Source organism: Myxine glutinosa, chromosome 1 (genome assembly GCF_964187855.1).
Source record: "Myxine glutinosa chromosome 1, kmMyxGlut1.1, whole genome shotgun sequence".
Classification (NCBI taxonomy): Eukaryota; Metazoa; Chordata; class Myxini; order Myxiniformes; family Myxinidae; genus Myxine; species Myxine glutinosa.
The window spans coordinates 154,019,797-154,080,744 of record NC_136261.1 but is presented as its reverse complement, the minus strand read 5'-3'; the positions used below and the strand labels follow the sequence as shown (position 1 = coordinate 154,080,744).

The window sequence follows — 60,948 nt, the reverse complement described above, 5'->3', positions numbered from 1 at the left end:
GCCGGCTTAAACACCGCCGAAAGACCACGGTGTACCAACTTACGATGCAGAACATCTTGCACTTAATATGATGACAACAGGTGCCATCCTCTGACGTACCATTACAGGTACAGGTACAGTACACGTGAGCACAGAGCAAAAGTTCACTGAAACCGAGATTAAGAAAAAAGAAAAAACACCTCGTGGTCCGTGCTCGATATCCGAGTTTCAATCTTTTCAAACACATGAAGCTCTCGGTCACGGTATCTCCTGCGAGCTGCTTCTCCTTCAACCACACAAACAACAACTTCTCCATATCTTCATGGATAGAGGTCCAGTTTATTTCTTTACATTCTCTTGTATTATGTACAGTATATACGAGGTCGTGCTTGTTTATACATTATTTGTTATTTATAAAGTACATTTTTGTTATTTAAAAGCACCTAACAAAAAAAATTGGTGTTTTTTTTTTGAGGCTGGAACGGATTAATAGCATTTCAATGCATTTGAATGGGAAAATTTGCTTTGACTTACGAGCGATTTGGCTTACGAGCTCCGTCACGGAACGGATTAAACTCGTAAGCCGAGGTACCACTGTATATATATATATATATATATATATATATATATATATATATATATTAGTGCTGTGCCGATTAGGAAATGTGATTATAACTGATTGAAAAAAACCAAAAAAACAATGCTGATTATGCTGCCGATTCCGATTATAAAATAACCAGCAGAAGTACCCAGCGTTGCCGGGTGGAGGGGGGGGGGTGCGGAAGGGGGGGAAAGGGGGGGGGAAAGGGGGGAGGGGGAAAGGGGGATGGGGGGAATGGGGGAGAGGAGAAGGGGAGGAGGGGGGAAAGGTACATGGGGGGAAGGGGGGGGAGACGGGGAGGGGGGGGGGAGGCAGGGGACGAAGGGGGTTTTTTTTTTGTTTTTTTTTGTATACAAGATCGAGGCTCGTGAAAGAGCGAACATTAATCACACAGAAAGACAAACAGACACATAAAACAAATAACATCGGGAGCGGTAGACAAGATGGGGAGAGAGGGGGAAGGACACAAACACAACATTTGAGAGCAGGGATCGAGAGACATGGAGACATCGAGAGATCTGTGGGAGGGAGAGGGCTTTGGGGGGGAGGCATGTGAAGGGGGGGGGGGTGGGAGAGGTATAAACATATGGACACTGCCAGGATTTCCAGGAAAGAAGTTGGAATTTCAAACAAGGTGGATCTGGGGTGAATTAGTGGGGGTAGAAAAGATCAAGGTTATGGATGGGGGAAGATAAGAGATGGTGGTGAACAGCTGTTTTAAAGACCTGGAGGGAGGAGAGGGATTGAAGGGAATGTGGGAGTTTGTTCCACAGGCGGGAGAAAAGAGGAATGAAAGAGTGAAGGTGAGCAGAGAGCCGAGATTTCGGCAGTTTAACCATCAGAGGGTTGCTGGCAGATCTTGTGCGACCTGTAGGAATATTTGGGGGACAGAGCACAGAGAGAGCTGGGGGAGCAAGGCCGGAGAGGAGTCGGTAGAAGACAGAAAGACCACCTACCTGCCTGCGGTGAGTGAGTAGAAAGGCCCTCAGAGATAGCTTCATCGCGGGAGATTCCAATGATTTTGAAAGCTTTGGATTCAACAGCGTGAAGCCGAGCCAGGTGTGAGGCAGGAGCACCAGCCCATAGGGGAGAACAGTATTCCATTGAGCTGCGGATGAAAGCCTTGTATGTGGTGAGGAGCTCAGGTGTGCCGAGGAAGGACTTCGCACGACGGAGGATGCCCAGTCGGCGACTGGCTTTGGAGGCCAGCTTGGAAATGTGGTTTTCCCAAGAAAGATCATGGCAGATAGTGAGACCCAAAAGCTTGAGCGACAGAACTTCTTGGAGAGGATTGTTGAGAAAGTAGATGGGAGGGTTGTCCAGTCGATCTTTTCGGAGAGACATAGTAAGAGAGTGAGATTTGTCAGGATTGAAAATAAGTTCATCACTTTTTCGTTAAATATATGCTGGTGAATGTGGCGTTCATCCCATTTTTGCGTTGTGTGATGCCGAACAGAAAGAAGAAGAAGCCGTACTGCCAACTTCGTGCACTTCCAGAATTGTTTGATATATTTGTGATCAAATGTCTGGTGATTGTTTTGTATTTATATATACGAATGTGTACTTGTATATAACTGTCATTAATTTTAAAAAGCTTAGGCACGATCGAGCGATGATTTTTTTTAACCTCCAAACAGGAATTTGGAATTTGTTCAGGGTGCGGTGATAACCTGCGTACTCTTCATGAAGGGCACCATGGGATCTTTAATGTCCACCAACATCATCAGGCGTCATCTCCTATTTAGAGTGTTGGTCCTTCGAAGCAGTTACTAGGCAACAATTCTGGTCAGGTCGCCACTCAGACTCAGGAAGTTAGGGCAGGAATTTGGAAATTGTTCAGTGTGCCGGTGATAACCCGCGTACTCTTCGTGAAGGACACCATGGGCTCTTTAACGTCCACTAACTAATGCCTGGGACGCCCAGTTTAACGTCCATCACATTCACGGCACACACATTGAGGAATCTTCTGCCTGTGAAACACCAAGATGACAGTTTATACCTGGGTCAGGATTCAACAACTTAGGTAGGTGCAGTACCTTGAGGCCACCTTGATCTGATCAGGAGCTGGAATCAGACTTGAAACTTGACATTTAGACTCAGACTGAAGCTCGACTTGCCAGAACTTGACTATATCGCTGTTCTTTCTCATTATTATGGCAGATCACAAGATCCAACCTTGAATAAATGATGAATGCAACAGATTATTTTCATAAATAACGTGCCGAGGTGCTGTTGCTTGCTTTGACAAACCATGTGTGAAAATTGCATCAACAACAACCGTTGCTGCAGGCTATACGTGATATGAAAATGTGGTGAGAGTGAGTGAGTTTACAAAGCTGGCAAGTACAGTCATGAATGACTCGGTGAAGTATTTCAATGTACTTCTTCATATTTTTTTTATTTCTTGCAACAAAATATTATACATATAGTCATAATTGTTACTCCGGCGGTTTTCATACAGAGTTTACAATACGTCTTAACTCAAAATTGACTTGTTCTGCTCTGCATCAGTTCAAGTTGAAAAATATAGCAGAATATTGAAATACACTGAAGGGCGGATTTTGCATTTCTACTTGTACTGAAGAAGTCGAAAATGAAAGATGTACATTTTCTTCTCTCTTTTATTTTTGTTGTACATCTCCCAACCTTCCTCTCCCCATTGAGTGGTTATAGTCAGGCTAATCCGCAATTACCAATTCTCCGTGTCCTAGTCCCCTACGTTTCTCACTTCACCGCACCCGATGTTTATTTTAAAAGTAATTCTACATGATCCAAATAGTCCCAAATTTTATTCTTCAATTGCTTCTTTTCCTCAGCTCCAAATTGGATCTAATCCCTGATCCTCTATCATGGCTGCAGTTGGCAACATCAAAGGGATTTGATCCTTTTATGATCATCCCTAAGTGAGAAGTGACGGTACCGATTGTGTACAGTTAGATGTGAAATGAGGGCTGAATTACAATGTGGTTCCAACAATTTTGAAAGTAAGGAAAAGCAGGAGGGATGGGGATCTAACCTTATGCAAATTGACCAAGTTCAACCCCATAGGATATTCTGCTTGCCTCACTGATGTCCCCGCAAGACCTTTCATCATGTGCACTCTGAAGAAGGAAGTGGTTACATCCGAGTGCCCACCATGTTGTACAACGCCTTGTTGATCTATTTCCCCTCTTCTTGATGCCTCAGCTCACACACTGATGGAATAGAGTCTTTTCGTGGTCGACCCTTTGGCTTCGTAGGGGATGCAAGACCACTGCCCACAACCTGATTGGAAGTAGAAAAAAAGGCAAACATCATTTCTGCAATGTAAGGTCGCATTACAATTATGATTTAGTAGATTGTTTTAATGTTGACGCAGAAAGATTTCAAATCTTGGAGAATGTAGTGTCTGCTCCAACTACTGACAATAGAAATCGTACATACAAGGCAACATGTCGAACTTGCACCTCTGAAACTCCCAATATTGATCAACAGCTGGCCAATAAGGACAACAGATTAAACACTTTGAAAGTATCTCACTATTTAATTGCAAGGCCATTTTCGTTTATTGGTATGTTCAGTGTCCACCTGTTGCCAACTTTCCTTCCTTCATTACATTCTACTTACCAGTAGAAGTCAGTGGACTTGTTATTTAGGGATGGCTCAGACACTCCATTGGCTCAATACAACATAATAATACTAGACCTTCCCTCATATATATATATATATATATATATATATATATATATATATATATATATATATATATATATATATATATATATATATATATATATATATATACAGACTTGGCATTGAATATGGCATTTTTTTTTTTCTTGACTTGGGTTTACTTTCTTAACTCAGTATATCAATCTGGCGAGTTTCTTTTACACTTTGGTGGTTTATTTGTTCAAAGAACCATGTCACTGATTGTCTGTCGCAGCAAGACGTCAACAACAGGATTATATCACAGGTGGCGTGGCAAAATGTACGGACAGGTGCATTTGATGATTGGCTTCACAGTCGGGTATACAAGCGTTGTTGCGTTCTGTATTAGTGGAAAACAACTGCTGCACATCTCCAAAAGTTATTGCCGCTTCCTCTGGAGATGGTCCGTCAACTCGACAATGCTGTTTGTCATTGAGTGGTGGCTTTACGAAATTACGGCATGAAACAGCGTGCTAATGCTCGGCAGTATGGCATCACTCAAGGTCAGGTGTCAAAGATCCCGAAACGAAATGCTCACAGGGGTGTCCCTACTCCAATACTGAGGCTAGGACGTCCCCACAGAACCACAAGGAGGGATGGTCGTCAGCTGCGCCGGTTAGTCCGCAATGGCCGTACCAAGTCCGCTAATCGGCTTAGGGCTGAGTGGCAGCAACTGACAAATGTGCCTGTATCCAGAAGGCTAGTCAACCAACGACTGGTTCAAGCAGGCTATCGTGCCAGGCCTCCCCTGAGAAAGCCATGCCTGACAAGACAACACCGCCAGCGCCGATTGCAGTGGGCCAAAGAGCACCATCAATGGCAGCCAGGACACTGGAATCACGTGATCTTCAGTGACGAGTCTAGATTTCTGGTCTATCGTCAAGATGGCCGTGTCCAAGTGCGCAGACAAGTGCATGAAGCCTACAACAAAGATTGTATAGTGCCAAGAGTCCAAGCTGGAGGTGGTGGGGTGACCGTTTGGGCTGCTTTTCATGCAGGGGGCAAAACTGACCTGGTTGTTCTGAATGGAAACCTGAACCAGTTCAAGTACAGGGCCATTCTGGAAGAAACATTGCTTCCATTTGCTCGTGCAGCCTTTCGAGGAAACTTTGTCTTCCAAGATGACAATGCACAGCCTCATCGTGCTCGCATGATCCAACACTTTCTTGCTGACCGTGGTGTAGAGCATATGGAGTGGCCTGCAATGTCCCCGGATATGAATCCGATAGAGAACTTGTGGGCAGAATTAACGCGTCAAATCGACCACTTGGACCAGCAGCCTACCTCTGTGCGTGAATTGCAGCAGGGTATTGTCACTGCATGGCAAGCAATTCCTGTCCAAACCTTGGCAAATCTCGTGAACAGCATGCCTCAACGTGTACGTGCTCTCCTGAATGTTCGTGGGGGTTACTCGAAGTACTGAACTGTAATTTTACTGTCCGTAATCCCAGTCGTAATTTAACTTTTGTTTTTGTTAAAAATAAATTGGGCTAATGTGCAAAATAAAGAGATACTTCTGGAAAACGTACAGAAGTTTAACACAGTACTGTCCATGAATTGAGTTCGATATCAGTTTGCATCACTTTCAAGGATCAATTTATTTGTTTCGAAATGTCAAATGTGGTTTTTGTTTCTTTTTAAACGTCACATTAACAAAATCTGGAATAATTTCAACATAATTCCAATGAACTTTTGGTTCTAAGACATCTTGAAAAGTAAGTTCACCCCCACAAAAAATATTCCATATTAAATGCCAAGTCCGTATATATATATATATATATATATATATATATATATATATATATATATATATATATATATATATATATATGTATGTATATATGTATGTATATATATATAAACCTACTCGAGGCACCACTGAGTCATTCGTTTGTTGGTAGACTTCAAAGTCATAGAGGTGATCAAGTGATTGCATTGATATTTGACGAAAAAGAAAATGCAGACATGACCCAAACAAAGATTGACAATAAAAAGGAGAACTACATCTTGGAAAGGAAACTGAAGCCAGACGTACAATCTTTTTCCACTTCATACGTCGGTTCTGGTACCAGGTCTTCACTTGAAGTTGGCTCAAGCCAAGAGACGCAGCCAAGGCAAGCCTGTTGAGGAAAAACAATTAAAAGGACCAAAATAAATGTGAAATAACTTGTGTTCAAACATTTGGTTTTAAAGCTTTTTTAAAGTTTCCCCAAATCCTTGTCTTAACAAACTTTCCTAATATTCAACTAAAACATCTGTTATACACTTGTGACAATTTTTCGTTGCCTCATTCAATTAATCTTCTGTATTGCTCCCCATAAAGCACATCGAAAGGCAATTGATTTTTTGAAAATCAACATAACATTTCCCAATTAACCTCAAAGTTGGTTTACCAGTTAAGGTGGCTGGCTTAAGATCCTAGGATCTTGAGTTTAAGCCCCTGTCGTGCCATTGAATTAACAACGTTGGTCGACTCAACTTTCCATCTTTCTGAGGTTGGCAAAAAGAGTACCATCTGGCTGGTAAGGGAGCATTGCATCAGTGGCACAGCCATGCCCTCAATAAATGATGCAGCCAAGCAGCCACGGGCTGCATACGAATAAATAAATAAACATAACACTAACAGTTCTCTAGTTGCAATTAATTTACAGTAGACTCAAATTAAGACGAATAACTTTTGAGACAAATTTTGATGAAATGACAGCAAATAAATAAATAAATTGATACACAGCGAGACGGGCACTTGGTCGAGCGCATACCTCCGCCAGGATGCACAGTTTATGTTCATCTGACCAACATATCCACCTAGTTTTGTCATGTCATCCACAACTTTTTGACATATCGTGCTATATATCGGTTTTAGCCCGATCTCTCAAGGGTGACGAATCACTTTAGAATGATCTAATCTGGAAACGCATTCAAATCTTCACCAAAATTGAATCGATTCATCCTTGTCACACATTAAACCCAACCACCAAGTTTTGTTCAATAAGGTCCACAGATTTTTGAGATATCCTGCTTACAACAGACAAACAAACAGTCGTGGCCAAAAATATTGGCACCCTTGCACCTTTTTCAAATAACTCACAATTTTCTCCAAAAATAGGTTGAAATTGACAAAAGTATTTGGTCTCCACAATTCTTTATTTCACTGTTAATATTACAGAACCTTTGTTTTTAATTCAGAACTTAATATATCCTTTTAAATCAGAAAATAGAAAGAAATGGCATTGACAATATTATTGACACCCTCGACTTAATATTTGGTAGCACAGCCTTTGGACAAAATAACTGCAGTCAAGCGCTTCCTATAGCCATGATTGAACCTCCTACACCTCTCTACTGGCAGTTTGGCCCACTCTTCTTGTGCAAACTGCTCCAGTTCTCCCAGATTTGAAAGGTGCCTTCTCCCAACAGCTGTTTTCAGATCTCCCCACAGGTGTTTAATGGTATTTAGATCTGGACTCATTGCTGGCCATTTCAGAACAGTCCAACGTTTTGTCTTGAACCATTCCTGGGTGCTTTTTGAAGTGTGTCTGGGGTCATTGTCCTGCTGCAAGACCCATAACCTTCGACGGAGACCCAGCTTTCTGACACTAGGTTTAACATTGCGCTCCAAAATCCCTTGGTAATCTTCTGATTTCATGATGCCATGCACACATTCAAGGCACCCAGTGCCAGAGGCAGCACAGCAACCCCAAAACATCACTGAACCTCCTCCATGTTTGACTAGGGAAGGTGTTCTTTTCTTTGATGGCTTCATTTTGTTTTCTCTAAACATAGACATTGACAGCAAACATGTCCAAACATGTCCGCACAATGTCCATAACAATTGGACAACCTTTACCAAAAATCTCCAATTTGGTCTCTTCTATCCACAGGACATTCTCCCAGAAGGATTTTGGCTTGTTCGGGTGTGCTTTGGCAAACTCCATTCGGGCTTTCTTATGTCACTCTCTCTCAGCAGTGGGGTCCTACAACAGAACCCCCTTTCATTGAGTTGGTGACAGATGGTGTGAGTAGAAACTGTCATACGTTGTGTCTGAAGGTCAGCTTGAATCTGTTTGGCAGTTTATCGAGGTGCTTTCTCCACCATTCAAACAATCCTTCGCTGCAAACTTCAATCAAGTGTTCTCTTGCTTCCACGTTTAGGGAGGGTTGCTACAGTGCCATGGGCCTTAAACTTCCTGATAACATTGGGTACGGTGGACACAGGAACATCAAGACCTCTGGAGATGGACTTGTAGCCTTCAGATTGTCCATGCTTGGCTGCAATCTTGTGTATGACCTCCTCAGACAATTCTCTGGTTTTCTTTCTTTTCTCCATGCTCATTGCAGTGCACACAGTGACACAAAACAGCAGAATGACCCCTTTTATCTATTCAAACTGGTTGAATACATACCATACCATGGGTGAGTTCAATTCCAAAGTAAAGGAGAATCACGTGCTTGAAATATAATTATTTCTAACAACTTCTAATAGGTGCAAATAATATTGTCTGAGCCATTTTAAGATTTATATGTGGGATAAGCTAAGATTTAGTAATTTTTTCAGCTTTTTTTGTTTTGTTTCACTGCAAACCAAAGAAATACATGTGTGGATACCAAAATATTTTTTTATTTCAACAATTTTCTGGAAAAAAATAGTGCATTATTTGAAAAAAGTGCAAGGGTGCCAATATTTTTGGCCACGACTGTAACGTCGATCCACCTTCGCTGGCAGAGGTAATTATCTTGTCAAATTAACCTCAAAGACCATTCATGTGAACGTGGAGTGTACAGCATTTCCACGTTTTAATGCATGGAGCCTTTTGCCTGCAGTACGTTACGTAAACATTATTGCAGGTTTTAACTGAGATGTTCAATAAAAGTATTTATTGCTCCTTTTGATCCCTGGACTGCAGCCTCAGACCCCATATGCACTACATTGTCCGAATTATTCATGGGTAACCGCACTGCATCTCACATTGTCGTCATTATATTTACAAGGTGTTCGCTCCTTCTTTATGAACATTAGATATTTTAGGAGAAATGCAGTAAAGGTATTACTGCTCCCGATCACTCTTCAGGTTGTCATTTGACTTCAGTCAAAGGTCAAATTCTGCCAGGTTTTCTCCAATTCTCATGATTGGGACATTCCTCATTCAATATCTCCAGTTATTTCCCCCTTACCAGTTAATACTTTTACCCCATCTCTCCCCTAGTTATTGGACAACCTTAGACTCACTTTCTAGTTTCTCCATAGTCCCCTTCAAATAAAGTCATTTGGTCATGCTTAACATTCAAAACTTGTTGATTGTAGTTTTTGCCAAAAAGCTGCAAAAGAGGTTATTGTCAATAAGTAATCTGAATTTTATTGTTACTAACAGTGCATGCATGTTATACAACTGTTTCATGTGCAGGTGCATGTACGAGGCATTTGTTGAGCACTTAGTATCCGAGTCTTGAATGTATTGGGCTTGTAATAATGTGGTAACAATGGCTGCCCCACCACAAGATGCACCATTACGGAGCAGGGAGGAGTCATCAAGTCTTTCCTTAGTGAAGACGTCAAAACATATGACATTCTTAGGATAATAATTGCACTATATGTTACAAACTGTGTGCCGCAAAATAAATGTACAAATGATGTGATCAGTGTCAAAAAAGGAAATGTGTGGATAGTCTTTCCTGCCGGTGAAGTTTACTTTGTGGGTAATGGACAAATTAACCTTCTTTCCACCTATCATTGTGTATACTGATTTAGCTATGAAACATCGTTATTAATGAAGAAGGAGACACAGGGACTGCTGAGGATGTTATTTTGAACATCCAGTCTTAATATGATACAGCAACTTAACAACAGCAGTACGGGACCGCTTGATTTTGGACTTCCGCACATTAGTAAAGCTTGCTGGCAGCTTCTAAAACTTACAATTAAAACTCATCTTCTAGTTCATAATCGAAAACAATCCACTTTTGGAATACCACATGGGCAATAATTTGTAATTTGTGCAGGATGCCAGCAATAACTCACGATTTGTGAAAAACACCTTGGGATCTCTAATACCAACCACATAATGCCAGCAAATGAGACACCAAGGTTAACGTCCATCTGAGGAAAGGTGCACTTTGTGATGCAACGCCTTGTCTGCGAAGCAGTAATCAGTACGTTTTATCATCGGACAGAGAATTGAAACCCTCTTACACGAGGTCTTACACGAGACTCGATCTTGTATACAAAAAAACCCCCAAAAAACCCCCAGATTGGACAGCTCAGAGGCAAGTACGTAAACTTTTGCACTTCCATCAGACCTTGCTTCGAACAAAAGCACCAGTTATTTCCATTATCAACTATGAGATACCTCCTCATACATCAGACATGCTTACTGCTGGATGTCTTAGAATGAAAACAAGATAAGACTACGACACTTGGTAGAACGCATACCTCCGCCAGGCTGAACATTTTACATTTTGTATACCACAGATAGGCTACATATAAATCTCGACGTTAACCAAAATCGAATCGCCTTGTTCTTGTCACCTACCCAACTCATCCACCAAGTTTCGTCAAAATCCGTCCATAACGTTTTCAAATATCGTGCTATATATCATTTTGGCTCTATCTGTCAATGGTGAAGAATCACATAAAAATTATTGTATAAAGAACAGGATCAGTATCTTCACCAAAATCGAATCAAAAACATGTCCACCAAATTTCGTCGGAATCCATCCATAACTATTTGAGATATCCTGTTGACAGACAAACGGCCAAACAGACAGAGGTGAAAACAACCTCCGTCCACCTTAGCTGTCGGAGGTAATAAGGAAAAAACAAAATCAGGCACCTACCCCTCAGGTAGGTTGTGACATATCAGCAATGGTTGGTGTGATTTGTATTTGCAAGAGCTGGGTGCTTGCGTGCCTGTCAGGTGTAGAGAGGTACTTCTGCCGGTCAAAACGATGCTCCAAGTTCGTCAACTGTCTCTCCGTAAAGACTGTACGGTTCCTCCGGGCACGTCGAGCTCCTGCAGGTAGCTGTCTCTCGTGTACAGGTAGACCTGCTGGCTGACACAATTTTATTTCTGCCTCTGTTCCCACAAGCTGGCACTGAGTAGGCAGGAAGCCAACTGAAAGGCTCAGTGGGAGAGGCAAGGATTGTGGCATGCAAGTTGAGATGATGGGAGAGCTGGCAAGCATCGGCCCAATCATCATAGGCCCTGTGGGAGCAGAGTGACAAGTATGAATGAGAGATTATTTTATATCTATAAAGTATTTACATAGAATATTCTCCCTCTGAGATTAATATTGGGGGGAGTGGGGTGGAATTAACATATCAAAATGGATGTTCGTGTGATTGATTCAGATGCAAGTCCGAAGAAACTTGATCTCGTATCATTTCAGATAAGAATATGAAAAGAAGCTTCATTTGAGTTTTTGAACATTATTACTGCACTTACTTGATGTGAAGCTGGTATGCTCAACATCACATATTATTCTTTCCAATCTCTTGTCCACTATACCTGCAACATGAAAAAAAACCCGAACAAGAGTTAGGATGAGAGCGATGTCGTTAAAGACTTCTCTTTTTCTCTTTGTGCCCAGGTGTCAGGTACACATATAAAGAAAGATTCCGTTTGGCAAAAAATCATTCACCTGCTTATTCACTTTATTGATAAACTACGGAGTAGCTTCAAGTAATATATGACTCATGTTTCCAAGTTTCGTTTCTTTGTTACGCTCTTTTGAATTGGTCGTGTTGTCCTCGGCTAGGTGACCAGGATAAACCAAGCAACAGCAGTACTTGCCTCAAGTCCTGGCAGAGAGTAGTCTAGTGTGGAACTAAATCAAATTGTTGTTTCAGAAATATGAGCGGTTGGGAAGAGAAACGAAACTCGTCAAAAATTTGGAATTACAAGATTTGATCACTTTGCATCTTCATATGAGACAATGCAACCTCTGTGAATTTAACAGTCATTTTGAGCATCTTGTTTAGCATCTCTTCCTATTGGGATTCCAAATTAAATGTGAAATGCACACGCATAATGTTTCATATTTCACCATATTACTTTATTCTTAGCCTTACTACAAATTTAAAGGATGGAATTTCAATTTGTGACAAATTTGGGATGTTTTTCCGTACCACATGTAAGGTTCTGCGTACGCCCCTTGTTACACACTTGTTTTTTTCGTAACGTTTTCCATTTATTCCAAGCTAATTTTGGAATCCTCATCCTTGCAGCTATTTCTGATCCTCCACTGACTTCCAACATGTATCCGAAAAAACAAAATTTCTTCACCCTTTCAATTTCCACTCCGAATGCCACAACTTCCTGCCTTAGAGTGTGATCAACACTTTCAGTTCCTGTTCCACATTCCTTACATTTAAACCTACCAGCTGCCTGATTCAAACTACCCTTCACTCCACTACATGTACGAGTATTGTACACGACATAACTTTCACAAACAGATCCCTGCATCGGGTTTGGCCCAACACCTTTGCCACACACAGACACACATATATTAGAAATACATAGTCTGGCAACATGGCTGTTCAGGAATGGCATGTCGGTGTTTCCATATGCTCATCAATTTGGTCTGAACTGCACTTGTGTCCTGTTTACTACTCCAATAGACATCAGAATTTGGTACTTGCGATGCGGCATGCCTAACACTGTGAGGGTGGTCCAACTGAAGAAACAACTGACATGTCTTACTATAATTCACCAAATGTCCGTCTGTCCGTTCGAAGGTACCGCAAAAACGGCCGAACCGATCGCAACGAAATTTTGGGTGGGTAATCCTGGGACCTCCTGGAGTAAAATAGGCTATATTGTTTTTCCAATTGGGAAAATTTTCCAGTTTTTCCAAACACGATGGAATAATATTTACCGATATGAACAGTGATGTGGCTTTTATTGAAATTCCACAAATACTGTTTACATTTTGATGATTTGTGTGTGATATGATTTATCGGATGTTTATATAAATCGTTTAAAATACAAAAAAAGCCTTCAGTTTCTGATATTTTGCCTTTTCATTTGGGCCTTCCAATTGAAGCCCCACCCATAGGGCGGGTACCATTGCTAGTCTATATAATACACATCTATAATACAGGTGGCAAGAACGGCATAAGGTAAACCACAAATCCACATCAATCATACACCTCCTCAAAATCCCACAACGTCACGCCTGCTTGCCACTTTGCCACATGTGCTCACTGCCCAACCCGTGTGTACGTGGACCATGCTTGCTCACTCAGAAGTTAGCTGACCAGCTTGCCAACACATCTTTCCAGACATCACACAAAAATAATTCCAGAAATGAGAGAAAGTAATGGGGAAAAATGTAGGTGACATGAGATTAAAACATGGGTGGGAACCATGAGCGTAATTGGAATTTGAGCATGTATTCCCAAAACTCCAACCAATTGTACACAGGTGACATTGAGTGGAGACAGGTAAAAGACATAAATGATAGAGATAATGAATAGACAGGTAACCAATCTCTCAAAGGATGGATGGATAACTTTTGTTACAGTTTTCACAGCACCAACACCAAGATGCCATGGTTAAGGAGGGAGGGTAAGGGGTGGTGTAGTCATTCATTGACGAAAATGTAAGGAAGAAAAGTTTAGGAAGGATGAGGGAATTGTCACGGTTGTGGAAAGAATCTAAAAGAGGCTAAGAAAATATTGACATAAGGAAAGATGAGGAAAAGGGTGTATAGTCAAGGGTGGTTGGAACTTCCATCATTTTGTAGGACTGGCAGCATGGCCTAGAGGAATGCACGTACTCGTCTGTGAGCCATCTAGCCTGGGTGTGATTCGTCTAGCCTTGACCAGCCCAGCAATTACCTGCCATCCCAGAGTTTCATAGGTCAGGTCATTCATCAATGTATGTGCCGTCCCTTTAGATAGATGTTAAACGGGTATCATGTCTGCCATCATTAGTTGGTGGACGTTAAAGATCACATGGTGTCCTTCGCACCGTCAACTAGTTCCAACGTCGTACCACAACCAGCAGTTGGCATTGCATCAGTGGCACAGCCATGCCCTCAGCCAATGATGCTACATGTAGCCTTGTGCTGCATATGAAAGAAGAAGACCACCATTTTGTGCACATAACTCATATCTGATAAATGATTGAATTTTGGAATGAGACCCTAAAGGTGTCAAGTGTGTAGCAGCAGCTCCTCTTAAGAGGTAAAGCATTATTCCATCAATATATTTAGATGAATGTCTTGTAAAAAGCAAAAAGTTAATCAAAATCGAACATGAAAAGGATAAACAAGAAGAAAATTAAGAAAGCACTTTTGGTCATCTTTTGTGTGTATGTATATAATTATAAACATAATATATAACACACACACATACACACGCACACACACACGCACACACATACACGTACAGAGTTCAGTTGAACTGGGATAGAAAATAAATTATTATAAATGCCCATGGACACTACACCAATGGCTTTAAGAAAATGGCAGGACTGCGTCAATCGGACAAGTGTAGGTTCTGCAAGGTACAAACAGAAAGTAAGAGCCATCTCCTATCAGGATGTAAAAAGCTCATGTCAGAGCAGCTGTACACCAAAAAGCACAACAAAGTATGTGGAGTAATCTGGAAAAACTGGCACATCTGCAAAAGTCTCAATATCCCAGTTCCAGAAAATTCGTGGAAACACGAACCAAAAGCAATCACTGTAAACAAGGAAGTAATGCTGACGTATGACCCAATGATCCCATCAAGCGTGAACATATAAAAAAGAAATTAATTGAGGTGTCAGTCCACAGCGATTTTGGCCTGAACAATGCAGAAATCAAGAAAATGACAAAATACTAAGTCCTCAAAAATGAAGTGAAAATATCCTGGAAGCTGAAGAGCACCAAAATTGTACCAGTGATTATTGGAGCAACGGGAATGATAAAATAACCTTACAAAGATATTGTAGCTGTTGTTTATGCAAATTGTGTTATCACTTCCTGTGACTTTTGGGTGCCGTATTCACATTCTTGCACTTCCGCCTTCTTCCCCCCCCCCCCACCCCCCCCCCCCATACTGTTTTGCCTGCGATGAACGAAAAAACTGATTGGCTCCATTTTCGATGTTTTCTCTTTAATACCTGACCCTTGGATAGAGGGAAGCTGAATCTCAATTTATTGTTGAACCTCTTGAAGTAACTTGAGGCAAATTATTGTATTGTGTGGATGCAAAACGTATCATTATCCATAGTAGGTTTTGTGTAAAGCAAATAGCAAGTTCATTATGCCATCATGAGTAACGGCATGTACTGAATGGCTGTATTTTTTCTTTTCAATTTTTACGTGAATTAAAGACATACTTTTGAAACCAAGACAAGTCTCGTGCCCTCTGACGATTATAGACAAAGTGTGATAACTGCCACAGATATTAACAACCATCCCATGGAATATTACGACAAACAAACTGCAATTGGAAGCTGTCCCTTAGTGACAATCCTCAAAAGAGCCCTTGGAATAAAACTTTGAGAATAAGAAAACCTCACAAACTTGTCCATGAATCATGATCCCTTACTGAAACGAGGGTGGATACTTCGAGACCTGGGAGGACTCCGTTCCACCTTCTGAAACCCGCATATGGAGAGAGCAACCAACGACAGGCACACACACACACCACTCCCCTCCTCTCCTCTCCTGTCACCTCACCCGCTCGGTGGCATAATGGTTAGAGCATCCACTCTGAGTCAGAGTGGTTGGTTGAAACCCCAAACGAGTCCAATGAAAGACCTTAAAAACGGTACGAACTGCTTGCTTCCTTGCTTGCTTGTCGCACGGACAAACAACGCTTGGACGATAATGCAAACCACCCATTATAACACTTTGCAAGAAACTGCTTTGGCAGCACCAATGCTCTTTAAAGAGTATGTTGTATCATATATATACCGAACAGGAAGAGGAGATGAGAGAAACCCATTCAGGGCCACACGTTGACTACGACTTGAGAGGAAGTCCGCCAGCCATGCGTGGAGATTTCCATGGATACCAAAAGAGGAGAGTTTGGTGAGCAGAGCGGGGTGCCAGACCGTATCGAAGGCACATGATATGTCAAGGGAGACTGCTCTAATTTCCTGTTTGGCATTGAGGACCTCCATCCATTGTTGAGAAAGCAGAAGCAGCATGTCCAGAGTGGAGTGTCCAGGTCTGAAACCAAATTGATGATCAGAGATCAAGCCATTGGAGAAGAGGAAAGATTTCATATCTGAAGCAATGATGGATACCATGACTTTGCTGATAATTGGGAGAAGGCTGATTGGTCTGTAGTTGCTGGGATCTGTTTTTGCACCTTTTTTGTGCAAAGCGGTGATGTTGGATGTTCATCTTCGGTGATGTTCATCTTCTTCCAATAGACCATGGAGTCGGCAGGCATCGTGGAAGGTGGCACAATCTTGACCATTAACCCGTCGCAAATCTTTAAAGGATGTTGGACCTCTGACAGTGTGCAGGCGAAGGCGCAGAAAGAAACAGTCTCTGTTCTTTGGATGAACTGTGTAGACTCTGCCAATTGCGCTGCTGGCATAAACTCCAGGATAATTGTCTACTGGAATGTCCTTCCTGCGATTCCATGTTTTGTTCTCCCATGTGTAGCCTACAACCTTCATTGATTGCTCCTGCGCCAGAAATATGTCTTGAAATATTCCTGAAATAAGTTGTTGACCTTTTGGCCTATGTTAACCTCAAAAATAATTGGTGGTTTAATTCAGTGATCTGATATGCAAATCCTCTTCAAATTTCAAGTCAATTAGATGAAAATTGACGATTTTAGAAATTTGGCCCATGTTGATATTTTCACCTTTAGACCTCAAAAATAATTGGTGGTTGAATTAGGTGACCCGATATGCAAATCCTATCCAAATTTCAAGTCAATTGGATGAAAATGTCCCTTGTGTTTTATACCTCTCCCCCCCACCCCCCCCCCCTTCCCACGCCTCCTGCTCCCAAGCCCTTTCCCTCCCACACTTCTCCCTGCTCTCAAATGTTGTGGTTGTGTGCTTCCCCTTCTCTCCCCATTTTGTCTTCCGCTCCCTCTTTTTGTATATTTTGTTTGTCTGGTTGATTTGTTTGTGAAATAAATGTTAGCTCTTTCATGAGCCTCGATTCAGTATACAAAAAAAACCAAAAAAAAAAAAAAATGTAGGATTTTAAAAACTTCACCTTAAGTTGTTGACCTTTGGCCTATGTTTACTTTTTGGCCTACGCTGATCTCAAAAAGAATTGGTGGTTCAATTTCAGTGACCTGATATGCAAATCCTCTTCACATTTCAAGTCAATCAGATGAAAGTTGAGGATTTTAGAAATTTGAAATTGTTGTTGACTTTTGGCCTATGTTGCTCTTTTGGCTTATGGTGATCTCAAAAATAGTTGTTGGTTGAATTCAGTTTGCTGATATGTAAATCCCATTCAAATTTCAAGTGAATCGGATGAAAATTGAGGGTTTTAGAAACTAAAAAAAAAGAGTGGTTGACCTTTGGCCTACGTTGACCTTTTGGCCTACGCCGATCTCAAAAATAGTTGGTGGTTTAATTCAGTAAGCCGATATGTAAATCCTATTCAAAGTTCAAGTCAATAGGATGAAAATTAAGGATTTTAGAATTGAGGCTGACGACTGTTGAGAAACTCAGTTGGGAGGTTTCCTGCCTGATCTTCAGGTCACTTTGTCAAGAGAATCATAATTTCTTTCATGACAGGGCAGCGAACGTCATTATGTGCGACATTACGTCACTCCTACGGACATGAAAACATTTGTTTTCCTTAAAAATATATTTAAAATAAATAAAATAGTACATAAATTAACAATAAAAGAAGCTAAAAAAACAATTAAAAATACAATAAAAAGCACATTAAAAATATATAAATATGTACGTCCAGTATACTGTACGTACGAGCAACCACTGATTCTCGAGGGGGGGCGGGGAGGAGAGGATGGGGAGGGGAGAAGAGGGGGAGAGGGGAGGAGAGGGGGGGGAGGGGAGAAGAGGGGGGAGGGGAGAAGAGGGGGGAGGGGAGAAGAGGATGGGGAGGGGAAGGGGGAGGGATGGGAGGGGGAGGGGAGAGGGGAGGGGGAGGGGAGGGGAGGGGGGAGAAGGGGGGGTAGGGTGGAGGGGGAGGGGAGGGGGTAGGGGGGAAAGGGAGGGGCATGGGGGAAGGGAGGGGGAGGGGGGAGGGGGAGGGGGGATGGAGAAAGGGGGAGGGGGAGGGGGAGGGGGATGGAGAAAGGGGGGAGGGGGAGGAGAGGGGGGCAGGGGAAGGGGGAGGGGAGAAGAGGGGGGAGGGGAGAAGAGGGGAGGGGGAGGGGTTAGGCTGGAGGGGGGAGGGGAAGGGGGGAGTCAAATCGGAAGTCATTGTCGTCAATGGAATGTCGCATTTATTTTTTATTCCCTGTCAAATGGCATTGGTCCCGCATTCCGAACCCGGAAGTCGGAAGTCATTGTCGGCAAAGTTGAAAAATTAACGTTACGAAATACGCTGATGACGTCATAATTTTAAAACCCGAAGGTTTTTTAAACATTTAAGGTGTGCTGTAGTTGCTCTGGGACGTACTGATTCCGAATATGAAGTTGAAAAATTAACGTTCCGAAATACGCTGATGACGTCATAATTTTAAAACGCGACGTTTTTTTTTTTAAGTTGAGATTTTATTCGAATTCGAATCCCATTAAATTTCAACTGTTGGAAACAATAATTATTTCAATTTCCAACAGTTTAAATAATTATTGTTTCCAACAGTTGAAATTTAATGGAATTCGAATTCGAATAAAATCTCAACGACCGTTTATTCGTTCTTGGCGCGAAAAAATGGCGCGCATTTTGTCATTATGTGCGACTTTACGTCACTCCTACGGACGTGAAAACATTTGTTTTCCTTAAAAATATATTTAAAATAAATAAAATAGTACATAAATTAACAATAAAAGAAGCTAAAAAACAATTTAAAATACAATAAAAAGCACATTGAAAATATAGAAATATGTACGTACGCGCAACCGCGGGATCGGAAAGGGGCAATAGCGCCGCCACAAACTACACCATGGAATTGCAGCTGGCGCGGTTTTTTAAACCATTGATATTAAAATAAAACGTAGCCTAAAACCACCAGGATTTATGCTGATTCCGAATCTGTGTCTAAAACTTTTCTCCGATGTGTAGTTCTTGAGTTATAAGCGGACATCCAGACAGACACACACACACACACACACACACACACACACACACTCCTCCTTTATATATAGAGATATATAGTACAGAATAATCAGTCCGTTGCCGAAAGAACAAGATTAAAAAAACAATTCTCCAAAGAAGTTTCAACCATGTTGAACAATTTCTCTGTGGCCCAGTGGTCTTACACTTTTTGTGATGAAGTTGTATATTTCTATGCAAAGTCAATTTTGTTGGGTCCATTCAAATGCAAGAATTCCACAATACATTAAAACTATCAAACGTATTGTTGAAAAGTTTAGCGACACTAGAAGTGTGGATGACCAAATGAAAGGGCGCAGTGGTCGAAAACTTTCAGTGATAATCATAAACCTCCATAGGAAATGCCCCACCAGGCGGGGCATTTCCTATGGAGAAGGTTCGCTCACTGACTGCGGCGAGAAAAGTGAGTGATGGCTGAAAGTGATGGCATTTCCCCCAAGATTCCATTTATGGTCCACAAACCTCAAGCGTATTGCATTTGTAAACCATTGGCTTTAGAGAGTACAAGATGTAGAACGGCTCTTGGTATTATGCACCTGAGGATGTACACGTTAATCCAGTATCCCCCTCTTTATTTAACTTCAAAATTGCAGGTCAACTGCACAGTTCCCATGTGGAGGTGTGCAGTAAGCTTTCTTACTTTCTGCACCCTGCACACCTCTTATTTCTGCCGTGTGTGGAACCACCCAACAGAGGCTGCACTATTCTACCTTTCCCTCTAATGCCTAAAGCAGGTGATGCACCCCCATTCCCCATTCTTTATTACTCTCATTAATCCTTCTTACCAAACCCTCCTATTTGCAGGTTGTACTTGTGTTTCCTCCCTTCCTCTCTCTCTCTCTCTCTGGCCTATCATTCCCTTGCTTTTTGTGTCCAATAGTCGTCCCACTGCTCTAATGTCAGTTCATAATCTCCACCACATTGCTGTTTAATGAGCCCTGATCTTTCAGAGTATGAAAGAGATGAATAATTATATAACTAATGTGAAGGGATTAGTTGGTGGACTTCAAAGTTCCTACGGTGTTCTTCGCAAACAGTAGGCAAGTTATTGGCAGCACCATGAGCAAATTACAAATTCCTGCCCTAACTTCCTGTGTCGGAGTAGCGACCCCTCCATGATGGCAACCCCTAACTTCCTGTGTCGGAGTGGTGACCCCTCCAGGATGGTAACCCCTAACTTCCTGTGGTGGAGCGGGGACCCTTCCAGGATGGTAACCCCTAACTTCATGTGTCGGAGTGGCGACCCCTCCAGGATGGTAACCCCTAACTTCCTGTGTTGGAGCGGGGACCCCTCCAGGATGGTAACCCCTAATTTCCTGTGTCGGAGCGGGGACCCCTCCAGGATGGTAACCCCTAACTTCCTGGGTCTGAGTGCGTGGTGATCCCTCCAGGATGGTAACCCTAAATATAGAAACTACATTGGCAGCAGCGACGCTCTGCATGGAGCATGGTTCATGATGTAATCTGATGATGTACAATAGGACGCATTTTGGGACGTTAAAATGGTCTGCACAACAATAATTAGCATCCAGTGTGCTGCGAAATTGAAGTACATAACACAGAACCAAATAAAATGGATCACAAACTATAAAGAGGTGGATACTTTGAGACCTGGTAGGCGTCTGTTCCATCTCTTGAAACCCACCCACATGTGCAGATAGCAGTGAACAACAACAACTTGCGCACACAAGCCTCACACCCAGGGAGCTAAGGCAATAATAACATTTAACAGGAAACCGTTTTAACCACAAATACTTTGATGAGCTCAGTTATTTCACCCTAGATTTAGTCAATAGCAAGTACATAATGCAGTTAAAATTTGTTTTAACATAAGCAAACTACTCAAACAAATAAATAGCAACATTAGTTACAGGGTACCATTAAAATGTCATAATGGGGAGAAAATAATTGTATACAGTATATCGTTTTAATCATTGTTTGTCCAAAATTATTAGTTCATATTTTATAATCACTATTGCTTCGTTTTTTATAACTATTTCTAATGATTTTTACAAAAAGAAGAGCAGCACTCCATTTCTTGGAATGCTAATTGGGGAGGAGGTGTGGGGGGAGGACAGGGAGATAGAGAGAGAAGAGAGAGAGAGAGAGGGGAAAGAGAGAGAAAGGAGAGGAAAGGGAGAGGAAGGGAGAGTAAAGTGAGGGGAAAAAGAGAGGGAGAGAAAAGAGAGAGAGGAAAGAGAGAGGAGAGGAGAGAGAGGAAAGTGAAAGGAGAGGAAAGAGAGATAGGAGAAACAGAGAGAAGGGAGAGGAAGGAGAGTAAAGTGAGGGGAGAGGGAGAGAAAAGAGAGAGAGAGAGAGAGAGAGGAAAGAGAGAGGGAGAGGAAAGAGAGATAGGAGAAACAGAGAGAAGGGAGAGGAAGGAGAGTAAAGTGAGGGGAGAGGGAGAGAAAAGAGAGAGAGAGAGAGAGAGAGAGAGAGAGAGAGAGAGAGAGGAACGAGGGAGAGAGAGGAAAGAGGGAGGAAAGAGAGAGGGAGAGGAAAGAGAGAGGGAGAGGAAAGAGATACAGAGATATATATATGTATACGAGCTTGGCTTGCTGCGCTGCGCTCGCCTCACCAAGCGTCGTTACTGAGGAACGGGCTTACTTTAGCTGAGGATAATGACTGCACCTGAGTTGCTGTGTTGTCATGATTTACACCAATCATAATACAAACAATTATTTTGCGCAAATGTATTTGTTGTGTTTGTGATATTACATTTTTATAGGCAATTTAGGTTGAATGTTTTTTTTTCAAGAAAGAACCCCTCAGCACACACATAGGGGGTAGGTGCAGACTGGAAGTTTGGGACGATTACACCTCACAACCACGTAATTCAAAACACCTCACCACCACATAATTCAAAACACTTCACCACCACGTAATTCAAAACACCTCACAGCCATTAAACACGTAATAAAAACACCTCACCATCACGAAATTAAAAACAACTCACCACCACGAAATTAAAAACACGTCACCACCATGAAATTGAAAACACCTCACAGCCATCAAACACATAATAAAAACACCTCACAGCCATAAAACACGTAATAAAAACACCTCACAGCCATAAAACACGTAATAAAAACACCTCACAGCCATAAAACACGTAATAAAAACACCTCACAGCCATAAAACACGTAATAAAAACACCTCACAGCCATAAAACACAAAATAAAAACACCTCACAGCCATAAAACACGTAATAAAAACACCTCACAGCCATAAAACACGTAATAAAAACACCTCATCACCACGAAATTAAAAACACCTCACAGCCATAAAACACGTAATAAAAACACCTCATCACCACGAAATTAAAAACACCTCACAGCCATAAAACACATAATAAAAACACCTCACAGCCATAAAACACAAAATAAAAACACCTCACAGCCATAAAACACGTAATAAAAACACCTCACAGCCATAAAACACGTAATAAAAACACCTCACAGCCATAAAACACGTAATAAAAACACCTCATCACCACGAAATTAAAAACACCTCACAGCCATAAAACACGTAATAAAAACACCTCATCACCACGAAATTAAAAACACCTCACAGCCATAAAACACATAATAAAAACACCTCACAGCCATAAAACACGTAATAAAAACACCTCATCACCACGAAATTAAAAACACCTCACAGCCATAAAACACATAATAAAAACACCTCACAGCCATAAAACACGTAATAAAAACACCTCATCACCACGAAATTAAAAACACCTCACAGCCATAAAACACATAATAAAAACACCTCACAGCCATAAAACACGTAATAAAAACACCTCACAGCCATAAAACACGTAATAAAAACACCTCATCACCACGAAATTAAAAACACCTCACAGCCATAAAACACATAATAAAAACACCTCACAGCCATAAAACACGTAATAAAAACACCTCACAGCCATAAAACACATAATAAAAACACCTCACAGCCATAAAACACATAATAAAAACACCTCACAGCCATAAAACACGTAATAAAAACACCTCATCACCACGAAATTAAAAACACCTCACAGCCATAAAACACATAATAAAAACACCTCACAGCCATAAAACACGTAATAAAAACACCTCACAGCCATAAAACACATAATAAAAACACCTCACAGCCATAAAACACATAATAAAAACACCTCACAGCCATAAAACACGTAATAAAAACACCTCACAGCCATAAAACACGTAATAAAAACACCTCACAGCCATAAAACACGTAATAAAAACACCTCACAGCCATAAAACACGTAATAAAAACACCTCACAGCCACAAAATTAAATAAAACCTCACCACCACATCATTTAAAAACACCTCACCACCAAGTAATTCAAAACACCTCACCACCACGTAATTCAAAACACCTCATCACCAACTAATTCAAAACACCTCACCACCAAGTAATTATAAATACCTCACCATCACGTAATTCAAAACACCTCATCACCAACTAATTCAAAACACCTCACCACCACGTAATTATAAATACCTCACCATCACGTAATTCAAAACACCTCATCACCAACTAATTCAAAACACCTCACCACCACGTAATTCAAAACACCTCATCACCAACTAATTAAAAACACCTCACCACCACGTGATTTTAAAACCCTCACCACCACATCATTTAAAAACACCTCACCACCACATAATTCAAAATACCTCACCACCACGTGATTCAAAACCACCAGAACGTTATTAAAAACACTTCACAACCATGGAAACAAAAGTTTGAGGGAGTCGTTAAGTGAGAACACAGACACTGCCCTGATGTGTCGATATATAGATAAATGACTGCACCCGAGTTGCCGTTTTGTCATAGTTTAACTTTAAACCAATCATAATTCAAACAATTATTTTGCACAAATGTATTTGTAATATATGTGATATCACATTTTATAAACAATTGAAGTTGAAAAAAAAATTATTCCCAAAAAAATTCCCAAAAAAAAAAAAAAAAATTGCAATTTTTGTTTTAAAAAAAATAACCTTAGGACATACCGACGGGAGAGATATGTGCATACCAGAAGTTTGGTAAGATTTCACAAAAGTTTGAGAAAGTAGTTCAGTGACAACACAACACATGACAACACATGACAACACAATACAACACAGGACAGACACTGCACAGATATATATATATATATATATATATATATATATATATATATATATATATATATATATATATATATATATATATATATATATATATATATATATATATATGTACTAGCTGGGCTCGGCTCGCTGCGCTCGCCTCACCAAGCGTCGGTAATGAGGAACGGGCTTATTTTAGCTGAGGGTAATGACTGTACCTGAGTTGCTGTGTTGTCATGATTTTCACCAATCATAATACAAACAATTACTTTGCACAAATGTATTTGTTGTGTTTGTGATATTACATTTTTATAGGCAATTTAGGTTGAAGATTTAGGTTGAATGTTTTTTTTTCAAGAAAGAACCCCTCAGCACATACATAGGGGAGGGGTAGGCGCAGACTGGAAGTTTGGGACGATTACACCTCACCACCACGTAATTCAAAACACCTCACCACCAGGTAATTCAAAACACCTCATCACCAAGTAATTCAAAATACCTCACCACCACGTAATTCCAAACACCTCACCACCACGTAATTCAAAATACCTCACCACCAAGTAATTTAAAACACCTCACCACCACAAAATTAAAAACGCCTCACCACCACGAAATTGAAAACACCTCACAGCCATAAAACACGTAATAAAAACACCTCACAGCAACGAAATTAAAAACACCTAACAGCCATAAAACACGTTATAAAAACACCTCACAGCCATAAAACACGTAATAAAAACACCTCACAGCCATAAAACACGTAATAAAAACACCTCACAGCCATAAAACACGTGATAAAAACACCTCACAGCCATAAAACACGTAATAAAAACACCTCACAGCCATAAAACACGTAATAAAAACACCTCACAGCCATAAAACACGTTATAAAAACACCTCACAGCCATAAAACACGTAATAAAAACACCTCACAGCCATAAAACACGTAATAAAAACACCTCACCACCACAAAAATAAAAACACCTCACAGCCATAAAACACGTAATAAAAACACCTCACAGCCATAAAACACGTAATAAAAACACCTCACCACCACAAAATTAAAAACACCTCACCACCACGAAATTGAAAACACCTCACAGCCATCAAACACGTAATAAAAACACCTCACAGCCATAAAACACGTAATAAAAACACCTCACCACCACAAAATTAAAAACACCTCAACACCACGAAATTGAAAACACCTCACAGCCATCCAACACGTAATAAAAACACCTCACAGCCATAAAACATGTAACATGTAACACCACATCACCACCACAGCAACGAAATTAAAAACACCTAACAGCCATAAAACACGTAATAAAAACACCTCACCACCACAAAAATAACAACACCTCACAGCCATAAAACACGTAATAAAAACACCTCACAGCCATAAAACACGTAATAAAAACACCTCACCACCACAAAAATAAAAACACCTCACAGCCATAAAACACGTAATAAAAACACCTCACAGCCATAAAACATGTAATAAAAACACCTCACCACCACAAAATTAAAAACACCTCACAGCCTTAAAACACGTAATAAAAACACCTCACAGCCATAAAACACGTAATAAAAACACCTCACAGCCATAAAACACGTAATAAAAACACCTCACAGCCATAAAACACGTAATAAAAACACCTCACAGCCACGAAATTAAAAAAACCTCACCACCACGTCATTTAAAAACACCTCACCACCAAGTAATTCAAAACACCTCACCACCACGTAATTCAAAACACCTCATCACCAACTAATTCAAAACACCTCACCACCACGTAATTCAAAACACCTCATCACCAACTAATTCAAAACACCTCACCACCACATAATTAAAAACACCTCACCACCACATAATTCAAAACACCTCACCACCACGTAATTCAAAACACCTCACCACCACAAAATTAAAAACACCTCACAGCCTTAAAACACGTAATAAAAACACCTCACAGCCATAAAACACGTAATAAAAACACCTCACAACCACGAAATTAAAAACACCTCACAGCCATAAAACACGTAATAAAAACACCTCACAGCCATAAAACACGTAATAAAAACACCTCACCCCCACGAAAGTAAAAACACCTCACAGCCATAAAACACGTAATAAAAACACCTCACAGCCACGAAATTAAAAACACCTCACCACCACGTCTTTTAAAAACACCTCACCACCAAGTAATTCAAAACACCTCACCACCACATAATTCAAAACACCTCATCACCAACTAATTCTAAACACCTCACCACCACATAATTAAAAACACCTCACCACCATGTAATTATAAATACCTCACCACCAATTAATTCAAAACACCTCACCACCATGTGATTTAAAAACACCTCACCACCACGTCATTTAAAAACACCTCACCACCACATAATTCAAAATACCTCACCACCACGTGATTCAAAACCACCAGAACGTTATTAAAAACACTTCACAACCATGGAAACAGAAGTTTGAGGGAGTCGTTAAGTGAGAACACAGACACTGCCCAGATGTGTAGATATATAGATAAATGACTGCACCCGAGTTGCCGTTCTGTCATGGTTTAAACCAATCATAATTCAAACAATTCTTTTGCACAAATGTATTTGTAATATACGTGATATCACATTTTATAAACAATTGAAGTTGAAAAAAAAAAATTCTTCCCAAACAAATTCCAAAAAAAAAAAGAAAAAAATTCCCTTAGGACATACCGACGGGAGAGATATGTGCATTCCAGAAGTTTGGTACGATTTCACAAAAGTTTGAGAAAGTAGTTCAGTGACAACACAGGACAACACAACACAACACAACACAACACAACACAGGACAGACGCTGCACAGATATATATATATATATATATAGATATACAGACTTGGCATTTAATATGGAATATTTTTTTTGTGGGGGTGAACTTACTTTTCAAGATGACTTAGAACCAAAAGTTGATTGGAATTATGTTGAGATTATTCTAGATTTTGTTAATGTGACCTTTAAAAGAAACAAAAACCACATTTCACATTTCGAAACAAATAAATTGATCCTTGAAAGTGATGTAAACTGATATCGAACTCAATTCACGGACAGTACTGTGTTAAACTTCTGTACGTTTTCCAGAAGTATCTCTTTATTTTGCACATTAGCCAAAACATTTTTAACAAAAACAAAAGTTAAATTACGACTGGGATTACGGACAGTAAAATTACAGTTCAGTACTTCGTGTAACCCCCACGAGCATTCAGGGGAGCACGTACATGTTGAGGCATGCTGTTCACGAGATTTGCCAAGGTTTGGACAGGAATCGCTTGCCATGCAGTGACAATAGTCTGCTGCAATTCACGCACAGAGGTCGGCTGCTGGTCCAAGTGGTCGATTTGACGCGTTAATTCTGCCCACAAGTTCTCTATCGGATTCATATCCGGGGACATGGCAGGCCACTCCATATGCTCTACACCACGGTCAGCAAGAAAGTGTTGGATCATGCGAGCATGATGAGGCTGTGCATTGTCATCTTGGAAGACCAAGTTTCCTTGAAAGGCTGCACGAGCAAATGGAAGCAATGTTTCGTTCAGAATGGCCCTGTGCTTGAACTGGTTCAGGTTTCCATTCAGAACAACCAGGTCAGTTTTGCCCCCTGCATGAAAAGCAGCCCAAACGGTCACCCCACCACCTCCAGCTTGGACTTTTGGCACAATACAATCTTTGTTGTAGGCTTCATGCACTTGTTTGCGCACTCGGACGTGGCCATCTTGACGATAGACCAGAAATCTAGACTCGTCACTGAAGATCACGTGATTCCAGTGTCCTGGCTGCCATTGACGTTGCTCTCTGGCCCACTGCAATCGGCGCAGGCAGTGTTGTCTGGTCAAGCGTGGCTTTCTCAGGGGACGCCTGGCATGATAGCCTGCTTGAACCAGTCGTTGGTTGACTAGCCTTCTGGATACAGGCACATTTGTCAGTTGTTGCCACTCAGCCCTAAGCCGATTAGCTGACTTGGTGCGGCCATTGCGGACTAACCGGTGCAGCTGGCGATCATCCCTCCTTGTGGTTCTGCGGGGATGTCCTGGCCTCGGTATTGGAGTAGGGACACCCCTCTGAGCATTTCGTTTCAGGATCTTTGATACCTGGCCTTGAGTGATGCCATACTGCCGAGCAATAGCACGCTGTTTCATGCCGTAATTTCGTAAAGCCACCACTCCATGACAAACAGCATTGTCCAGTTGACGGACCATCTCCAGAGGAAGCGGCAATAACTTTTGGAGACGTGCAGCAGTTGTTTTCCACTAATACAGAACGCAACAACCCTTGTATACCCGACTGTGAAGCCAATCATCAAATGCACCTGTCCGTACATTTTGCCACGCCACCTGTGATATAATCCTGTTGTTGACTTCTTGCTGCGACAGACAATCAGTGACATGGTTCTTTTAACAAATAAATCACCAAAGTGTAAAAGAAACTCACCAGATTGATATACTGAGTTAAGAAAGTAAACCCAAGTCAAGAAAAAAAAAATATTCGATATTAAATGCCACATATTAAATGCATATTAAATATATAGAACTATATATATATATATATATATATGCAGATATATATATATATATACATATATAATATATATATATATATATATATATATATATATATATATATCTGAAACAAGAGAACACAATCTCACCTCTGAATTAGACAAATATAGAGTGAATAACATTTCAATTTTGGAAACTTGAAATGTACTAATTTTATTTTACATCATTCTTTTCTGGTCACCCTGTATCTTGATGAGATTTGTGCTGAGAAACTAAATGACATATTCCAGCAAGTGTAGATCACTGTGACGTAAATCCTCAAAATTACATGTTTATCTGATCGTGTGGTTTTTCCAACCTTCCCAGGATTTTTGAAGTTTGCCAGTGGACCATGAATCTTGAGCACGGTCTTCTGGATCTTCTAGGATCTCGGCCATCATGAAGGAGTTGAAGCGGCGGCGAGGGACATCCCGTTGCATAGCTGAATGGGGTCACACGTGCACGGGTATACTATTGGTGTGGTTAGGACTTTGTCCAGTGTGTACAGAATAATCATCATTCATAGTAAACTAGTGATACTTATATATTTGAAGCCCTGAGAAGTTCAACCGGTTGTCCCATCCATATCCATCACCAAATTGAGTTAAGTGGATCAAAGTAATCACATTATTGGTGTTGATGGTCGTTCCGAAAACAATGCGTAACACCGATATTGATGTTTCTCCAGTTGTAGTTGAATGGGTTGCCAAATAAGAACCTGAACATTGTATCCTCAACATACCCAGGGGTACACCTATCTATAGTTAATGAAAAGTTGCTTCATGTGTCGTAGCCCACCTTACTTCTCAGAGAGTACTTTATACCTATACCTGGCAAGTTTGATAATTCAAAATTTTTTGGGGAAGAGTATATGCAATTGTGTGATCAAAATGGAAATTTTTATCAACATCTAGTTAGTTGTACTAATTTGTATTGGATGCTTTCAGACATGCAATGACTTATGTGATAGGTGAATATATCGTTACGACGTCGTTACTGACCAGCTCAGAGCAACGCAACGAACATCTCTGGACTCCAATTAACACTTGTGTAAATGTTTTAAAAACCCTGAAAACTTTGATTAAAATCGGTTAACAGTCTCTTCAGAGCATGTTGTAAAGTTTTTTTTTTTTACTGCAAAATTGATTTACATATTTTGGAACTCCACATACAAGTTTCCATCAAATATTGTCCTTTCCATATGCATCTCAATTTTAAAGCAGAGGACACTTTTTCCATGAGTTTCATTCGAGTTTGAACAGAGATTTTGCCACCTGAGTTCTCCCTATTTACAATTGCTACGTCATTCACCTAAAATTACCCTAACTATTGGAGCGCAGTTTGTAAATGTTGCGCGCAACAGGCATTTCCCATGGGTGGTGGTCATGTAAAGTTTCTAAAGCCACAGGTATCACACACATACAGAGAACATCTTTTTAAAATCCACAAATTAGATAAACTGACCTTCCACCTCTTTGATTCAGATTTCCAAGTTGTGTCTTTAAACGTCTCCCCTCTGTACTTTGTTAATACGACACAGTCATTTTGCTCCTCTCCATCGTGCTGACAATCCTGTTCCACATTCCTCCCCACCTCATGAAACTCCCTTAATTTAGAACTCACCTGGTGAGCCAGTGCCACCTGCATATGCCTCTGCTGCTCACCTGTGCGAACAGCTTTCCCTACCAGCCACGCCCATTCCTGGCTCCTCCCCATGACTCACACCTCGTAATCATAGGTGCTTCTGATAAATTCCATGAAATCCCAGCAGAACCGGTGTGTGCACAAGAGGCTGCTGCACTCTTTCTGAAAAGAATTTAACTACATACAAATGTGTGCGCACGTGCTAAAAAAAAATAGTAATAATAATCACTAAGGACCTTTTGTAAGAATGGACCTAAGGCTTGGCAACATTGCCATATAAATCCTGCATACAATTTTTGTAAATACAGTGATTGAATACCAGAAGATCATCATGTACTGTCACACACTATAAGAGGCACCTGGAAAATTATTCATTGCTTGACACAGGGTGACCCATGATTAAAATGAACATTTTATTTTCATTGATTATTGTAAACGCCAGCGTGGATCGGCTCACTACAATCACTTCACCACACGATGCTGCAGAGGCACAGGCTTGTTTTAAAGACCCAGCGGACGCAAAAGACCCAGCGAACCCTAATGACCACGAAGACCCACAAGACACAATGACACTGAAGACCATAAACGAACATGAAGACCCTTAAGACCAGAAAGACACTTTAGATCCATTAGACAGCTTGGACCCTTGATAATTTAGAGCTTTGTTTGCACCACTTGGACCTTTTTAGAGGTAATTGAAAAGATCAGACCGTGCCTCACCATTTTAAGTTCCCAATAATAAAATTTACTTCTGTGAAGGTTCCCAAGAGAGAGGGGTGGAGAAGAAAGAGAGAGAGAGATGACTTCACCCTCTGCTGCTCCATATCTCAACCCTCAGACCAACAGGCAGCAGCCTCTTCACGCTGCAGACCTGGTTAAAATCACAAACTGGTCAAACAAGTGGAACATGTCTTTCATTCCTGACAAATCTCACACTCTCACTATGTCTCTCCAAAAAGAACATCTGGAAAACCCTCCCATGCACTTTCTCAACAATCCTGTCGAAGAAGTTCTCTCACTCAAGCTTTTGGGTCTCAAAATGTGTCTTTTTAGGAGTCGTGGACGGCGAGAGAACGAGGCCATTTGGTTGAGTTCAAAGCATGTTTATTCGTACAGAACCCAGCACACTCTGTAAAGCCCGTTTATTGGGTAGCAGTATATATATACAATCAAACACGGCGAGAGTGGGCGTGCCCGGGCGGCCTGGGCGAGCCCGGGAAAGGCAAGTCTGGACATGCCCGGGAAAGGCGAGACTGAGCGTCTCCGGGCGGTCTGGGCGAGCCTGGGAAAGGCGAGTCTGGACATGCCCGGGAAAGGCGAGACTAGGCGTCTCCAGGCGGTCTGGGCGAGCCCGGGAAAGGCGAGTCCGGACATGCCCGGGAAAGGCGAGACTGAGCATCTCCGGACGGTCTGGGCGAGCCCGGCACAGCGATCGCTCCGTGGTTGCGTCCTCGGCAGGTGTAAGGCGATTGTGTATGTTCAGCGGCAACCGCTACATCTTCATCTTTCCTGGCAAAACCACATTTCCAAGCTGGCCTCAAAAGCCAGTCGCAGACTGGGCACCCTCTGTCATGCAAAGTCCTTCCTTGTCACGTCTGAGCTTCTCCACATAAACAAATGTTTTCATCTGCAGCTTGATGGAGTACTGCTCTCCCCTCTGGGCTGGTGCTCCTGCCTCACACCTAGATCGGCTTCACGCTGTAGAAACGAAAGCTTTCAGAATCATTGGTATCTCACGCGATGAAGCTGACTCTGAGGGCCTTTCACTCTCTCACTGCAAACAGGTTGGTGATGTTTCTGTCATCTACCAACTCCTTTCCAGCCTTGCTCCCCCTGCTCTGTCTATGCTCTGTCTCCCTAACATTCCTGCAGGATGCAAAAGATCTGCCAACAACCCTCTTCTGGTGAAATTGCCAAAAATCAAGACTCTCTGCTCACCTTCACTCTTTCATCCCTCTTTTCCCCCGCCTCTGGAACGAACTCCCACACTCTCTTCAATCCTACTCATCCCTCCAGGTCTTCACAACAGCTGTTCACCACTGTCTCTTATCTTCCCCCATCCAAAACCTTAATGTTTTTTTTACCCCAGTTAGTAAAGCAGGATTTGGAGAAAAAATCGTTTCTTGCATAAAACTTTTATATAACTGTTTCATGCCTGCTAAAAGTAAATAACAGTCTGTGTCATCCTTTCCCCTTTCACCGCGGCATCCGTCAGGGCTGTCCACTGTCAGGCATGTTGAACACACTGTCCATCGAACCCTTACTGGCTCTCCTTAGTACCACCTTATCTGGTTTGTCCTTGTCAAACAATTGCAAAATTGTTACGTCAGCTTATGCAGACGACCTGTGTGTTGTGGTTAAAAACCAGGAAGATGTTTTTGAGCTATCCTGGTGTTTTGCCAAATTTGAATTTGCTTCATTAGCAAGAGTAAATTGGAACAAGAGCGTAGCTCTTTCTTTACACCCAGATACCCTATCTGCGTCACAGGCTTCACATATGGTTTCCCCAACTCTTCCAGGAGGAATGTTATGGAAAAGGATGGGTTTAAATACCTCGGCATCCATTTGGGAACTACAAGCTATATGAAGAAAAACTGGAATGGTTTCCAAGATAACATTAAGCAGAAACAAGTGGAAAGGGATGCTCCATATCTTGTCACTTAAGGCATGGGTAACGATAATAAACAACCTGGTGCTTCCAATCGTGTGGCATAAGATCATAGCACTCCAGCCTCCTCAAGCTCTGATCACCAACATTCAGAGGGGTCTAGTTGACTTCTTCTGCGGAGGCCACCACTGCCTTAAGCCAGATGTGTTGTGCAGGCCACGTAATTCAGGTGGCCAAAACCTGGTGCACATCCCGAGTCGAATAATGGCTTTTCGGCTAATAACTAGCTACGACTAATGAAATACTACTTGTGGTAGTATTTGTATCATGCGTTTATTGAGTGCAAGAGATTGTCATCTCTGTTTCTGTATCTGAGCCGAATCTTTTGTAAATTCAAAATTGTTTTTTCTGTTACAATCTTTGTTTACAGACTTGCATGTAATACTAGGAAAAACTCTGTGATTTTGCTTTTGAATTTTTTTCTTGGAATTGCTAAGCTTGCAATTTATAAAACCAGAAAAGCCAGATTAGGTCGTGGAAACAATGAAAATACACTTTTTTGTTTCATCGGGATGGTGTCAGCACGTATAAAGCTCGAACATGCTTATCATGTAAACATGGGGAACCTTCTTGTGTTTGAAGAGTTATGGGGAAAGGGGGGTGTTTTGTGCAAATGCATTGGAAATGAGGTTGTGATTTGTATGTAAAGTGGAGTTGGAATACTTTCGGTGTTATACTTTTATAATAAACGGCCATAAAAGTCAAAAAAAGTCAGGCAGTCTCTCTCACTCTCTCTCTCCTCTCTCTCTCCTCTCTCTCTCCTCTCTCTCTCCTCTCTCTCTCTCCTCTCTCTCTCTCCTCTCTCTCTCCTCTCTCTCTCTCTCCTCTCTCTCTCCTCTCTCTCTCCTCTCTCTCCTCTCTCTCTCCTCTCTCTCCTCTCTCTCCCCTCTCTCTCCCCTCTCTCTCCTCTTTCTCTCCTCTCTCTCTCCTCTCTCTCTCCTCTCTCTCTCCCCTCTCTCTCCCCTCTCTCTCCCCTCTCTCTCTCCTCTCTCTCTCCTCTCTCCCTCCTCTCTCTCTCCTCTCTCTCTCCTCTCTCTCTCCCCTCTCTCTCTCTCTCTCCTCTCTCCTCTCTCTCTCCTCTCTCTCTCCCCTCTTCTCTCTCTCTCTCTCTCTGTCGCCACCTGCTGGCCGTTTGTATGCTAGTTGTACTGTCATGGCGTCTGCTTGTGGAGGCCGGTGAGTGCTCTGTGTTGTTGCTCCATCCCCCCCCCCCCGTTTCCCCCCCTCTGTGTCCTTGTGCCTGTTCGTGGAGTCTTCCTGGTGATTCCCATATACGTTGAGACGGGAGAGAGAGCCGGAGAGCACAGGGTGATCGCTGGTAAGGGTTCGCCGTTTTTGGGCGTCGCCCGATCGGTGTTTGCTCGTTCATCTTAAACCTCTATTTCCTTTTTTTCCTTTCGTTTATCTTTCCTTCAGTTTGTTTTGTTGCCTCCCTTTTCCGAAGTTAAGGAAATCGGAGAGGTCTGATTGCTTCCCATTCCCGGAGTTCGGGTAGGGAAGATTGTATTATATATTCACCCTCCCCGAGTTGGGGAGGGGTTGTAAGTGCAGCTGTTCCAGCATGGCAGCTGCACTATCTCGATTTACGGCCTTTCAGAGCCTGACCCGTAAGCACGGGTTCTTTTCTGTACCTCCGGAACGTGAGGTTAGTGTCGAGGACGTTGTCCTCGCAACCGGTCGTGTTGTCGGGATCGACAAGGTTGTTGCCGCTTCGCGGATGAACAAGCGGATCGTTATTTTTTTGTCCGACGTGGATTGTGTCCCACAAATTGTCGAACAGGGTTTGACAATCGATCCAGATTTATTTGTAATGATTTCCCCACTAGATAGCCCAGCGATAAAAGTCGTGAAATCAAATTGCCCCCCATTTGTATCCGACGAAGTACTAATTAAAGAATTGTCCCGATACGGTACCATCGTGTCTCGTATCTCCATGATTCCCTTCGGGTCACGAAACAACGATTTAAGGCACGTGGTTTCATTCCGGCGGCAAGTGTTTATGATTTTAAAAAATTCCCAGAAGGATTTAAACCTTATAATAAAATTAAAACATCAACAGAACGAATATACAGTGTACGTGTCCACCAACGTTCTAAAATGTTTTGGCTGCGGACAATTTGGGCATGTTAAGCATGACTGCCCCCGAAAAGAGAATTCTCCACAAGTACAACTTCCCCCTCCGAACCGGGAATAAGCAACCCCCCCACCTTCCCACCACCGATCCAAACCCTTCCACCACCGACCCAAGCCTTCCCACCACCGACCCAAGCCTTCCCACCACCGAACCAAACCTTCCCACCACCGAACCAAGCCTTCCCGCCGCCGAACCAAGCCCTCCCACCACCGACCCGAACCTTCCCACCATCGACCCAAGCCTTACCACCACTGATCCCAATCTGTCCAACACCGACCCAAGCCCTCTTACCACCAATCCAAACCCCCCCGCCGTACCCCCTTCCCCTCCCCTTGAAACAGGGGCCCCTCCCTCTACTGAAGGATCTAATTGCAGCCATCTCCTGTTAACGATAGATCTCACCCCCCAGGCGACATCGTCCAATCACAGCTTGTTGCCTGCTATAACTGATCCTACCTCTCTCGCCGTGGTAGCCGATGGGAATCCCCTCCCGATGATCACGTCCTCCCTCCCCCCCCTCCCCCCAAACCCTTGCAATCTCTTCCCACTAACCAGGACGAGTTTCAGTTAGTCTGCCCAAAAGGAAAAAGACATCTGCAAACAACAGATGAAAACGGTCATCTCTTTAAAAAACCTACAACTGAAAACCGACAGGCCCTCCTCTCTGGCCTAGATTTGTCCCTCGTCACAGAAAATCGTTTCTCGGTATTGGAGGACATAGATGTGGATGAATCCTCGCCCTTGTCTACTGACCTAGAAACTGATATGGTTGAACCGCAAAAATTAGTACCCCCCCCTTCCCCCCCCCCTCCCCTGAAGATGGCTCATTTCTCTCCCTCCCCGTCCCCTCCCTCTATGGACTATGCCCCATCCGATAACGTGGAGGGATGTGATGACGGTGAGGAGATAAATGATGAAAACCAGTATGACACATCATCTGAGCCATCTGATATAGATGACTCTGTTAGTGAATGTGGTAGCCTTAAGGAAGAAGAAACCCCTCCAATCCCTCCCTCCGAGATAAAAAGGTTTCTTAAGGACACATTCCGAAAAAGGAATGTTGTAATAGAAACCTTTTTTCCGAAGCTACCTGATTTTATACATTCCGCTAGACTGATGGTAAAACGGCCCCACGTTTTTAATTTCAATTCCTCCCAACGTCACCGTTTAAAGAAGTGGTTGCAAAAAGCTAAGAATGAACTGCTATCAAAAAATTGAGTGGTGGTCACTCCTCCTTGTAGCTGTAATGAGTTTTTCCATTTGTAGCTTGAATATTAACGGAGGATGTAGCTCTGTCCGTAAAGTTCAAGTAAGGGATTTTTTATTACAGAAGAAAGTTGACATTGCCCTTTTACAAGAGACCCATGCCAACGACTGCTGTGTCGCAGAGTGGTGTAGGCTCTTCCCCGGCCTGTCCTTCTTTAGTAACGGTGACTTCCGTAAAGGCGGTGTCGCAATAATTCTTAGCCCCTCCTTTTCGCCTTCATCGCTTAAATTCGACGAAATACACAAGGGATCCCTAGCATCCCTAGAATTCCACTACTGTGGAAAATTCTATACTATTTTTCATATTGTTGCGAATATGGAATTTGGCCTCCATATCCGCTTGTAAATATTCCCCTATTTTCTCCAATACTCCCCAACTTTCCCCGATCCCCCATTCCCTAGTCCCATTGCATGTAAATAACAATCAGTAGAGCCGACCTTCCCCTTATTCCCCCATTAAATGTCGTGCCCAGGTCCACCGCACCACACGTAGACAACTTTCGGACATCTTCCTAGTTATTCTTATTCTATGTCAGTTAAGGCCTCGTCTCCATTAATTATGACTCTTCGTTGCACCAGAATGTGATTATATGGCATCAGTAGTGAGTTTAGGACCTTTCCCATACCTCCTTCCATCTTCTTCCCCAACAATTACAACAACAACAGAGGAGATGGCGGCGGAGCGGGGGAGGATGCGTCCTCACACCGGCTCGATTAGCGCCATAGACCATGCGCTCCACGGGGTTACCACGAAGGGGCTCCTTGTCAGCTCCTCGTCAAGGGCGGAGCCTGGTAAACCCCCCGCACGCACCCAATGAGAAGCAACGTGCCGATTCCACGAGGCGGAGCTAACGAGCCGAGGGCGTGTCACTCCCCGCCGGATATACGCGGCCCCGCGCCGGATGTGACGTGAGATGCGCACCCAGCTTGGAGAAGGAAAGCCACCTGCGAGCGCTGAGTCAGATGCGCCCCCAGCTTGAGCAGACAAGACGCCATCCGAGCGCTGCGACCTCCCCGCATCTCTGGACCGGACCGAGTCGATTCTGACCTTTGAGCCCAGGTGCACCTGGAGCCATCGCTACCCGCCTGTCCTTTCCATCAATCCCCGTGTGAGTCAGCTTTGTCCCGTTTATCTGTCGTCTGTTGGGAATAATATAAGATTGTGTCTAAGTGCCTGTCTTCCTATGATGTACCTCTCGTCCTTGTAATCTAACCTTTCCGTACGAATATAATCTCCTCCGGAGGTCTTGAGAAACGAAACATTGGTGTCGTATTGTGTTATTGTAATCCAGCCGGGTGTCTTCTTTTCCTTATTGAGCCAGCGTAACGCGACTTCGTCAACGTCGAGTATAGTCGGGTAATTTGTGCGGACACGACGGCCATTCCGCTCGGCCCACTTTAACATCAAAGTCGTGTCTGTAACAATTGGTGTCGAGGAGTGGAATTCGAACCCGGGACTAAATTTATTAGGCCCAAATTTTGGGAGGGAAAATCGATTCGGAGCGCGTACTGCGCTCGACGGACTTATAACGAAAAAAAAAAATTTGGATTTGTTTTACGAAACTCGAATTTTGCAAGTCGCGCTATGGCGGATCAAGACGGCTGGGGTCCGGTAGGGGAGAGTGAAGCAGGGTCGGTCCAGGACCAAATTGAGGGACATGAGGAGAGCGAAGCAGTGAGGGTGGCAGGTTCGCAAAATAGCGCCGTCACGCACGAAGTAGCGGGCGCGCAAAATGGCGCGCTCGCTCACGTGGTTGAAGGGTCCCAAAATAGCGGCGCCGCGGAGGGCGAGCCTGCGGTGGCGGCTGGGGACGCTGGGCAAACCGGGTTTGACCTCAGATTATTCTTGACCCAACTGAATGCAAAAATGGATAGGATGGAGGGCCAAATGAGGGTTGATAGTGGGCGATTAGAGGGCCAAATGAGGGGTACCGGTGAGAAGTTAGACAATAATTTTGAGGAGTTAGACAAGAAAATTGAGAAGTTAGACAAAAATTTTGAGGGGTTAGACAATGGGATAAAAGAGGTGAGAAATGGGTTAGAGGGGGTAGAAAATAGAATGGCTGCCCAGGAGAATCAGATAGAGGGAGTGAAAACTGGGTTAACGGGGGTAGAAAACAGAATGGCCGCTCAAGAGAATCAAATAGAGGGAGTGAAAAATGGGTTAGAGGGGTTAGAAAACAGTATGGAAGGCAAATTGAGGGACATGAGGGACCAAGCGGAAAGGGAAGTTAAACAAATGGAGCAGCAGATAGAGGGGGTCAGAATGGGGGTAGAAACCAAACTGGATGCTCACAGGGAGGAAATGGAGCAGATGAGGGTGGCATCTGGGCAGGAGATGCAAGTGATGGGAGAGGGGATCAGAAGAGGAGTGAGTGAGGAGGTCGGAGGAGTGCGCGAGGAGGTGAGGCACTGTGAGGAGCACATGGAAAAGGAGGTGAGAAAGGGGACTGTAAAGTTACAAGGGGGCATAGAGGTCCTGACGCAGGAGGTGGAACAGCTGACGGAGGGACAAAAAGAACTAACGGAGCAGGTTCAAAGGAACACTGCGGTATTAGGAGGGTTAAAAGTGACACAGAAAGAACTAAAAGACGACTTGATAGCGACGAAGAGGGAATGTCAGATGGTACGAGAGGGACTGACAGCGAGGTTGGACGAGGTGGTAGAGGTAATGGAGACGAAGGACCGGCAGGTGAGGACGCACCTGGAAACGGTCAAGGTAGCCTTGGAGGATGAGCTTGAGGATACGTACCGGGGAATAAAAGAGGTGAAGCAGAAATTAGAAGAAGTGGAAGAAGGGATGAGCGAAATTAAGAAGCGACGGAGAGGGGATAAGAAAGAGATAAAAGAGGAGATAAAAGAATTGGTCCAAAGTCTGTGTTTGGATCGTGATGATGTGCTCATTAACCGGATGAGGGATTCGCAGGTGATGGAGGAGAAGCGAAAAGGAAGAGGACCCGGTGTAAGTGGTGACCAATATGGTCGTGCGTATGATGCGCCAGGGGATTTAAGGAGCTTGGGGGTCGAGATGGACCCGGGTGTTCGTGAGAGGCCGTTGGTGAAGTGTGCGACAGGTCTGGTGTGCGAAAGAGGAGGTGTGCGAGAAAGTCCGACTCTGGGGTGTGTGAGGAAAAAGTGCGTGCCAAGGAGTAGTGAGGGTGCTGGCGAGAGTGAGTCGGTCGTAGCGCGTGTGCGAGGGAGCACATGGAAGCGCGGTGTGGTAAGTGTTACAGAGGGTGTAACGGGAGAGTGTGCGCGAGAAAGGTGTGTGATGGACAGGTACATGAGGAAAGAGTGCGCTGTCAAAGGCAAGGAAGAATGCACACCTGTGGTGAGTGTTACAGAGGGTGTAACGGGAGAGTGTGCGCGAGAAAGGTGTGTAACGGACAGGTGCCTGAGGAAAGAGTGCGCTGTCAAAAGTAAGGAAGAATGCACACCTGTGGTGAGTGTTACAGAGGGTGTAACGGGAGAGTGTGCGCGAGAAAGGTGTGTAACGGACAGGTGCATGAGGAAAGAGTGCGCTGTCGGGAGTAAGGGCGAGTGCGTTGTCAGGAATGGAGGTGGAAGTAGTGAGAGTGACAAGGAGAGGGAGTTGGTTGTGACAGGTGAGCGAGGATGTACACCTGGGATGGAAGGATGCACACCTGGAATGGTAGAGCGTGAGTGGGAATGCACGCTGGAGTTGGTGGTGAGGCACATGGTTGGGTGTGCGAATGAGAGCACACCTGTGATTGTCACAGAGGAGGTGACCGAGGAGGGGGCGCGAAGAGGTGTTTTGGTGAGGTGTGCGACCAACGAATGTGTGCCAAGGTGTTCGGTGGTCAGGTGTGTGACCAAGGCTGTGAGTGGAATGGGTGTACCTGGGTGTGTAAGGAAAGGTACGAGGAGCATGGGCACGGCGGGATGTGTGAGCAAGGAACGGGCTGCGGGGTGTAAGCGTCCAGGTGAAGCATCGACGTTAGACGGGGTAGAGTTTAGAACGACTTATAGCCGAGTCGGGCCCTCGGTGCGTGCTGGGCCTCGCTTTGAACGGCCGCGTCCGTGCTCCAATAAGCGGAGCAGGCAGCCCGATAGAAAGAGTCGTCATGGCGACCACTTTTTGTTGAGGCAGTCCGGCAGGTCGAGATCGGGACATTGGATGGCTCCGTGCCGAGAAGGTGCGTGGGATCTCGGCCCGGGTAAGCCCCCGTCCCTGCACCGAGTGCCGGACGTGTCCAGCCGCTGGCACAAAACAACCAGCATCCATTGCTTGGCTTTACGAAGCCGGGCTTTGGACAGGGATTGGCGCACCGAGAGGTATTAGTGAGGAGACTGGGTGATGAGGATAGTGTTTTGGCCCCAAAATTAGAGGAAAACAAAATTTGATGATTGGCAAGGGATTGGCAGTAGTGATTGGCAGATGATGGGCAGTGATTGGCAAATTTTTGATTTGTTGAAATTTGATGTGCAAAATTGGTAGTGAGAGACCCCCGATGTGGTGGGATGGCATCCCTGCCACCCTTCCCATGTAGGGGGCAAAGGAGCAATAGCTTATGGGGTGTATGGCAGTGAAAACTAGCCCGGGTGGGTTAGGATATTGTGTGTAGGGATCTAGAAGATGACATTAGGTAACGTTAAGTTTAGTTAGTGACTGATACCTGTAGTAGGGACGCAGGTAGATTAGTGTGGATGATAATGACGTGGGAGCGCAATAGTTTAAAGGGACGACTGGGAAGCGCAAGTTTCAGAAGGGAGTAGTTAGCTGAGATGATGCTGTGTGTGTGAGGATTGAACAGGTGTGATTGCACAAGTGTGCAACTGGACAGGTGTGTGGAGCAGTGTATGAGTAGTGAGTGTTGTGGATCAGCGCGAATGCGCTTGGGGAGAGAAGGGTGCAGGTGGCACCAGGTGTGAGAGCACAGGTGTGCAAGTACAGGTGTGTGGAGAGAGTTGGAGTAAGTGGTACGGAGTGGTGTGCATGGTGCGAAGGTGTGGATGGGGGAAGAGTGGACCCCTTTCACGAGTACCCGGGGCGGGTAGTGTAAGTGTTAGGTAGAGGGTGCAGGTAAATTGTGGTTGGATATTGGCATTTGTGGTGCGGTTGCAGAATGGTGTTGTGAATGGGTGCATTAGTGTTGTGGAAATGGCTGGGCGTGTAGCCTGTTAGTGTGTGTAGTTGGTTGGGCACTCCACCACTGTGAGGATGTCGGCCAGGTGAGGCCGCAGGTGGGCTCTGGGAGCCGGTAGTTGTGAGTGGGTGCCTGAGGGTCCCGGGTGTGGATCGGGCAGCCCAGTGCCAGAGAGGGCACCGAGTGGGGAGAGAGCCAAAGGGCCTTCCCCAGGTAGTTAGGTTAGGGTAAGGAGCAGGTAAGCTCGGAGGCAACTGCAGTGGTGGAGGTGTGCAGGTGGGTAGACCCACTGGGAGAGGTACACGTCGCAGCCCAGAAATTGTACGAGGGCACCGGGAGATGAATCGGGGGAGTGAGACCCCAAATTGAAGAGCACCACAGTTTGGCCAATGGGAATTGGTTTTTAGAACCCATAGTGTAAGAGGGCCAATGGTTTGGCCGGAGGAAGACCCCGGGTAGTGTAAAGTTGTTAAAGTCATTTAGGAAATAGTTAGGATTGATGAACCTGTCGCACCATACGCAGCCACTTACCTGTGGTGATGATGATGACTCCACACCTGTGTTTTCTTTGTTTGTGTTGCAGAAATGAGAATTGCTGTTGGATTTGTGAGACGCATCACGACGTGGATGAGACATTGGGGTGATTCCATCTCTCCCTCCCTAGGAGGGACTGATGATGAATTGGTGATGGCAAATTTTGATGTTGAGTTGAAAATGGCAAATTTGATTGGTTAGGAGGGAGAGAAGACGAATTTGGTTTATGGGAGGAACGGGGAAGACAGTAGGGATGTTTGTTGATTTGTAAAGTAGATGTTTATGGGTAGTGTTGTGTTGTGTGGATACAGTAAGGGGTAAGGGAGGGGCCATGTAGGTTACCTGGTGGGGGGGGGGGGGGGGCGTACGATAGGAACGTACCTGTCTCACCTGGTTCCCATGTGCCCCCAGTGTGCATCACCTTACATTGCGTGCACTTTTGCGCCCTTACCACCTTACTCACTTGTTTCTTCTTTTGTCTCCCACCTCCGAGGATCTGGCTTTGGGGTAGAGAGAGAGGAGAGAGAGGTGCTGGCTGCGCAGTTGTGGGCCTGCACTTTCGCTGTTTGCTGCCGGGATCGATACACCATATGGACCGCAATGTTTGTGGCCACCCACAATGGACCGCAGTTCGTTTGCGGCCAAGCACCACCCGTTGATGGACCTATGGGTCAACGTGGCACCTATGCCATAAAGGTGAACCACTGTTAATTAACACCACCAAGTGCACCACAAGAAGAGCAAGAGACACCTGCAGGGTTAGGGGTTGTCGAATTTATTTTTATTCCAATGAACAATGGTGACTGCACCGATTGGTGGTGGGGTGGTGCTGTTGATGCTCGGGAAGGGTGCTCTGCACGTTATTAAAGGCCGTCGGCCACAGAGCACTCGTGGGTTGGTGTATCGATGTTGGCAAGCGCGCTCTCTATGCATAACATCTGCATGTGTTCCTCCAAAAACAGGTCCTGGATCGTAGTGTAAATAGCAGCGTAGTCTTGTAAATAATGCTCCCTACCGGCTGTATGTTTAGTTTGAGAATTCTTTCCGGATTCGGTTATCCTGTGGGTGTGTTTCTGTGAGGAGAAGGGTGCAACGTCGCAGGGGGACATATTTACTCATTTGTGAATATCTGTAAAACTGTCGCACTCAGGGTAGAGTTAATAGTAGAGGGAACTACATTGCGTGCCACACTAAAGTAGGTAAAAATTTATCGGGTCGGGACGCCCCGAGGGTAGAGAAGGGTGCAATGTTGCGAATATGGAATTTGGCCTCCATATCCGCTTGTAAATATTCCCCTATTTTCTCCAATACTCCCCAACTTTCCCCGATCCCCCATTCCCTAGTCCCATTGCATGTAAATAACAATCAGTAGAGCCGACCTTCCCCTTATTCCCCCATTAAATGTCGTGCCCAGGTCCACCGCACCACACGTAGACAACTTTCGGACATCTTCCTAGTTATTCTTATTCTATGTCAGTTAAGGCCTCGTCTCCATTAATTATGACTCTTCGTTGCACCAGAATGTGATTATATGGCATCAGTAGTGAGTTTAGGACCTTTCCCATACCTCCTTCCATCTTCTTCCCCAACAATTACAACAACAACAGAGGAGATGGCGGCGGAGCGGGGGAGGATGCGTCCTCACACCGGCTCGATTAGCGCCATAGACCATGCGCTCCACGGGGTTACCACGAAGGGGCTCCTTGTCAGCTCCTCGTCAAGGGCGGAGCCTGGTAAACCCCCCGCACGCACCCAATGAGAAGCAACGTGCCGATTCCACGAGGCGGAGCTAACGAGCCGAGGGCGTGTCACTCCCCGCCGGATATACGCGGCCCCGCGCCGGATGTGACGTGAGATGCGCACCCAGCTTGGAGAAGGAAAGCCACCTGCGAGCGCTGAGTCAGATGCGCCCCCAGCTTGAGCAGACAAGACGCCATCCGAGCGCTGCGACCTCCCCGCATCTCTGGACCGGACCGAGTCGATTCTGACCTTTGAGCCCAGGTGCACCTGGAGCCATCGCTACCCGCCTGTCCTTTCCATCAATCCCCGTGTGAGTCAGCTTTGTCCCGTTTATCTGTCGTCTGTTGGGAATAATATAAGATTGTGTCTAAGTGCCTGTCTTCCTATGATGTACCTCTCGTCCTTGTAATCTAACCTTTCCGTACGAATATAATCTCCTCCGGAGGTCTTGAGAAACGAAACATTGGTGTCGTATTGTGTTATTGTAATCCAGCCGGGTGTCTTCTTTTCCTTATTGAGCCAGCGTAACGCGACTTCGTCAACGTCGAGTATAGTCGGGTAATTTGTGCGGACACGACGGCCATTCCGCTCGGCCCACTTTAACATCAAAGTCGTGTCTGTAACAATATCTATGCCCCAAGTACGCCTGTAGCTCGGCGAGTTTTTTTTAATGCCCTTGGGACACACCTAACGTCCCCCGACAGCCAAAACGCCCTAAAAAACCAAGACAATCATGTTTGTATTGGTGGAGATTTTAACTGCACCCTCCAACCCCAACTAGACAGGAACAGTGCAGAGCCCCATCCTGCCTCCACAATCCCCCTCACCCAATTTTAAAAACAAATGAATTTGACAGATATATGGCGGGTACAGCACCCATCAATCAGGCAATACACATGGTGTCGATGCATTCAGGGTAATATTGTACTTGCTCGCTTGGACAAGTTTTATATTAATCCTCCACTTGAACGCCTCGTTCTGTCATCCCAAATTTGCCCATCAGGATTCTCGGACCACAGCGCAACATTTCTCAAAATTTCTGCCCCCTGCCCGAAACACAAGAGTGCTTTTTGGAAATTTAATAACAACTTACTTGATGATAGTACCTTTAAGGACATTTTTCCGGAAATTTGGAATATTCTGGTTGCCTCCCAAGGGAATTTCTCAAACCTCAGACAATGGTGGGTTAATGCCAAAACGCACATCAGACTGTTCTGCCAACAATATCGTGCATATGGTGTTCAAGAGGAAAGAAAAACCACAACCTTACTTGAAGATGAAATCCTGGAATTACAGGAACTGGGCCCTGTGCTTTTTCTGGTCTTCATCAATGATCTCTCTGACTCTCTTGAAAATCCTCTCTATCTCTTTGCTGACGACTCTACTCTCTGTCGCTCCATTCCTCATCCCTCAGATCGGCAGTCTGCAGCCTCCTCACTCTCTGCAGACCTGGACAAAATCACAGACTGGTCAAACAAGTGGAACATGTCTTTCAATCCTGACAAATCTCACACTCTTACAATGTCTCTCCGAAAGGACCGACTGGACAACCCTCCCATCTACTTTCTCAACAATCCTCTCCAAGAGGTTCTGTCGCTCAAGCTTTTGGGTCTCACTATCTGCCATGATCTTTCTTGGGAAAACCACATTTCCAAGCTGGCCTCCAAAGCCAGTCGCCGACTGGGCATCCTCCGTCGTGCGAAGTCCTTCCTTGGCACACCTGAGCTCCTCACCACATACAAGGCTTTCATCCGCAGCTCAATGGAATACTGTTCCCCCCTCTGGGCTGGTGCTCCTGCCTCACACCTTGCTCGGCTTCACGCTGTTGAGGCCAAAGCTTTCAGAATCATTGGAATCTCCTGCGATGTAGTCAACGCCGAGGGCCTTTCACTCACTCACCGCAGGCAGGTTGGTGGTCTTTCTGTCTTCTACCGACTCCTCTCCGGCCTTGCTCCCCCAGCTCTCTCTGTGCTCTGTCCCCCCAATATTCCTTCAGGTCGCACAAGATCTGCCTGCAACCCTCTTCTGGTTAAACTGCCAAAGTCTAGGCTCTCTGCTCACCTTCACTCTTTCATTCCCCTTTTCTCCCGCCTCTGGAACAAACTCCCCCACTCCCTTCAATCCCACTCCTCCCTCCAGGTCTTTAAAACAGCTGTTCACCACCATCTCTTATCTTCCCCCATCGAAAACCTTGATCTTTTCTACCCCCGGTAATTCACCCCAGAGTCCTTGCAGTGTTCATATGTTTTAATCCTCTCCCACCTCCCCCCAAGTCCTCCCGATGTCCCTGCTCTCAAATGTTGTGTTTGTGTCCTTCCCCCTCTCTTTTGTGTCCTTCCCCCTCTCTTTTGTGTCCTTCCCCCTCTCTCCCCATCTTGTCTACCGCTCCCCTTGTTTTTTGTGTTTTGTGTGTCGGTTTGTCTTTTTGTGTGATTAATGTTAGCTCTTTCACGAGCCTCGATCTTGTATACAAAAAAAAAAAAAAATAAATAAAAAAAAACAGCTTCAGGGAACTGCAAGTGTGAGCTACCAGGGAATGAGGCAACAAATCCATGGAAAAACGGCCTTACTGAATTCCATTTCCGAAAGGCGAGCACAAAATGCTTTATTGCGCCTGAAGATGAGGTACATACATGATCTTGATGCTCCAACCAAATTCTTCTTCAGCCTCCTTAAAAGGGGGGCCTCTTCGTCAATGATTACACGCTTGCTCCATGATGGGGAACTCCTTTATGAAGATGGCAGAATCAGGGAATGTGCCCGGAAACATTTTAAACAACGGTTTATGCGGCATGACATTAACCAGGATGCAATATCGGAACTTGTTTCTAACCTTCCAACATTGGCGGAGGATCAGAAGCAGCAGTTGGAGGATCCTCTTAGGTTACCTGAGCTCACCGCTGCCTTGAAGGCCTTGGAACCTGATAAAGCCCCTGGACTGGATGGGCTGACTAGTGAATTTTTCCAGTTTTTTTGGGACGCCATTGGACCTCACCTACTGCGGGTATTGAATGAATGTTTAGAGGATGGACAACTGCCGTGGAGTTGCCGGAGAGCAGTCACCACCTTAATTCCTAAGAAAGCGGACACTCAACTTATGGAGAACTGGCGTCCTATTTCTGTTTTATGTACGGATTATAAAATTTTAGCTAAAGCCTTGTCTAATCGAATAAAACCTTTTATGAATGTACTAATAGGAGAACATCAATCCTTTTGTATTCCTGGACGTACTATTTTTAATAATATCTTTCTTATCCGTGATACCATTCGGTTTTGTAACAATTTTAATATGAATGTTGGTCTGTTTTTTATTGACCAAGGAAAAGCCTTTGACTGTATTGACCACATGTACCTTTTTAGAGTTTTAGAGAATTTTGGGTTTGGACCTATTTTTATCTCGTACGTTAAACTTTTGTATTGTAATATATCCAGTGTTCTTAAAATTAATCAAGTATTGTGTAGCCCCATTGCTGTACAACGGGGAGTACGGCAATGTTGCCCGCTATCTGGACTTTTATACTCTCTTGCCATCGAACCTCTTCTGCTCCAATTACGTACGCACATTTCTGGCTTCACTGGATCAATTCTTACCACACCGCTAAAAGTCTCTGCCTATGCAGATGATGTCTGTATTTATATAAAAAATAGTGCTGACGTCACTGCGGTGGCTCAGGCACTAAAAACATATTGTCAGGCTTGTTCAGGCCAGGTAAACTGGAAGAAGAGTGAAGCCCTTTGGATAGGACCTGGAGATTGCCCGCCAATTGTCCTACCAGGAGGAGTGAACTGGCAGAAAAGTGGCATTAAATACCTCGGTATTTTCCTCGGAGACAACACCTTTGAGCAGCAGAACTGGGTGGGATTACCGGACAAGGTAATGGCAAAACTGGCCCGCTGGAAAGGACTTCTTTTTCAACTTTCGTACTGTGGAAGAACTCTCGTCATTAACAATCTTGTCGCCTCTATGCTATGGCATAAGATGATATGCCTACAACCGCCCAGGAGCCTTCTTATTACACTGCAAAAGAGCATTGTCGACTTTTTCTGGAGCGGGAAACACTGGCTCCAACCCCCCGTGGCATACTTACCACTCACTGAAGGTGGCCAAGGTCTTATTGATATCCGCAGCCGGATTATGGTCTTCCGGCTTCATATCGTGCGCCAACTTGTATATGGAGATGAAGCCCTACTCTGGAGGCCTCTGGCTAACTGCATATTGCAGCTTACATGCAAGCTGGGTTACGACCGAGAACTTTTCTTGATGAACCCTCATCAAATCGATTCATCCTTGCTGCCCACCTTTTACCAAGGGGTGATGAACGCCTGGCAAGCCCTGTCCTTTTCCCGTGAAATGGCAACATACAACATGGAAATGTTATTGAATGAGCCCCTATGCTACAACCCCTTCCTGGAAAACAGCTTGAATAAAAGGGGACTCGTTCAACGTTTTGTTGATGCCAAGCTGCTGCGAGTGAAAGACCTCATGACAGAGTCTGGGAGCTGCCGGCTGAGTGCTGCCGCTGTGGCACAAAAAACCGGAATAAAATCTGTCAGGATCATCTCTCGGTTCCTTCAAGGGATATCCACAACGTATCGTAATACCTGCGAGGAACTTGGCCCTTCCCCCGAGGAAACAACGGGTGACTTCCCCAAAGTCCTAGTCTTCAGCCCGCCACTTAATCTGTCCCCTGGCCTGAACAGCCCTGATGATACTGTATTATCCCTTCCCGCCTTTCCAAAGAAAACTTTGTACAACGCGTACGTTAAAATTTTATACGCAAAAACATTTTCTGAGCACCCGAGGCTTCGATGGCGGGATGTTTTACCCCCAATACCACCCAATTGCCCCAATTGGCGAAGTTTTTATCTCTTGCCTACTCCAAAGTATGTTGGAGATATTCAATGGAAACTTGTACACTGGATTTTACCTTATAATGTTTTACTGAACCGGTTTTCTACTGCTAACTCTAATCTATGCCCTTTCTGTGCATCCATTGAAACCCTACCGCATATATACCTTGAGTGTGAACGATTGCAACCTCTTTTTACATTCCTTCAGGAACGCTTTGTGAAGCTTGGTTCCCTCTTCAATCACAATGTTTTTATTTATGGTGTTTTAGGACCGTCTTCCCTTAGAAATGTGGTTTTAATGAATTTTTTAATTGGCCAGGCCAAGTTTGCAATTTATAAATCCAGGAAGAAAAAAATGGGAAACGCTTCTGACTCGTCATATGATGTACTGCTCACCCTTAAGGCTCTTGTAAATGCAAGACTAAAGCTAGAATACCGGTTTTTAAAAATGAACAAGAATTTAACATGTTTTAAAGAAAAGTGGGTTTTTAATGATGTCATATGCACACTTGATGATGATGATTTGATAATAACTTTTCCTTGAGACCATTTTTATTGTGTTTTGTTTCTTTATGACTGAACATAACTGATTTTCTGTACTCTTGTAATAAAAGGAAGAAACAGTCAGTCTCTCTCTCTCTCTCTCTCTCTCACCCCCTGCTGGCCGTTAGGTGTTGGGCATGGCAAGATGGCAGCCGTGCATGTGTGGTGAGGTGTGAGTTGCTCCAACCTTTGATCTTTCTACCCCCCTCCCCCCCCCTTGCTCGTTGTCTTTCTTAATTTCTGTTCTCCCACTTTTCTTTCTTATCCTCACGTTTGTCTACTCTCTGTCTGCCCCCACCACCCCAGTTCAACAACCCGCTGCTGCAACTCCTCATCCTACCCGTTCTGCCCTCCCTCTGCCTGCCCCCCCCACACCCCTCCCTTCCCCCCCCACACCCCTCCCTTCCCCCCCACACCCCTCCCTTCCCCCACATACCCCCCCTTCCCCCCTATTACATCCCTCGCATGTGTTGCTGTCTCGATTCTTTCTCTTCTAGCTTTTTCTAGAGTCCCTGTATAAAGAGAGTTGCGCCATGCGCTGACCCGAGATTTCTGGTCACGTGATTTTGTGGCGCCATTTTGTGTCTAACTTCACCATGCGTGAACGTCAGCTTGGTACGGGAATGTTGTTTATTGCCAAACAAAATGACTGGTTGTTCTGCTTTTGGTTGTTCAAACCAATCTGGGAAATATAAGATGTATAGATTTCCAAGTGATAAAGTCAGAAGACAAATTTGGGAAGCGAAAGTCAGATGAAAGAGCTGGAAAGCGATCGACTCCTCGAGACTCTGCCAGGTAGGCCCACGCCGCTTGATGATCGATGTTCAAAAGCAATTCTATCTGCTCGGTTTTTTTTTGGTTGTCTGTCCGTTGAAAACCCTTTTAAAGGGAAGTGATTTGTGTTTGTTTATAATCTTCAAGGAGCTGACCAAAAATGCATTTCCGTGGGAAGAACCCTGCTCAATTTTTTTCGGGTAGTCCTAGTGGACCGCATATTGTCATTGATTGATGAAATGTCCCGGTACAGTGACATTGCCTGGTCTGCGGTTGGGTAGTCTGCGGGCAATGTCACTGTACTTTTTCAGAGGGAATTAATTTTGATTTTATACGGGTGGGAAACCCATGGTCCGTTTTGTTTTCAGTTGTCTGTCCGTCCATTCAAAACTTATTCCGAGGCAAGTTATTTTTTTGGTTTAAAATCTTTAGCCTAATCGGCAATCATAAAAGCAATTTTAGGGGGGGACCTGCTAATTTTATATTGCGGGTTGTGCAGCCATCCATACGTCCAAAATTTGACGAGTTATTGTTTGCTTTGTACAGTGCTCATGCGTCTTGTGGCATATTTGCTCAAATATTTCCCACCCCGGGATTTATGGCCAAATTGTAGTGATGGAAGATTTTGCACATTGGACAATCCCTATTAGCCCAGCAGATATGTGAAAAAATTGTGCTTTTGGTGATACAAGCATGAAATTTTGAACACTGATAGAGCATACTACTAGGAAGATTTTTGGATATAGGGGCATTCAAATCTTTTCCTAGGGACAAAATGGCGGCCATTTAAAAAATGGCCGTTTACGGATAATAAGATACACAGTACCGATGTCTATAAAACTAGATTTACTTATTGCTCAAGCACACCTATGATGTTTTTTTCACGTAAACAGGTTGTAAGATCATAATTAAATGTCAACAAACTCACATAACATTTATTTGGTCCTTATTCTTTACAAAAATAATTACTTTTTGAGCTATTTTGAGCAAACTCCAGAAACACAATGGAAATGAAGTGAAAATGCCACATTAACGCTGTGGAAGTGACTTTCACTATAAAACAGTCTACAAAACAGTCTTCCACATGTTTGTGTATATGTAACAGGTGTGTTATTCCTCCTGTATACTATCGTGTGCACTCCCCTGCACAGTGACACAGAGCTGAGCACTGGAGTGCGGCCTTAACACACTTGCACTGTTTCCTGCAACCCTTCTTGCATCCACATCTAATCAATTGTCGGCATGCCTCAGTTGCCTCTGTGAGGGTTGTCCAATATATCCCCCAGCCGTTATTACTCTGTTTCCAACCCCATTCACTTGGCGATGGGAGCTCAGGTGCGCAAATCATCATCTGGCCCCAACAAAAGCCGGCTTGGTAGGCAGCTCTCTTGATGTGTTGTCTGAGGGCTTCTTGCGTTGGTGGGATAGCCTCTATTGATCTACCAGTCTGGGTGAAGAGATGCTTGCGGGCATCGTTAACATGTTCCTGGCTGCTTGTTCGATCGTAGAGCAGAACAACAAAACGCTCCAGTGGATCCATGTTGTCATTTGCAGTTGAAATGGTTGGTGTGGCAGCCAGTGCGCAGAAAGCTGAGGTGACCTCATCATAGGCTTTCCATGTTTCCCATGCTGTTTTCTTCCCCCTTCCGCCGAAGCAGGACACGGTGTCACACCCAGTGAAGGCGTGGAAGAATGGCAACCCTCGGCACTTGTTTGGTCCCAGTGCCACAGCCATCTCGTGAGCTGCCAAGTGCCTGAAATTCTTCCCTGTGCCAAAAGCAACCCAGAGTTCATCGATGTCAAGATATCCAGTTGCTGCCACTGCAAGGATCAAAACATCTGTGTCCACTGTGCGGATTGACACCTTGGTATAGCCCTGTCTGACTGCATCTTGGACATGGAGTAGTATCCTTGTATCTGCCTCCTCGTGACTACACGGGGAAAGACCAGTAACATCTCGTGGCTGTGTACAAAAAACTTCTTTGTGGTTTGTGGTGACGATTTGCTTGTCAGTCTCAATGTTTGCTATCCTCGTTGCTAGAAAGTCAAACAACTCCACCTTGTTCTCGTCTATGCGAAGGAAGGCCTGCCAGTTTCGAGGGATGGAACTAGATGGCTCAACTCGTCTCCTGGTGCCTTTACCCCTCGTCTTCCTGGTGTCGGCTTTCAAACTGTCTGGGAAATATTCATCCCAGATAATATCAACCCTGCTCTTATTTTGTATCTGAGATGTGATGTATGGCAAGAATACTAGTGATGCATACTCAGAGAAGGTCTTCGCATTACGAGGTGCCAGCATGTTCACGATGGCTGCTCCATCCAGGATCATGACTTCAACAGGGGGGCTTACATCATCATTTTCCCGTGAGGTGATCAGATCTTCTAAGCACCCAACCAGATCAGACTTGGTTCCAAGCCGGATTTTGCCCATTTGTGACAATGCAGGGGGACAAGCTTGGTTTTCATGTGCAAAGAATTCATCAAGATCTCCATTCCGTGTCTGGGATGCAATAAACAGCCTGGAGAACAGAACGCAGTCATTCTTCAGAGATACCACCTTCAACTCTGTTCTTGACTTCTCTCTGACTGGGGGTCGGCTGAAGAGAGGGAGATTGTTTCTTTTTATTGGGTCAGTGATAGGCTTTGTCTGATGTACAAGCCTCTCGTTCACATATGTGTCATACTGTTCTTTTCCCAGCTTCTCGATCTGGTAAAGGGTGTTGATGACTGCTGGGTCTGCCAGGTCTCTGCTGTCTAGCACCAAGAGATCTTTGCTGTCGTCACAGAATGGGTTCCCCATCTCTCCTATGACACGGGTGAGTGCTCTCACATCTCGAGCAAAGGCTACCTGCGTGTGCTTTGTCTGTTCATGGTGTTTTAGTTCAGTTTTCCTAATTCTTTTTTCTGTTGTGGCCTCGAACTTATAGATCAGTTTGGCCATCTCTGGACCAGACACCATCCATCGGCGCAAAGCTGCAGCATTCTCCGTAAGACCTACAGCCCCTCCATCACCTTTCACCAATGCATTATTTTGCTCGTGTGCCTGGTCTAAGGCTATGGCAGAGAATGCACGTGTAGTCTTCTTCATGGTGAAGTTTCCTGCCAGAAACTGTGCGTATACAGTTGGATGCTTTGTTGCAAGTGTCACCATGTCGCGCAAGTGAACTGGGATCCACCTGGCATAGTTTGTATGTCCCAAGGCGAAGAACCATGGTACAAGCTTGGTCAGAGCATCAGTGTACAGTTGGAAGCTTCCTTCACGGACGGATCTCACATAGATCAGGACTGCCAGTTCTAGCTGCATAATTAGGAACCAGAACTGAAACTGTGGACTTGCATTGGCTTGTTCACCGCACCAGTCATCTAGTGGTATCGTATCCTGTCCCTCATCTAGTCCACTGGTATACTGGCTGTAGGCTTCCTTCAGGAGAAGATAGAGAGTACTGGCTGTGACTTGGTGTGCTCGTCGTGTGCGTGTCACATGGGTCACTTTCAGGAAGGAATCAGCAGTACCACTTGTAGCAACCCCTGCAAGCATCAGAACGCCTGTCCACCCACTGCTATCCAGAAGGTCACCGAGGGTTTTCCATGCTGCCATCTCAATATGGAGTCCACCAAAGACCATGACGAAGTGATCTTCTCCGTGTGTTTCTGGCCATCTCCATTGGATCTGTTTGGCAAGTGTGTACAGTGGCTGATCAAGTGTGATTACAGGGATCTGACCTGGATTCAGAAAATCGATTGCTTTCTTGATGACATCCATGGAGTGACGAATCATTGCCACAGATTTTGCCTGGTCATAGAAGAGAGGCAGCAATGAAGTTAAGGCCACACTACACTCTGATCAGTTATTGCTTGCTGGCATAGACTGCTTGCTGGCATGGTATCCAGCCCATGATACTGTCTCGTCTCCCTTAAGTGGTGTGTCAGATAGCACTGTCTTCTCCATCTGCTCCAGCCACCTGTCAAAATGCAAGATAATGAACACAATTAAGAACAAACAAGTCCACACAAGTTAACAAGTCTTGGTTATTTAGGTACACATATAACTGTCCACAGTTCAAACACAATAATCAGTTACCTGTACTCAATCCGCATTGCTTCAGGGATGAGTTGGCAGTTGCTTTTGTTGGGACCCACTAGCTTGGGTACAGGTGGGTCACATTTACCCAGAACAACAGGAGGTACGATGGTGTATGACTGTGGCAGGTGTGCATCTGTTGTTGATGTGTCATCTGGGTTTACCCGTTGAACTCCACGGCTATCGCTATTTGGGTGCTGGAAAAGTGAAATGCCAGTGCCATGGAAGGAGTCGTGGGCACTTGTTGAACTGGGGTTATGATCAATGTTATCCACTGCCCCAGTTGTGAAGAGGTCACTTTTTAGCTCAGGGGGGCAAACTGTACCCTCATTTTGGAAGAAACGGCAGATTCTGTTCCCCAAGTCCGTGGAGATGCTAAGCACCCTGTCATAGGAGATCGAGAGACCCAGGTTGAACATAGTATCAACCAGGTCTCTTTTTCGAGTCTTTGTGTGGATAAGGGTGCCCAGGTACACAGGCAGGGGAGTCTCCCGATTGTGACTGTGCCTCGTGGACGTGGTAGTACTGCTACTCTCTCTGCGGCGTGAGTAACTGTTGAACATAAGGAGTTGTGAGATTGTGAGAGTAGGTGTTGATACCGACGAGTGGCTTGACTGCTCTTGGATGTTAGGACCATTCAAGATCATAGAAACTAGTGATACAAGCGAATTAGGTACCGAATGTTCTTGGCAGTGGGCTTCAAATGAACCACTAAATGTTGAGTTCATTATCAACATGTCTCTACGAACTATATTTGCGGCTCTAGCAAGACAAACTCCATCACTGTCAGTGTCGTGATCACATGCCTTCTGAAGGGCTGAGCCAACATCCTGGTTGAAAGCAAGCAGAATATCTCGACCGGACATGTGCTCCTCTAGGTCTGGAAAATATGTCATGATTCGATCTTTGAGTTTGGTGGAGTGGACACGCCTGGTCAAGACTGTTCCAAGCTGTTCCAGCCTGGTGGTGTATAGTCTTGCTAGGTCTACCAGCTTGAACACTGGTGTCACAAGAGCATCTGTGCGGGCATCATCGATGTAGGACACTAGCTCTCCAAGTGCTATACCGTGATTGATATCATCTTGTTCATTCAGTGTTGTGCTTGTGGCCCTTGCTTTGTTATAAAGTGACACCAGACACTTCACGTGGTACTGTGCATCTTGTGCTATAAGGTCACCTGCACTCAGTTTAGCAAGAAGTGCCTGATCTCCTAGTTTCAGGGCAGCTGTCCTGACATGTTTATCGAGGTCGAAGGTGGAAGCTTTTCGCAGAGAATTAGTACCCGCTGGTTTGTCACAAAAGAAACACTTTTCAGGCTGTGGCTGTGTGTGGTCTACATGTACTCTGTGACGGGTGTACTTTCTTGAGACACTTGCGGTTTCTTCACTAGACGTTTCTCTTTTTTGTGCCCGATGCAGTTCAGTTTTGTTGTATTTCAGTCTGCATGAATCATGCCACTTAGCCTTGTGGCTCTGGAAGGTTGACTGGATACCTTCACCATCGTCCAGGCGGGACAGTTCTAGAGATTTTGGCAGGCAGCCCATCTGGCTGAAGGTGAGGAGATAATCTGCAAGAGTTTGGTATCCGGACCCTGTGGTTCGCTTGGAATCAGCTGGACAGGCAAGGGCCTCATCGGTGACCTCCTGACATAACACACACTTCTCCCAATCTGTCAGATAAGGCATGTTTGTTCCAGATGTACTAGGGCTTTGGGGGTCTAATAGCTTGAAATTTTTGTTGGCCATTGTCAATTAAGCATTATCCACCACCACCATCCAATCAATATACAAATTGGGAACCAAATCTAGGTAGCTACTACAGTCAATGAGCGAAGGTGCAGTGCAGTCGAGTTATCATCTGAAAAAGAAATACATACATTATTATCATAAATATAGTAATTCGCTTTCGTAACTTTTCACTAGCCTTGCATTGTTCCTTATAGTCACCTAGTCTATGATAGGAAAGTTCATAAAGCTACATCAAAGTTGTTCATATAAAGGTATTGAACCAAAATTACACCCAGGAGAAATCAGATAGTCATGCAAAGTTAAATAATTAAACCGCTAGACCAGTCCTGTCTATTGCAATGGTAAACCATTTGTTCTGCCCCTTATAGGCCACCGTAGATTCCAATTTTGAACCCAGTATGAAGGTATTGCATAGCATGTACATGACAATTTATAATATGCTCATTACATTGTGTTTCAATAGCAGCACAAATGACAAGTCTGAAATAATAGGTAAATATGTCCTTAGCCGCCATTTTGTAAAATGGCCGCCATTTGGGGCCAAGGAGAAATCTGGAATGCCCCTACATCCAAATTTCACTGTAAGGGTATGCCCTAACTGTGTGCCAAGTTTCATGCTTGTATCATCAAAGGCACAATTCTACCACAATTCTTCACATATCTGCCGGGCTATATATATTTAACCTGGTGACAGCCATCGTTCCCAAAACATACAATATTTCTAGGTGATTAATGCAGTAAAACAGGTGTATTTGTGTACCCACATTTAAAACTGGCTCAACTTTCAAAAGCTGTTATCCCTGTTTGATATCAATATACATGTGGTCGATAGAGCTAGCGATTTGTCTGGCCATCTTCCGGAAGATTGTCCATGTGATTTTCTGTTGTGGAAGTACTAGTACATGACAGCTCATTAAAATTAAACTGTGTTGTGTTAGAATAAAAATTTCAATAAATAAATACATCAAGGACACTCATTGTATGATTGCAGGAACATTTCGATGTGAATCAGTTTGAGAGGGGGCGAGCTGATGACAAAAAGAGGTTGAAGTGCTCTGCAGTTCCAACAATATTTAGCTACCGGAAACCCGTGAAGCTGCGCAACTCCCCCAAGAAGCGTGGACCGTCCAGAACTGAGAGACTACATCTACCAAACTTGTCCGACCACACCTACTCCACTCATGAACGTATTGACTCCTCAAATGAATCTCAATGTAAGAATTGTTTTATTTATTACAAAATCATGGCAGGACATGTTCAATCAATGACATATTTTAAACGATTACAAAATGACAGGCATGTGCTTGTCTATATTTGTATAGCTCTTTGAACTATAATTGTACGTTCAGATTATGATGACTATCTTCCTGTTGCCATTTTATTTTTACATTATTCTAAATATTTTGCAAAATTAAATTGTAAAAAAATTGTGTTATATTTAACGTTAAGTATAAAATTATCTTTCCCGATTACAACATTTATCTACAGAATACTGAGCAATTGTACATACCAATTTTCCAGTTGGCCATTAATTGTATATGTGCTCTTTTGTAGCTGAGAGTGAACCTATGGACACTGATACACAAGAGGGCCAAGATACTAGTGATTCTATTGAAGAACGGCTGCTGAGATTGGAGGAGAAAATGATTGCAACCCCATATCGCGAATGTACATGTATATCTAATCCGACACACTTAGACACAAAATGGCGTCCAAATTTGAGTTGACACAACTCTCTATATACAGGGACTCTAGCTTTTTCTACTTTTTTCCTCTGAGATACAGAGAGAGAGAGAGAGAGAGCCCACACCTTTCGGTGAGATCGACGGGTGAGTCGTATTCCCATCGACACTCTAAGGAGTTGATGGGTTTTCGCCCCTTTCCTCATTAAGAGGTGTGTTTTACCGCGTTCGTTTTCTCGTGCTGGTACATGCCGAGTGGCGTTTTCTTTGCGGTTTTTTCCCCCTTGCTTTACAGAAAACTGTACCCGACCACTCCCCCGTTTCCCCCGACCCCTTCCTTTTCCCCCGACCCCAACTCGGCTTAGCCCGGGTAATTTGAATTAGTAAAATGTCGACACGTTCCCCGTATGCGGCTTTCGAAGCTCTCACACGGAAGCATGGCGTGGTGTGCGTTCCTCCCGATGAGGTTAGTGTGGAACACATTGTTATTGCTATTGGGAATATCATTGGGATGGAAAAGATCCGTGCAGCGTCACGGATGAATAAACGTATCGTTGTTTTTTTAGCCGAGGAAAGCCTCGTGCATGAGGTTGTCGCGGCTGGTCTGTCCACAGACAATGGACATTTCGTCTTAGTTTCCCCACTCGATACCCCAGCTGTCAAAATACTCCTATCCAACGTCCCCCCGTTTGTAAAAAATGAGTCGCTGTTAGCGGAACTATCGCGCTATGGTACAGTCGTGTCCCAGATCAAGATGCTGCCGCTGGGCTGTCGGAGTGAACAGGCGAAGCACGTCATGTCTTTCCGACGCCAGGCATACATTGTACTTCCCACATCCAACGTGGATAAAGTATTAAACGTGGTAATTAAATTCCGTATAAAAGATCACGACTACCAAGTATATGCGTCAACCGAGACATTAAAATGCTTCACTTGTGGAAAGTTCGGACATTTAAAACGTTTCTGTCCCCGAACTGCACCCTCTGTGATCGAGCAGACAGGCTCTCTGGACAATACTGTGCCCCCTCTACCTCTCAACACTGACGGACAAACTACCCCAACTACTGTCCCAGACCCCCCACTACCTCCCAACACTGACGGACAAACTACCCCAACTACTGTCTCAGATCCCCCACTACCTCCCAACACTGACGGACAAACTACCCCAACTACTGTCTCAGATGACATCGCACCAAATTTAACGACCGCTGATAAAACGAACATGAACATCTGGGATGGGTTTACACTTGTTTCCTCATTAAGGAAGAGAAAAACACCCCAGGATTCAGTTACACCTCGTAACGAAAAGGTGGTAGTTTTTCAGTCAAACATTGCGGGAATGCCTCTGTCCGACCAAACTACTACCAGCAACCGGTACGAACTGCTCATGCATGAGAATGTAGATCCCCAGCCCTTACCTGAGACTTTCCCCCACAATGCAACGGAGGGGAATTACATCCCTCCTCAAGGGAAAATTAAAGCTGTTCCGTGTCCTTCTGTGAATGATGCCGAAGTGCATCAAGACCCGATGGAAAAAAAGGAGGAAACGTGATAGCAGAAAACCTGATCGTACTTCCAGCGGCCCCAATTTCTGAGCACAATGAAAATATTCTAACCCCAGCAGTACCTGTGCTGGCGGTCTTACATAACATGCCTGAGCACATTGGTAAACCTGATGGAGAACCTCAAACTGTCAAACCGGTGACGGTTTCCCCCGCACCCCTCCCACTACCCGAAGCTCCTTCAATTCCACTACCCCCTCCTGCTCCTATTAATATGGAGCAGGATGACACCTGCACAGCACAAGTTACCTCAGAGCCCCAAGAACCAGGAATTGAAAGTTTCCCAGACAGTGGTTCCGACATGTCAGATGAGGAATCTTACGAAATTGAGGAGTTCCCTACAACAAGCGAATCCAACGTCTTACCAGCCCAAATATTGAAATTCCTCAACCACACTTTTAGAAAGAGACACGTAGACATTAAAGATCACTTCTCTGACCTGCACGGGTTTATCGACACGGCAAGGAACATCATCCGCCGGCCTAGCGACCACCATTTCACAGAAGCCCAATGTAGCAGGCTGAAAAAGTACATTGTGAGAGCAAAATATGAACAAAAAAAATGAGATTTGGAAGCTTAAATATAAATGGTGGCGCGAGTCAGCTGCGCAAACTCCAAGTGGTGAACCTTGCACTACAGAAAACATTAGACATACTTTTCTTACAGGAAACCCACACTACGCCAGCATCCCATGCAGAATGGAACCGGATGATGAAAACGACCAATTTTTTTAGTGATTCCAATTCCCGAACTGCGGGAGTGGCTTTTCTTTTGAATCCCCATTTCCATCCATCAAAACTTTCCTTTAAAAACATAATCCTGGGGCATCTAGCCTCCCTAGAATTTGTTATTAATAACACAAATTTTACTTTGTTGAACGTTTATGCCCCTTCAAATAGCACTGAGCGGCAACGCCTCTACGCTAGATTAGGGCCTTATATGAGGCAAATAGACCTGCACAGGTGTATTGTAATGGCAGGTGACTTTAACTGCACTCTACAACCAAACCTAGATAGGAACGGTGCGGAACCCCATCCCGGACCAGCTAAATTATTAGCAGAGATAATAAGGGATTTTAAGCTTCAGGATCTTTGGCGGCAACAAAATCCCACGACGCATCAATTTACCTGGAGCAAGATCACAAACAACCAAGTATCCCTAGCTAGGCTTGACCGGATCTATATAAATTCACCATTTTTTAATCTCTCCCCTACCACTGGAATTTTGCCTTCTGGTTTTTCAGATCACCATTTAATTACTGTGAATTACCATTCACATCTGTCCTTGAATCGCCATTCTTTCTGGAAGCTTAATGTCACTATCTTAGAAAACCCCTCCTTTAGGGCTGCTTTCAAAGACGTATGGTCTGTTCTATTAAATCAAAAACACCAGTTTACAGATCAGCGTTTGTG

At 44.1% G+C, this 60,948-nt stretch overlaps 1 protein-coding gene and 1 long non-coding RNA gene across 2 annotated transcripts; one reads left to right on the top strand and one right to left on the bottom strand.

The window, feature by feature from the left end:
* Positions 1-3,195: 3,195 nt before the first annotated feature.
* On the bottom strand, positions 3,196-30,894 carry LOC137429991 (homeobox protein BarH-like 1). The gene is made up of 6 exons (XM_078778729.1): positions 30,666-30,894; positions 29,521-29,643; positions 11,710-11,772; positions 11,175-11,469; positions 6,306-6,390; positions 3,196-3,844 (listed from the first exon to the last, which is right to left on the bottom strand). Exons 2-6 carry the CDS (start codon positions 29,639-29,641, stop codon positions 3,740-3,742), a joined length of 669 nt encoding a protein of 222 aa, XP_078634855.1. The 5' UTR covers positions 29,642-29,643; positions 30,666-30,894; the 3' UTR covers positions 3,196-3,739.
* A 19,551-nt stretch (positions 30,895-50,445) lies between these two features.
* On the top strand, positions 50,446-57,963 carry LOC144889755 (uncharacterized). The gene is made up of 3 exons (XR_013622050.1): positions 50,446-50,484; positions 57,284-57,506; positions 57,847-57,963. It is a non-coding gene; the product is annotated as an uncharacterized LOC144889755 (long non-coding RNA).
* Positions 57,964-60,948: the final 2,985 nt, after the last annotated feature.

Excerpts from the sequence above, each read along its gene's own strand:
- LOC137429991 (XM_078778729.1), bottom strand. The coding sequence starts at position 29,641 with ATGCAACGGGATGTCCCTCGCCGCCGCTTCAACTCCTTCATGATGGCC. Across the intron at positions 11,773-29,520 it reads ACTTCAAAAATCCTGGGAAG|GTATAGTGGACAAGAGATTG; the intron begins GTTGGAAAAACC and ends TTCATGTTGCAG. Across the intron at positions 3,845-6,305 it reads GTATGAAGTGGAAAAAGATT|GTTGTGGGCAGTGGTCTTGC; the intron begins GTACGTCTGGCT and ends ACTTCCAATCAG.